The following is a 63,617-nucleotide window of genomic DNA, read 5'->3' as shown; positions in this document are numbered from 1 at the left end:
GGCTGTCTGATTTATTTTGGTTAATCTTCATTTGGATCCGACCCCCTCCCGCCCCCTGCGCCCTTTCCTTTTGCCAAATAGGAATGGATCGTGCGCTTTTTTGGAGCAGCGCGTCTCTTCCTTTGGGAGAGGAGGTGTGGTATCCCAAAACTCTGACCCCCACTTTATGCAAAAACAAAAACGGGAGGGGGGGGGGTCAAGGAAACCAGCGCCGGACAACACAGGGGCGCACCGCGCGCAAAAGATGCGGAGCGCGCCCGGGGAGAGAGGAAGGGGGGGAAAAAACGCGTTTCTCTTGGAAGCGCTATAAAAGCGACCTAGCGCGCCCCTCTTCCGAGCAGCCGGCGCCGAAGGATGGGGGGCTCAGGAAGGCGCCTTTCAACTCGGAGTCTTAGATTGAAGAGCCCCAGATTTACAGAATTTGGAATTGTAAGGGCAAATCAGAGGAGAGAGGAGAGAGATTAAAAATGAAGCGCCCTGGAATTATAATAATGATAATAGAAGGAGAAGGAGGAAGAGGAAGAGGAGGAGGAGGAGGAGGAGAAGGAGAAGAAGAAGAAGAAGAAGAAGAAGAAGAAGAAGAAGAAGAAGAAGAAGAAGAAGAAGAAGAATTCAAATCATATTAAATCGCATTTGCCGCTTTCTCGCCTCTTCTATAAAACGAGAAGCAAAGCTTAGAAGAATGAGCTGCAGAAAAAGTTAATATTTATACAAGGATGGAGTCGGGTCTTTCCCCCCTTCTTTCTCTCCACCCGCGCACCCCTGTTTCGTTGGAGGACGCCCACAAAATTGCAGAAACGGCCCTTGACTTTGGGGGAGCGAAAGTCCTTTAATTCCGGGCAAAACCAAGGGCTAAAAAAGAGCCTTCACCGTTCACCGCTCCCGAAGGTCGTTTAAGCTTCAATACAAAACAGGTTGAGGGCAGAACTGCGGCGGTTTATAATTATGGGGGGGGGGGGTTGTTCCTTTGAAAGCGTCAAATATCCTCTCGCCCACCGCCAAGACTTCAACCTTTCCGAGGAGGGGGAAGAGGGGGGCGCCCTTACCTGCGTTCTGCCCTTTCCATTTGGCACCACCTGAGCTTTTATTCAGGAGGGAGAGAGAGAGAGAGAGAAAAGAGGGGGGAGAATTATCGAGAAAGGTGGATTTAAAATAACAACCGAGCGGCTTTTGCGGGTCAAGCTTCCTGCCGCGCCTTAAGGCAGCCCGGTGAAAGAAAGAAAAGGAGATTTGGGGGGGGGTTTCAAAAGAAACCCCCCTATGCCCCCCCATGGACAATAGGCTGGTGGGTGGACTCCGAAACGAGACCCCTTTAAAAGGCTCGCGTCGGAAGAAAACTTAACTTGGTAAAAACGCGTTACCATCCTGGTCGGTCCGATTTGAACACAAAACACAGAAGAAACTAGTCCCAGCCTTGGGGCGGCGCGATGTGGGGTGGGGGGTTAGCTGCCAAAATTTAAAGTTCTCTGCTAAGCAAGCCGATCCGTTTCCGACTAACCGGGTTAAACAACGCGCGTCGCATCAAAACTTGCTTTTCGATAGCTCTAGATCGGATCTTTAAATAAGATGGTGGTGAGAAAGGGATTTTACGAGACCAGCGCAAACCAAAGTCAGAACGACACACGAACACACACACACACACACAGAGAGAGAGAGAGACAGAGAGGAGAGAGTCTGTTTTTCGGTAGCTCTAGATTAGATATTGAATGGGGAATGTCGAGAAAGGGACATAGGAGACCAGTGCTAACCAAATTCAGAATTGGAAGTTCATGCTCAATAAAAGAACGGCACACGAAACATACATACGAACACACACACACACACACACACAGAGAGAGAGAGAGAGAGAGAGAGAGAGAGAGAGAGAGAGAGAGAGAGAGAGAGAGAGAGAGAGAGAGAGAGAGAGAGACCTGTTTTTGGATAGCTCTAGATCGGATCTTGAATGAGGAATGGCGAGAAAGGGATGTTATCAGACGAGTGCGAACCAAATTCAGAATTGGAAGTTGGTGCCCAACAAAAGAGCGACACACGAACACAGAGACACACGCAGCGAACTGGAAGCCCTAACGTGAAAGTTGATTTTCGGAGGTTGCCAACCGATGGATATAAACGGGGGGCGCACACAAATGAGGGGGCCCAACGCCGGATTTTGGCAGGTTGCGTGATCGGCGCTACTCCAAGTCTCTTTTGAATGGACCCCCCTTCGTAAACGGCGGTAGGATCAAAATTAAATGAAGCGAAGCGGAGCCACAAAGATTCTCGAAGGGGAAAAATATATAATAATTTCCAAACAAATATTCTCCGCTTTTGGGGGCGAGAGGAGAGAAGCCGCTCCCCCCCCAAGTGAAAGTCGCAAAGACCCCGTTTGCATCTCGAGGTCCCGCGCCTTGCGGGAGTTTCGCACGTTTCGCACGACATAGCGAACGCTTCCGTTTCGCTTGGGTGGAAAATAAATCGGCCGTTTTGGGGAGCCCGACCCGAAACACGCTTCCGAATCGGTTACGAGTAGCGAGCCGAGACTCCCGCTTAGGGCTACAGGCGGACCTGGCATTCTTTCACACGTGCTGGGACAGCAAAGCGAACAGGGTAACAGTTGGAAGGGACCCCGTGAGTCACCTAGTCGAGCCCCACCTAAGCAAGAAACCCTACTAGCAGTCTAGCGAGCTTCGCCCAGTTTTTACGCGGCTAAATAAATGCCTTGGTGTTTTTTTAGGTGGGGGGGGGCGATTAAGAGCTTCCCAGCCAATCGAGATTCCCATTGAATTCACACGTTACGTTAATACAAATGTACTTCAGGCGTCGGTACATTGCGAAGTTACTACTTCTGTTAATGCTAAGAGTTATTCCTCTTTTGATCACAGAGTGTATTTTACGCGCGGAGCAAAATCTGTCTCTTTCTCTCCCTTTTTTAAAAGTAACTCGCTTCAAACTCGTATTAGTTTTATATTTCATAAATTCTTGTTTTTCGGGAGGGTGGCTGGTTAAGACTTTTCTTAACTACCTGTGGGGGGGGGGAGAGACATTTCTGGGGATGTTGGTTTCAAGGGAAAAGCGGAAGGATCGAAATCGAAAACCAATATTCGCCTTTGCGCTTTCGGGAGTGGCGCGTGGGTAAAGAGCGCGCGTAAAGACGCGGAGAAATGTATCGAAGAAGAAGAAGAAGGAGAAGGAGGAGAAGAAGAACGTCACCATTGTGCCAAAGAAAGTCCAGAATCAGCCGACCTTAGAGTTAGAACTGGGAAGAGACATTCAAAGATCACCTAGCCTGTTTCTAACGTGCCCAGGAGCAGCGAATTAAATCAACCATGAGTTGTCTTTTCTGAAAACCTCCAGATTTTGAGAATACAACCTAGAGAAGTAGAGATGTTTTCTTCAGAGATAATAAATTGAGAATAATGTATCAGTGGAATGGCTTTCCTCCAGAAGTTGTGGGTGCACTCCATCACTGGCTCTAAGGTTGGCTGATTCTGGACTATCTTTGGCACAATGGCCTGCTCCCACCACCACCACATTCTTCTTCTTCTTCTTCTTCTTCTTCTTCTTCTTCTTCTTCTTCTTCTTCTTCTTCTTCTTCTTCTTCTTCTTCTCCTCCTCCTCCTCCTCCTCCTCCTCCTCCTCCTTCTCCTCTTCTTCTTCTTCTCTTCTTCTCCTCCTCCTTCTCCTCCTCCTCCTCCTCCTTCTTCTCCTTCTCTTCTTCTTCTCTTCTTCTTCTCCTCTTTCTCCTTCTTTTCTTCTTCTTCTTCTTCTTTCTTCTTCGTCTTCTTCTCCTCCTCCTTCTCCTTCTTTTCTTCTTCTTCTTCTCCTTCTCCTTTTCTTCTTCTTCTCCTCCTCCTTCTTTTCTTCTTCTTCTCCTTCTTTTCTTCTTCTTCTTCTTCTCCTCCTCCTTCTTCTCCTCCTTCTTCTTCTCCCCCCCCTCCTCCTCCTCCTCCACCCCTTCCTCCAGCCTTTACACCTCTCTCTCCTCCAGAACGTCCCAATCCTCATATGTCCCTGGATCTTCACAACCACCCTAGAAGGTAGGCTAGTTCTGGAAATCCAGGCTGACAAGTTGGCTGAGGCAGATGCTTCATACCCCGCAGTTCTCATGGGCTGACTTGGGGCTCCCTAAGATCACTGTAGCCAGAATCTAAAAGCGGTAGCTCTCTGCTGTCCCCTAGCGGCCTTCTGGGGTTTAGCAGCCCTGATGCAGTAACCGTAGTTTAACTCTAAGGCTTTAAATGAAGAGTTCCGAGTTCGAAAACTGCCAAACATGGGTTGTTATTTTTTTTTCTTCTCCTCTCACCAAATTAAAAAGATTGCTGGAAAAAAGTGGAAAATGCAAGTTTCTTATGTGTGTTTTAGAATCCCAGGTGAAAAAAACCTCGTACTTCCCTGAGGCTCCTGCCATACAAGATGGGGTTCACCCATTGTAGCTACCCACTGCGGCCAACAGAGGGCGTCAGTGTCAATCAGCCTGGATTGGTTTTTGTTTGCAAACTAATGCTGTTTTTTGCTGGAGTGAAGCCTGAGCTGCCACCCAAGGCTGCATAGAGGCCGAACCCAAAACAGCAATAGCATTTAGACTTATTGACCACTTTTGCAGCCCTCTCTAAGCAGTTTACAGAGAATCAGCCTCTTGCCCCCAACAATCTGGGTCCTCATTTGACCCACCTCGGAAGGATGGAAGGCTGAGTCCACCTTGAGCCGGTGATGAGATTTGAACCGCTGACCTGCAGATCTAGCAGTCAGCTTTAGTGGCCTGTAGTACTGCACTCTACCTGCTGCGCCACCCCAGCTCATGAAAGACAATTTGCGCCACCGATCTGCAAGTACAGTATTTCCATTGGTAGGCAATGCTTCTTCATAGGGTCTCCTGCTTGAGCAGGGCGTTGGATTAGATGACCTCTCATGTCCCTCAACAACAGCCCTGCAAGATAAGCAAGGGCCTGGAAACCAAATCCTTTTGACCCCTATGACAATCATTAAGTGTTGGACCTCACGATTCTTGACAAATCTATATTTTCTTTTATGTACACTGAGAGCATTTGCACCAAAGACCAATTCCTTGTGTGTCCAATCACACTTGGCCAATAAAGAATTCTATTCTATTCTATTCTGTTCTGTTCTACTCTAGTCTACTCTAGTCTAGTCTACTCTTACTCAACTCTAGTCTAGTCTAGTCTAAGTCTAGTCTAGTCTTACTCTAGTCTAGTCTACTCTACTTTAGCCTAGTCTGGTCTACTCTACTCTTTACTCTAATCTAGTCTAATCTAGTCTAGTCTAATCTACTCTAGTTTACTCTAGTCTAGTCTACTCTTTAATCTATAGTTTACTCTAGTCTAGTCTAGTCTGGTCTACTCTTTCTACTCTACTCTACTCTACTCTAGTTTGGTCTACTCTTTACTCTAGTCTAGTCTAGTCTAGTTTAGTCTAGCCTACTCTTACTCTAGTCTAGTCTAGTCTGGTCTACTCTTTACTCTACTCTACTCTAGTCTGGTCTACTCTTTAGTCTAGTCTAATCTATTCTATTTTTTCTTTCAAAGTTGGTTTCCCTTTCAAACTTGAAATCTCTCCACACACACGCACCCTCAAATAATTTTTAAATTTTCCATTTTCACACTCATCCCCTCTGATGTCGGTGTCTCTTTCCACCTCCTGTTGGGGGGAAGGGGGAAAAAGGGGGAGATTTCTGAGTGTTTCCATAATGGGGGGGGGGAGACGAAGGGGGAAAAAAACCCCACTTTAATATTCATAGCCTTTAATAGACCAGCCGTTCTCTTTAGGCCCCATTGTTCCCCCACTCTTGCCCTGTCTATATTCCCATAGTTCCTTCAGAAAAGGCGTTAATATTCATTGATGTTAATAGAGAGAGCCCAAGTATATCGGCCCATTGTTCCGTGGTGTTCCTCCAGCCACGGAGTCAATAGGCAAAGCCCCCTTTTTCTCTCCCCCTCCCCGTCCCACCCTCTCCTTTTTTAGAGAAGGGGACATCTTTATCCCAGCTTTAGATTGGGGGCCCTATCCCCCCCACCTTTATTCAGAGACAGAGACACCCCCTCTCCTCAAAAACCTTGTCAAAGGAGGAAAAACAGTGGAACAGATCAATCTTGTACGGTGCAGCAATTTGACAACCCATGGGCTGTTGACTGTTTTGAAAACACTGGGGTGGGGATGATGGGTGATGGGAAGGCAGGGGGGGGGCGGAGAAGACTGGAGGGAGAACGGGGACCTGTTGGGGGGCTTGAAGAGAAAAGGGATGCGGGGGGGGGGAGGAGAGGTCCCAGGGAGCCACAGAGAAGGAGGGAGGGGAAAAGTGAAGAGAGAGAGAAAAAAGAGATTAACGCAACAGCTGCTTTTTTGGGTAAGGGGATGTGGTGGGGTGGGGGATCCCAGGAGGGGAGAAGGGGGTGAATAGGGATTGCATGGCGGGTGGGGCGGGAGCAGGGGGGGTTGATTTATGCCTCTGCCGACTGAACATTTATTTCTCCTGGCAGACAAGAAAGCTGGATGGGGCTTTTATTTAATTTTGTGGGGGGGGGGGTGTCTTAGAGGCGCAGGCGCTGATGGGCGTTTAATGGGCTGCCCAAAAATGGAAATAGGATATTTCTCTTTGCCGGCTCTTGCCCTCCCCCACCCACACCCCACGTAGAAACACAGCCATGGCATGCGAGCCCCCCCGGGCAGAGGACCCCCCCCCATCCGTGGCAGCGCTCTGGCCTGGGGTCTCCGCTAAAGGGGAGAGACCGGTGGGTTTGGCAGCTGCAGGAGGGTTTGGGAAGGGAAGGCTGGGGAAATGCTAGTTTCTTCCTTCCTTCATTCCTTCATTAGTTCCTTCCTTCCTTCCCTTTCCTCCCTCTCTCCATTCTTTCCTTCCTTCCTTCTTCTCCCTTCCTCCCTTTCCTTTTCCTTCCTTCTCCCTTTTCCTTCCTACCTTCCCCCTCTTTCCTCCCTCCCTTCTTTTCTTCCTCCCTCCCTTCTTTTCCTCCCTCCCTCCCTTCTTTTCCTCCCTCCCTGCCTCATCTCCTTCCTTCCTTCCTTTTCCTTCCTCCTCTTTCCTCCCTCTCTCCCTTCTTTCCTTCCTCCCTTCTTCTCCCTTCCTCCCTTTCCTTTTCCTTCCTTCTCCCTTTTCCTTCCTACCTTCCCCCTCTTTCCTCCCTCCCTTCTTTTCTTCCTCCCTCCCTTCTTTTCCTCCCTCCCTCCCTTCTTTTCCTCCCTCCCTGCCTCATCTCCTTCCTTCCTTCCTTTTCCTTCCTCCTCTTTCCTCCCTCTCTCCCTTCTTTCCTTCCTCCCTTCTTCTCCCTTCCTCCCTTTCCTTTTCCTTCCTTCTCCCTTTTCCTTCCTACCTTCCCCCTCTTTCCTCCCTCCCTTCTTTTCTTCCTCCCTCCCTTCTTTTCCTCCCTCCCTCCCTTCTTTTCCTCCCTCCCTGCCTCATCTCCTTCCTTCCTTCCTTTTCCTTCCTCCTCTTTCCTCCCTCTCTCCCTTCTTTCCTTCCTCCCTTCCCCTTTCTTTCTTCCCTACTTTTCTCTCCCTGCCTCATCTTCCTTCCTTCCCTCTTTTCCTTTTCTCCCTTTCCTTTCCCTCCCTGCTCCTTTCCCTTCCTTCCTCCTCTTTCCTCTTTCCTCCCTCCATTCTTTTCTTCCTTCCTTCTTCCCTTCCCTTTTCCTTCTTCCCTCCATTCCCTCCCTGCCTCATCTCCTTCATTCTTTGCTTCCTTCCTCTCAGAAGAAGGGAGGAAGGAAGGAAGGAAGGAAAGGTCAACGTAAAGAGAGCTTTCGAAGCCCGTGCGTGGGAAACGGACGGCTGACAGAAAGAAACGCGTGGGGACAAGAGGAAAGACAGATTGTACGGAAGGGGGTTTCTTTGGGGCGCGCAATGGCCTTCATCAAGGAAAGGGTGGGGTAGGTGGCCTTTTAGGAGCCCACACAGAGGCGTTGTGTTGTTGTTGTTGTGTTGCGCTAGAGGGCAACTGCCGCCCCCTTTTGAAGAGGGGGAATATTTAGAGAAAGCGTCCCCCCTCCCCAACTTTGTGCGTCAATACAAATAGCCCTCGATTGAAGACCCCAACCTTTCTGTCGTTAAGCGAAACTTCCGTTAAGTCGAGGACTGCCCTCCATTTGGGGTGGGGTGGGGGGAAGCCCCCAGCTCCTCTCCGGCGAAGCTTTAACCCCTGTCCCCTAAAGCCCACCGCCTGCGACCCCCGTTTCCCAGCGCGGGGAGGAGCGAAGCCGCCCCTTGTCAATCCCGAGCGCGAAGAGAAATTGCGCTTTAACTATCGATTAAAAGCCTCTTAACTCCTTTTGAAAAAACTTTCTCCCTTTCCATTTCTCGCCTCGCTTTTCGGCTTCCCGCCCCCCCCCCTCAGCCCCACTTCGCCTTGCCCCGAGGGGGGGGGTCGGTGGGAAAGGGGGGGTCGGTTTTAAACATCTGCTGGGATGAAATCCGCGCTTTAGGGCACCTCTTGATCCGCACTCCAAAGCCCCGCGCCCCCCTCCGCCTGCCACCCGCAACCCTCCCCGCCCCGGTTGGGAAGTCATTAAAAAGATATTAGTTAGGTTGTGAAGAAGGGGCGCCGGCCCCGGTATTGATCCTGGAGCGGGGGAGGAGGGAGACTGGGGGGGAGGAAGGCATTTGGGCAAATTCTTTTGCGCCTCTCTCGCTGGATTTCTCTTAATTGTCTTTCTTGTCCTTTAATTCCTTAGTTCCTTCCTTAATTTCCTCATTTTCCTTCCTTCCTTCTTTTCTTCCTTCCTTCCCCCTTTCTCTCCTTCCTTCCTTCCCTTCATTTTCTCCTTTTCCTTCTTTCCTTCCTCTCCTTCTTCCACTTTCCTTCTTTCCTCTTTTCCTTTTCCTCTCCTTCCTTCCTCTCTTCCTCCTTCCCATTCTCCCTCCCTCCCTCTTGCCTTCCCTACCTCCTCCTTTCCTTCCTTCCTTCACTTCTTAGTTCTAGGTTGGATCTCTCTTTGGCTAAGTTTCCATTCATCTCTTTTGGATCCATTTCAAACTGGTCTGGGACCTGGAGCTATCAATTAATTTATTGATTAATATTGATCGTGTCTAGTATGGGGTCCACAATATCCACGTCCTCATCTGACTCAAACAGTACCACAGCTGGGAGTTATGCAGTTTCTGGAGGTCCCCCAGGCCCTAACTCTCCTTCACTTTCCAGTTCCTCTGGTAAATACACTTGGCTATGATACCCAGATGGACCCAGTTCATCCTCCTCAAAGTCCGTGATCAAAGAAGCCAACCACAATTTTTCCATCCCTTACTAGCAGCCTCCTTCTTCAAAAATTGGATAAAGGTATAAAGAATAAGCATATTTTCCCCAGAAGGTGAAAGGACCTAATACTTCCCACTGCTTTGCTTACATAGAAATCTAGAAGATTGACGGCAGAAAAAGACCTCCTGGTCCATCTAGTCTGGCCTTATACTATTTCCTGTATTTTATCTTAGGATGGATCTATGTTCATCCCAGGCAGGTTTAAATTCAGTTCCTGTGCATTTACCAACCCCGTCTGCTGGAGGTTTGTTCCAAGGATCTACTACTCTTTCAGTCAAATAATATTTTCTCACATTGGTTTTGATCTTCCTCCCAACTAACCTCAGATTGTGGCCCCATTGTTCTTGTGTTCACTTTCCTATTAAAAACACTTCCCTCCTGAACCTTATTTAACCCTTTGACATGTTTAAATGTTTCGATCATGTCCCCCCTTTCCCTTCTGTCCTCCAGACTCTACAGGTTGAGTTCATGAAGTCTTTCCTGATTTTTTTCTTCCTTCCTTCCTTCCTTCCTTCCTTCCTTTCTTTTCCTTCCTTCCTTTCTTTCTTCCTTTCCCAATTTCCTCCCTTTCCTTCCTTCCTTCTTTCCATCCTTCCTTCCTCAATTTCCTCCCTTTTCTGATCTTTCCCCCCAACTAACTTCAGATTGTGTCCCCTTGTTCTTGGGTTCACTTTCCTATTAAAAACACTTCCCTCCTGGACCTTATTTAACCCTTTTAACATATTTAAATGTTTCGATCATGTCCCCCCCTTTCCCTTCTGTTTGAGAGTGTTTTTTTTAAAAAAAATATATCTTTATTAGTTATTTACATTAATAAAAACAAAAACAATGTTTGTTTGTTTTTAAATTACTTGTAGAGGATTTGAATGGCTGAGAGCCAGATAGCAAAAAAAACCAACAACACCAACCACCACCGCACACTGTACCATTTGCACAGTAACGGCAGTTCCTTCCAAAGTTGGCCAGCCAGAGGCTTTGCAAACACAGCCCTGCATGTTGCCAATCCACCAAGCAAAGCCTTCCATTGGTAGAAAAGCTGGGTTTTGTTCCCCCAAAAGTCGCGACTTCTCCGTGGGACGGCAATTCCCGTGTAAACACCATCCACGCAAGCAAAGGCGGGCCTGATTACCGGCTTCTGCAAAGGCCTCAGGCCCACTGTACGCCATTGTTCGGCTCGGCGGGCGTCCTTTGCGCGAGATACTTAAAAGCTTTCATTCTCGCTGCCCGATGATATTTGCAAAATTGTGCGAGAGGGGAAAAAATGGACGCGTACGCGCACGCCCGGCCTACAAACCTCTTTTGGCTTGCTTTGGTTCCGCCAGACGCCGATTGTCTGCAAACTCAAACTGGCGGTGGGCCAAAGCGATGGAATTGGCCGGGAATCAGGAACCACTTAGAAAAAGAAATTTCAAGGGCCCTGCAAACCACTGTCTAGGGCAGAGTTTCCCAACCTTGGCAACTTGAAGACATTTGGACTTCAACTCCCAGAATTCCCCAGCCAGCATTCGCTGGCTGGGGAATTCTGGGAGTTGAAGTCCAGATACCTTCAAGTTGCCACGGTTGGGAAACACTGGTCTAGGGGTCGTGGGCTGTGGAACTGACAGTCTCCAAATGGTTGAACAGTGCGGTCAGGCGGTAGGGAAAGCCAGTAGAATGCTTGGCTGCATAGCTAGAAGTATCACAAGCAGGAAGAGGGAGAATGTGATCCCGCTATATAGAGCGCTGTTGAGACCCCATTTGGAATAATACTGTGTCCAGTTCTGGAGACCACACCTACAAAAAGATATGGATCAAATTGAATGGGTCCAAAGACGGGCTACAAAATGGTGGGAGGTCTTGAGCATAAAATTTATCAGGAAAGACTTCATGAACTCAATCTGTAGAGTCTGGAGGACAGAAGGAAAAGGGGGGACATGATCGAAACATTTACATATGTTCAAGGGTTAAATACGGTTCAGGAGGGAAGTGTTTTCAATAGGAAAGTGAACACAAGAACAAGGGGGCACAATCTTGGGTTAGTTGGGGGAAAGATCAGAAGCAACGTGAGAAAATATTATTTGACTGAAATAGTAGTAGATCCTTGGAACAAACTTCCAGCAGACCTGGTTGGTAAATCCACAGTGCAATTCCCTTAACAAAATGTCCTGGATAGCGATGGAAATTCTGGCCCCCAACTGGTGTTCGTAATCCAAAAACTATCCAGACTACATTTAAATTTCCCCAGGATGCAAAAGATGAGTTGTGCAAACTGGGGTGAGGATTTTTCTACTCCCAAAATTGACATTTGTGTCTTCTGGCAATGCCATCGATGTATCCAACCACTCACAGTACCAGATTGCAAGAGAAGGAAACATTTGCGAATGGAATTGCAATCCCCCGTTCCCCATTTGATAAATTATAAATGCAGAGAAGGGAAATAAGATTCCAATAAATCAGAGTATTGTCAAATAAAAAGCCCTTCAGAGTTAAATAAGGCCTGGACCACCAGCGACTAAATTCCCTGGAGCTGATGCTTTGCTAACAGAAATTACAGTAAATATGAGGAAGAGGAAGGGAAAGACAAATAGGTTTTTAAGAGTCAAGAGATTCATCTCTTACAGCCTTGATGGGGGAAGCAATTACTGCAGTGAGAATTTGCAATGAAATCTGGAGAGGCACGATTAGTAAGGATCCCCCCCCCACACCCAAAAAACATTTCTAGTCTTTATCTTTTTTAATTCCAGCAGAATAAAACAAATCTTTCTACCTTGGTGTCAAACCATGCAGAGTCTTGGGTTGAAAGACAGCAGGGAAAAACTTCAATAGTTTTCAAACCAATATGGGAAACCGAAGCCTCGTTTTGAAACTGGGCAATTTTCCAAAATGTGTAATGCACTTCAATTATCATAAAAATAAATAATGGGCATTAAGGAACGCCTCTATAGAAAACTGCATCCATTCTTGACATTTATAGGTGTAAATGCATTCATTAATTGCCACTGAATTGAGTTCACCTGATGGAGATTGTTGCAAAGCTTTTGGCTCTTGAAGCAGCCTTTAAACGATTAAGGGGGGAAAAATATTTTGGAGAAAGTGTTTGCAAAAACCTGTTGCCAGATAAAAATAAATAAATCACATTTTATCTGAAGTCTGAATGGAGACCATACGAGTTTCAACCAGCCAAGAGGCGTATATAAGTGCACTGATGTGCCTATCGTCCCCTGTCCAATTGTCTTTCCTTATCTCATATATCATATATATTCTCTCCTTATCTCTTATATCATATATAATCTCTCCCTCCCATCTACTTCTCTTCTTTTTACTTTCTATCGTTATATATTGTATTACTTAATGTCTAGTCTCTTTCGTATGTATTGTATATTGGACAAAGAATAAATAAATACAAATAAAAAACTAAGGAATTCAATGCAACAGTTGCAGCAAAGACGAATGAAAAAAGACCCAGAGGAAAATTGCCAGAGGAAGAAATCATGTTTTAAGGTCTGGTGGGAAAAGGTTGCAAAGGAAATATTAGACCTACCTTTTTCAACAGGACAAACCAGCCTTGCTCGAAGATGGTTACGGAGAAGGGTAGAACTGTCCGAATTGGTGTTGACTGGGGAATTCTGGGAGTTGAAGTCCACACACAAGTTTTCAAGGCTGAGTAACACACTGGTCTGGAGCCCTAAAAGATATGAAGTAGAAATCTAAACCAGTTTGGCAAGAAAGACAGTAGTTAAAACCTAATAAGTTGGCCAACCTTATTTTGCTGGACATCTTCTAGACTAGTAACTTGCAATTCCCAGAATACTCAGATAGCGTTTGGTCTTTGCTAAGCATTCTGGGAATTGTAGGATATCTTCCCAATGGGTGGCACTCAATTCCCAGAATTCCTCACTTGACCGTTGATGAGGTTTCGGGGAGTTGAAATCCACTCAGATCATGCCTCAACAGAGAGTAGGGTAGGGTAGGGTAGGGTATAGTAGATAGAGTAGAATAGTATGGAATGGAATGGAATGGAATAGAATAGAATAGAAATGAACTCAATCTGTAGAGTCTGGAGGACAGAAGGAAAAGGGGGGACATGATCGAAACATTTAAATATGTTAAAGGGTTAAATAAGATTCAGGAGGGAAGTGTTTTTAATAGGAAAGTGAACACAAGAACAAGGGGACACAATCTGAAGTTAGTTGGGGGAAAGATCAAAAGCAACGTGAGAAAATATTATTTCACTGAAAGAGTAGTAGATCCTTGGAACAAACTTCCAGCAGACGTGGTTGGTAAATCTAAAGGAACTGAATTTAAAACATGCCTGGGATAAACATAGATCCATCCAAAGATAAAATACAGGAAATAGTATAAGGGCAGACTAGATGGACCATGAGGTCTTTTTCTGCCGTCAGTCTTCTATGTTTCTATGAAATATTCTGTTCTACACAAGGAATTTGTCTCCAGTTCATAAGCCTTCAGTGTACATACAAACCAGGGGTGAAGTCCAACAGGTTCTGGAGAATTGGTAGCGAAAATTTTGAGTAGTTCAGAAAACCAGCAAATACCACCTGTGGCTGGCCCCAGACTGGGGTGAGAATGGAGATTTTGCAACATACTTCCCCCAGGAATGGGAAGTATCCTTCCCCTCCACGCCCACTAAGCCACGCCCACAGAACCAGTAAAGGGGGGGGGATTTGGATTTCACCCCTGATTACAAACAACAAAAAAATGACATAAATCATATCACAGGGTCATATATCCAGACCATATGTCATACTGTAGTTACAATCATTAATCATAAGATACCGAAAACACGAGTGAAAAATCACATGACACCAATTAGGAGAAAGTAGCCGGAAAGCTAAGTTGAGAAAAGATGAGAAAAATGAGAATATAAGTTGATAATAACAATACAGCTTAATACACGGGTAAATTTCTTAGATATCGTTGTGGAAATTAAATGTGGTGTCACGGGTAAATGATGTCAAGTTGCTTTGATGTGCAATGCCCTGTTCCAGCGTTCAGAAGGGAGGAGTTGAAATCCTAGCATCCAGAAGAGCCTCCACTTCTTCTTCTGAGTCGCTCATCTCAGGTGCTGTAGAAGACCCTGGTTGCTCTTCAGCCACTGACACCATGTCCTCTTTGCTGTCAAGTCTTGGGTGCCAGGAACATAGGATGCCTGTACCTCACTTCCACTGTATCTGTTCTGTCGGGCTCTCTGGTAGACTCCTCCCAAAAATTCACAGGTACAAATTTCAGACACACACACGTTTGAAAATTCAAAACAATATTCTTTATAATGAAAATCCACTTAAACCAAGCCCTCTTTTGGTATAGCCAAGAGCACTCGTCTCCAAACAAACTGGTAATTTGCACAAGTCCCTGATCAGTTCTGTGATACTTAGCTTACAGCTGGGAGGCAATTCACAGTCCTTCTTCTTTCACAAAGTGAAACACACTTTGCCCTGGTTTAGTTTCAAAGAGGGGAAAAATCAGCACACAAAAAGTCAAAGTCAGCAAAGCAGTCACGAAACACAACGATCAGATAATCCTCCACAATGGCCAAACCCACAGGCTGCTATTTATAGCAGCCTCACTAATGACCACAGCCCCACCCAACCACAGGTGGCCTCATTTTCTTTGATAATAATCTCTCAGTTGTTGCTGCCTATGCATCGCTCTCCGCATGCGTGGCTGTATCATTAACTCTTGTTCCGAATCCAAGGAGGAGCTAGAGAATTGATCTCCTTCTGAGCTGTCTGCCCCACTCTCCTCCTCCCTGTCACTCATGTCTTCTTGGTCAGAGGAGCCTTCATCAGCAGATTCCACCAGGGGCAAAACAGGCCTGCAGTATGTGGATGTCTCCCCCACATCCGCAGTCCTTGGGGCAGGAGCTGGACCAGAGCTAACCACAACAGTATCTGAGTCCTCTGGATCCATTGCCAATTGTGCAGGATGTGAACAGGCCACAACTGATGTCCATTTCAAGGATTCAACTAGTTGTTTAGTTGAGGACAGTTAACCAGGACTATTGGAAAAAGCCATTGTATTGTGGCTTAGCCAATTAACCTTACATGAATAAGCCATGGTTTCTTGCAATGTAGGGACCAGGTTATCTTCTTCCACGTAAATACAGCCATTTTAACCCCTTTTTCTCTGAGGGAGAAGGATACATTTTCTTTTTGTCTTACAAATAAGTTCAGCACTGGAATCTACTCTCTGCGCAATAATGATCACCTGATCCCCCTTCCAGATGTTGGCAAACTAACCCATCTCCCAAATATGTCAGCCCTTCAAGGTAGAGCCCACTAGGAAATTAAGTCAAGCAGATCTCCTATCCCTCAAGGCCAGGACTCCTTCCCTCTGCTGTTCTGGTCTCCGGCTAGAGCCTCTGTTAATTGGAATCAAGGCTTGCTGAATGCAGAGATTTATAAAACAAAAACATCATCTTTATTTTTCTCTTTCCTGTTACAAACTGCGTCATCCAGCAGGCAATCACTTTTATCTCATTCTTTAGTAGTTAAAATAAACATAAAACATTCTCCAAGCATTCCTCCCTTCATCTTAAGATTTAGGGCTAGGCAGCATTAGCCCAGAGTAATAAAAACTGCAGTTAAAAGACACCTACAACAAAGTCGCAGAAAGGCACTTCCATATTCATTTATAGCAGATTGAAAACTCTACCTTTCTTCTCAGCTGGCACCCGGACGTGATGAATTAATTACTTAATTAATTAACCCGTTCCTCTCCTTAATATTTCTTCCATGACACTTGCTCCCTCCGTCTTTGTAAGCGTCTGAAAGAAGGATCTACCCATCGAATATCTATTTCTCCTTCACTTGAATCTGAGCTCATAGAAACTTCCTGTGGGTCATCACTGAACAGGAGTCTACACAACATCTACAAGGTGTTGGAGAACAGGGCCACAACTACAGAGGTTGTTGAGTTTTGCCCTGCTTTACGACCTTTCTCGCCACCCGTTGTTAAGTGAATCTGAGATGTGATTTGATGGTATTAGAGGTCTCATCACAGGGTATCAGGTCTTCCGAGCCGAGCCGCCTTTTGCAACTGACCGATGGTGAATTTGTTGATGCTGTTGGTGTCCAGATGACCAATTATTAGTATTATAGTTCAGCACACAACCAGATGTTTAGACTCAATTTTTCCCACCTCTGGAGTCCTTCCCAAGGCCTTGGCATAGGCAGGTGTTGGTGCTTGATGGTGTTCAAAGTTTCCCAGCAAAGCTGCCTTTTTTTGCAGTTGACTGAAGATGAATTTGTCAATGCTGATGCTGTTTGAATGTCCAAAGAACAAATTATTTTGACCTGTTACACAACCATCCAGATGTTCACAATGGAAGTGGTGTGTTTATCCACTTGTAGAGACCTTCCCAAGGACCAGAAGTAGCTGTTTGATGGGGTTACAAACATCACTGCAGGATATAAGCCGTTGCTGATAAAAGTGGGTTTTTTTGCAATTGACTAACGGTGAATTTATCAGTGCCGATGATGTTGGCTGCTCCAGCTGTTTAGGCGTTGCACCCAAGACGCATATGACTTTTGGATCTAACCTTTGCTTTCTCTTGCCCCAGTCATTCTATTGACGGGCTACAAAAATGGTGGAAGGTCTTCAGCATAAAACGTATCAGGAAAGACTTCATGAACTCAATCTGTATAGTGTGGAGGACAGAAGAGAAAGGGGGGACATGATCAAAACATTTAAATATGTGAAAGGGTTAAATAAGGTTCGGGAGGGAAGTGTTTTTAATAGGAAAGCGAACACAAGAACAAAGGGGCACAATCTGAAGTGAGTTGGGGGAAAGATCAGAAGCAACGTGAGAAAATGTTATTTGACTGAAAGAGTAGTAGATCCTTGGAACAAACTTCCAGCAGACGTGGTTGGTCAATCCACAGTGACTGAATTGAAACATGCCTGGGATAAACATAGATCCACCCTAAGATAAAATACAGGAAATAGTATAAGGGCAGACGAGATGGACCAGGAGGTCTTTTTCTGCCGTCAGTCTTCTATGTTTCTATTTGTAGATCTTTCTAATTTGGTTCCCTTCTCCAATTCTCTTCTCTTCCGGTATTTCTTGTGTGTCTGATCAGACTTAGCCAAACAGGTCATCCATAATTGCCACGGAGCCAACGTTAACGGAGACAAGACACAATTTTTCCAAGGTAACCATCGCCTTGTTTTTTGTGATGCCAAGTTCAAAAACGTCTCTAATTGCAGCCCGACATGGTCATAGGTGGCCGTTTTAAGAGGGGGGGGGGTTTGAAAAAACGATGAAAATCCATTACTAAGATTTGGTATCATTTCAAGTCCTTAAGTGTTCCTTTTCCCAACACTAGACTCATGCAAAAAATAAATACGTTGCCTGCCTTCGCTTAGGCGCCATTCCTTAATGGCTGGATTGCTTGTGAAGGTCTTGGTGGTGGGTGCCCCACCCAACAGATATTTGAAAATAATAATAATAAAGAGGGAGGGGGGGCAGGAAAATGAAGTTTGCATAAGAGCCGGGTTCCATAATTCATATCCAGGATATTCCACCAGGGACCCACTCATCGGTACTTACAGATAACGTTTAAGAAAATGCATCTCCTTGTTTTTTTTCTCGAGCACTTACGACTTCAGGGTGGACGGGCACCAATGCATCGGCTTCAATTAAGAGACACCTTGGAGTTCATTAAGCAACAGGCCAAATGTTCTTTTGGCACAGAGCTTGGGAAATGAATTAGGGGAAGGCCTCTCTCCTCTCCATCAAAGGTTCGTCTGGAAGCTTCGCCCCAACCCCTCCCTCCCTTTTCTCTGCCCAAATGGCAATTTTACCCTTCCATTTTTTCTCCCCTCCCTTCCTTTCGGTTCCTGCCTCGATTCTCTGGAGGTGCCTTTTAAAAGATGCCATCTTCTCTCTCGTTTTTTTTCTCCCCCCTCTCCTTCCGGCTTTCAGCAACGGGGGGAGCCCCCTCCCCACACCCTAAGCGTTGCCACTTTTACAGATGGGGTCTAGGGGAGAGAGAAAAAATAATAACAGTAGAAATTGTACAGGAGGTAAATTTAAGGGCAGCCAATCTCACGGTTTGTCAAATAAAAAGTCCTCCGTGAAATTTGGGTAGGAACGAAGAAGGGTTAAAAAGAGAAAAGTGAAGGGTGGGGAGATTTTTATTTATTTATTTTTTCCAATACACAATGAGGGTTTTAGCGGGTATATATATATATATACACATGGTAAAATACATGCTGAAGGTTATAGAGGAGATACTCATAGTAAAATATATCTAAGAAAGAAAAGAAGATATAGGAATAGAACATATCAATGGAAGAATAGAAGAAGAAATATAGGAATAGAAGAAAGGTATAGGAGATATAGGAGAGCAATAGGACAGGGGACGGAAGGCACTCTAGTGCACTTGTACTCGCCCCTTACTGACCTCTTAGGAATCTGGAGAGGTCAACCGTAGATAATCTAAGGGTAAAGTGTTGGGGGTTTGGGGATGACACTACGGAGTCCGGTAATGAGTTCCACGCTTCGACAACTCAGTTACTGAAGTCATACTTTTTACAGTCAAGTTTGGAGCGCTTAATATTAAGTTTAAATCTGTTGTGTGCTCTTGTGTTGTTGTGGTTGAAGCTGAAGTAGTCGCCGAGCGTGATGGGTTGGGGCACTTTAAATCGGTTCCCATCCAACCCCAGGCGAAGATAATATTGGATCGATACCTCTCTCCGAGTCTGTGGAAGGAAACTGAAAATCTTCTCCCATCCTCTTTCCCCCAAAGTTTGCCTTTCTCTCTTTTAACAGCTCTCCTTCCCCGAAAGAACTTCCCGGGATTGAGCGGAAGGGTGAAAAATCAGGAAGACTCAATCCTGGCGAGATGTGGACGAGGAGGATGCGACCACATCCAACAAAAGAAGAGACATTTGCAGAAAATCTAGTCTGCCGATTTTCTTTTTGTTAGGAAAGCATTCGTGCTGGATGATCAAGGTGCCTTAATAGGTGACAGCAGCCCAAACGTGGAGAATTTGAGAGCTTGGCTTCTGCATACTGACTGGGCGATAACTTAATTTAATTTAATTTGATTTATATGCCTCCCAATACCATGGGACTCAAGGCGACTTACAACAATAAATACACTGCTAAAAAAATAAATAAAGGGAACCCTTAAACAAAACAATATAACTCCAAGTCAATCCAACTTCTGTGAAATCAAACTGTCCACTTAGGAAGCAACGCTGATTGACAATCAATTTCACCTGCTGTTGTGCACATCCAACTTTGTACAGAACGAAGAATTCCATGAGAATATTTCATTCATTCAGATCTAGGATGGGTTCTTGGAGGGCTCCCTTGATTTATTTATTTTTGAGCAGTATAATACAATACAGTAGAAGTCAAATCTGAACAGTAAAAAAATAATGAAACCCGATTAACAAATCAATTAAAACCCCCTAAACTACACTATGCAATGGTACACACATACATTACCAAGCAATCACAATTTGGCCGTGGGTAGCTGTTCCTTTTATGCCCCCCAGGCTTGCTGGCAAAGTTTCAAGGCCTTTCGGAAGGCCCATTAGTGGGGGGACAGTACGGACGTCGGGGTGTAGTTGGGTATAAGGGTAATCCAAGGATAAGGGACAACCTGCAACCTGTTCTCATCTTTGTGTGTTGTGTGTGTGTTTTTATTCAATGGATGTAGCCAACCCTGATTCTTGAGCTGCCAGAGGACTAAACCCAGTGGAGAGATCATGCCGATTTAGCAACTCCGAGATCTCCGAGACCGCCTTCTGCCGCACGAATCCCAGTGACTGGTTAGGTCCCACAGAGTCGGCCTTCTCCGGGTCCCGTCGACTAAACAATGTCGTTTGGTGGGACCCAGGGGAAGAGTCTTCTTTATGGTGGCCCCGGCCCTCTGGAACCAGCTCCCCCCGGAGATTAGGATTGCCCCCACCCTCCTTGCCTTTCGCAAACTTCTTAAAACTCACCTCTGCCATCAGGCATAGGGGAATTGAAATATTTCCCCCCGACTTATATAGTTTTATGTATGGTATGCTTGCATTGAATTATTTTAAATTAATGAGTTTTTAGATGATTTTTAAATATTAGATTTGCTTATTATATACTGTTTTATTATTGTTGTGAGCCGCCCCGAGTCTATGGAGAGGGGCGGCATTCAAATCAAATCAAAAAATAAATAAACTGTTTCAGTGGCCGCGTGTTTTCCGCGGGGCAAGTGTGCTGCGGTATGTTTTTACGAAAAATCTTCTGCGTTACTGCTGGGCGTGGCAATCTGCTCTGCCGTGCGAATCGTCAGCTGAGAAGATTTTATTTATTTATTTATTTATTTATTACTTAGATTTGTATGCCGCCCCTCTCCGAAGACTCGGGGCGGTATAAGATATAAGTAAAGTGCAGGGGCGGAACCAGCTGATCGACAGAGCGAACCAGCTGATCATCGCCCGAACTGGTGGAATCCCACCCGAGTCTAAACCGCTAAGAACATTTTAAAAAAAACTTTTTAAAACTTCAACGGAAAGCAGACAGAAAACTTTAAAAAAAAAAGGGGGGGGGGGAGAGGGAGAAACTTGAGACCCGTTTTAAATGTGACCTTTGTGTAAGAGGACAACCGACAGAGCACCCAGAAATGTAATGGTGTGGAATTTTTTTTTATTATAGAGAGAGTGTAAAATGCAACTGTCAGTCAAATAAAAAGAACATTTTCGTTTTAAAACATCATGCTGAACATTATCCAATTGTTTTTCATTTGTTTTTTTTCCTGTATACAGTTAGACATTTCAAGCATTATAAAGAAATAGGAGGAGGGAGGACGAGGAAGCTCCTAAAACAGCAACTTCGGTACAATTCAAAACGGAATGTCCCATAGATCAATTAAAAATGTCAAGAAAAAAATAGCTTTACTTCCGTTTTTTTTTCTCTTTAAAAATACACTGTTATCTGTACAAGAAAACACTACAGTAAACACTGGAAACCATATTATCCCTTTTATTAAATCAAAAAATTATTCAGAACATACCTATGGTTAATACTAGATTTCATTTTTATTTCCTCTAGGTAAAATTTGACAAATATTAAGGTAAGAAAATACTTAAAAACAAAGGGAAAAAAAAATAAAAAGCCAAAAGCAACACACACCCTGGAATTAAAAAATAGTTACTACTATTTTATAGGATTTAATGTTCCACAGTGCTTGTTAAAGATACTAATAGCAGTTTCATCTTAATATTAAAAATAACAGTATTTATTTCTGAAATAGACAAAAAGTATTTTGCTCTTTTTTTTTGTTTTTTGTTTAAAGAGATGCTTGGAGGTCTTAGATTTACAAATGCAACCAGCCAGGGAAACATAGAAAGGAAAATAGTATCACTAAAAAATTAACACATTGCTTTTTTTTTATATTAACCCTTTAGATCTCTAGAAATTATACAGCCCCTACAAAATGACCCCCCCCTGCAATAAACGAACTTGACAGCAAACAGCAACTGTCCCGATAAAGAATTCACATAATTAATTACAATACATAGCATAATTCAGTTTCTTCTTTTTAAAAAAATGCAATAAAATCAAAAAAAGACAGCCAAGTTACAAGAAAAATTAGAAGTAAAATATTTAATGAATTTACATATTTAAGAATATTTAAATACTGTTTTTTTAAAAAAATTCATTTTCTTTTCTTTTAGAATCCGTTACATAACCACCTAAGACTTCCAAGCGTTTATTTTTTTGTTTGTCTGTTTTTTTCAACAGAAAAAAAGATTTTAAAATCAAAGTATAAGGAGAAGAGGGGGTGGTGGAGAAGAGGGCGGGGGGAACCCCCAAACAAACACACACGCGCGCTCACACACACAAAAACCCATTTGTTGAAAATGTCACAGCTTTGGGGAAAAGTTGTGATGACACCAGATGTCTGCTGGCTTCCCTTCCAAGCCATGTTCTCGGAGTCCTGCTTCGTGCTCTTTTTAATTTTTTTTTTCCTGTCATTTTTTTCCCCCTCTTGCAATTTTGGAAATGAATCCTCCCCGAAAAATAAAAACAAAACAAAAAAGCAGAAATTAAGGGAAAGGAAGAGAAAATGATGTAGCATGTCCGTAAAGTTTAGTACACGTTGCTAATTGTTCCTGATTCTTAGAAAAAAGTTCAGTATAGATTATCCTAACCACTAGTGTTTCACGAAAAAAAAATAAAGGAAGAAAGAAAGAATGAAAGAAAGAACGAAAGAAAGATCTTCAAACGGTTGCAAATCTAGAAACCTCTGTTACAAAAAAGGTTTGTTTCCACAATGATTCCAAGGAAAAAGGGGGAAAAAAGGAAGAAGGATCAAACAGTTGTTCTACTGCTCCTAGAAAAATAAAGAACAGAAAAATATATATATATATATATAAAAGTGAGTGGAAAATAGAATTTTAAAATGTTCAACGGGTTTTCCAACCCTATCTTGACAACCACACCCATCCTCCCCACGCACAATTCTCCCCTTTGCATCCATGCCTTGGGAAAAAGGTTTTTGCAATTTCGGTGTTTAAAAACAAAAACACCGCAACAGTCATGAATACAAGTCAGTTTCCAAGCGTCTGAATTTTTACATAGAAACACAGAAGATTGACGGCAGAAAAAGACCTCACGGTCCATCTAGTCGGCCCTATTTCCTATATTTTATCTCAGGATGGATCTATGTTTATCCCAGGCATGTTTCAATTCAGTTACTGTGGATTTACCAACCACGTCTGCTGGAAGTTTGTTCCAAGGATCTACCACTTTTTCAGTGAAATAATATTTTCTCACGTTGCTTTTTATCGTTCCCCCAACTAACTTCAGATTGTGTCCCCTTGTTCTTGTGTTCACTTTCCTATCAAAAACACTTCCCTCCTGAACTTTATTTAACCCTTTAACACATTTAAATGTTCTGATCATGTCCCCCCTTTCCCTTCTGTCCTCCAGACTCTACAGATGGAGTTCATGAAGTCTTTCCTGATAGGTTTTATGCTTAAGACCTTCCACCATTCTTGTAGCCCCTCTTTGGACCCATTCAATTTGATCCATATCTTTTTGTAGGTGAGGTCTCCAGAACTGGACACAGTATTATTCCAAATGTGGTCTCACCAGTGCTCTAAAGAGTGGGATATGTTTTTTTAAAAAATTAATTAATTAATTAATTTTATTTATTTATTTGGACTTATATGCCTGTATGAGTCTTGACTTTACGCCTTGGTTTCTGCAGTGGGCTGGAGTAAGGTCAAAACCCAGGCAGCCTTCAGGCCTTCCAGCATCCCAAATTATAGTCTGGTGTATAATTAATATAATATAAATACAGTGACTTTAATGCTAATATCTGTATATACTATTATTAACTTAATTTTCTTTGATTTTCTTCTGTACTTACTTTTGTTTTTTCCTTTTTAAAAGTGGAAAATTAATAAAAAATATTTAAAAAGAAAAAGAAAACCTGCTTATTTCGTTGACTTTTGATTTTTTTTAAAAAAAATGTATTTTTTTTATTTTTATAATTTTTTAATTAAAAAAATATTTGTAAATTTACTAGCCGCCTATCTTACTGCAAAGGGATTTAAAATTAAAATCCTCTTTTGGGGCTTTAAGCTTGTCTGTGAATTGTCAAGTGAACTGAAAGATTGACTCTTTCCGTTCACTGGGGGGAGGGGGGGTGCTACAGAGAATTGAACCACTGTCCGGTGGGCTTTAAAAGGCGGCAACTATGTGCGAAGAGGAACACCCACCTGGCTGTGAGCTTGCCCTAACGTCTGCCCGTAATAGGCGGCCTGTTGTCGGTAATACTCTGCCCAGGCCATTGTGTAGTCGGGCTGGTTGCTGGCTTGGGAAACAGCAGTGGCGGCATGACCTGGAAGGGGGGAGGAGGAGGAGGAGGAAGAAGAGAAGAGGGGTAAAGGAGAGGGTGACGAGGAGGCTGGGGAGTAGCCCACCTACCCCGTCCACTAATAACTCACGCCCCGGGGATTCCCGCTCCGGGCTAAGCTTTGGGCCGGGGCTCATGCTAACAGTGTCAATGAATGAATTCCACTTTACTGTAAGGCTTTACCTGAATCAAATCTTGCAAGTCTGAAAGTACAAATCCCCCACTGTCTCTTTTGCAGCCTGAGAAACTAGGGAGGGTTCCTTTTCTCTTTCTCTGCCCGTTATGCAGCTCAAGGCTACGTCTTCTCTTATCTGACTGTTCTCTAAAGCTACATTAACACAGTGATTTTCAACCTTTTCTGAGCCGCAGCACATTTTTTACATTTACGAAACCCTGGGGCACATTGAGCGTGGGGAGGGTGGGGGCTAAAAAACGTTTGGACAAAAAAATTATCTCTCTCTTCCTTTCGCTCTATTTCTCTCTCCCCTCTTTCTCTCCCTTCTTTCTCTCTCCATCCCTCTTTCTTTCTCTTCCTTCCTCTTTTTTGCTCTTTCTCTCTCCCTCCGTACCTCCCTCTATGTCTTTCTCTCTCTCTATTGCTTTCTTTCTCTCTCTCTCTTGCTTTATCTCCCTTGTTCTCTTTCTCTCTTGCTTTCTCTCTCTTGCTTTCTTTCTCTTGTTCTCTCTCTTGTTCTCTTTCTCTCTCTCGCTTTCTTTCTCTCGCTCTCTTGCTTTCTTTCTCTCTTGCTTTCTTTCTCTCCTGCTTTTTTTCTCTCTCTGAGCTTCGCGGCACACGTGACCATGTCTAACTGCACACTAGTGTGCCGCGGCATACTGGTTGAAAAACACTGCATTAACAGAACCTTGCAAGTCTGAAGGTACAAATCTCCCACCGTCCCTTTTACAGCCTGAGAAACTAGGGAGGGTCTCTTCTGAGCTACTTTCTTCACCCATTATGGAACTCTGGGCTATGCTGTCTCTTATCTGACTGTTCTCTAAAGCTACATTAACAGAACCTTGCAAGTCTGAAAGTACAAATCCCCCACCGTCTCTTTTACAGCCTGAGAAACTAAAGGGGGGGGGGTCTCTTTTGGAGCCTCTTTCTCAGCCCCTTATGCAGCTCTGGGCTACGCTGTCTCTTATCCAACTGTTCTCTAAAGCTACATTAACGAGTCCGAAGGTACTTACTCTGCTTCTTGTAATAATCTTCCCATGCCTTGCTGTAATCCGGTTGGTTATTCTGCTGCTGGCTTTGCTGACCTGCCCAAAGAGAAGCAAAACAACGACAAAGAAGAAGAGGTTACAGAGCAGCCAGACAGAGGTCTGAACCCTTTTCAAGATGTTTATGGATTGACTTTTCGGAAGAGCTGGGATATCTTATGCCCAACTATGGGAGGAAAAGGACATGTAACCCAAAGGAAGGATGTGCTCTGCCAGGGCTAACTATTCCCAGTTTTTATCTGGCAGTTCTGGTCAGTTTCTAACAGTTTCAATGTATGGTGACATATCCAATGTATGTACAGTGGTATCTCTACTTAGGAACTTAATTCGTTCCGTGACCAAGTTCTTAAGTAGAGAAGTTTGTAAGAAGAAACAATTTTCCCCATAGGAATCAATGTAAAAGCAAATAATGTGTGATTGGGGAAACCACAGGGACGGTGAAGGCCCTGTTTCCTCACAGGAGATTCCTAGAGAGGCCCCACAGAGACTTCTCCCCGCCTTTTCCAGTCCTGTTTCCTCCCAGGAGATTCGTATAGAGGCCCCACGGAGGCATCTCTCTGCCTTTTCCGGCTCTATTTCCTCCCAGGAGATTCCTATTGAGGCCCCACGGAGGCATCTCTCTGCCTTTTCCGGCCCTATTTCCTCCCAGGAGATTCCTATAGAGGCCCCAAGGAGGCTTCTCCCTGCCTTTTCCGGCCCTATTTCCTCCCAGGAGATTCCTATAGAGGCCCCAAGGAGGCTTCTCTCTGCCTTTTCCGGCTCTATTTCCTCCCAGGAGATTCCTATTGAGGCCCCACGGAGGCATCTCTCTGCCTTTTCCGGCCCTATTTCCTCCCAGGAGATTCCTATAGAGGCCCCAAGGAGGCTTCTCCCTGCCTTTTCCGGCCCTATTTCCTCCTAGGAGATTCTTAGAGAGGCCCCACGGAGGCTTCTCCCCGCCTTTTCGGGCCCTGTTTCCTCCCAAGAGATTCCTATAGAGGCCCCACGGAGGCTTCTCTCTGCCTTTTCCAGTTAGAGTTTCGGAGGCTCGTGTTTCTAAGTGGAAAATGGTTCTTGAGAAGAGGCAAAAAAATCTTGAACACCCAGTTCTTATCTAGAAAACTTCGTAAGTAGAGGCGTTCTTAGGTAGAGGTACCACTGTACATAAAGTGCAGAGAAGAGCAACAAAGGTGATTAGGAGACTGGAGGCTAAAACATATGAAGAAGAGTTGCAGAATGTCTGAAAAGAAGGACTAAGGGTGACCTGACAGCCGTCTATATAAACATTTACGGCAAACATTTATTGTAAAGCAACATTAACAGAATCTTGCCTGGGGGCAGAGCTGCCAATCAAAAGCAATCGAAACGCTGCAGCTGAAAATCGTCTGCTGTAAGGCATCGTGGGGGCCTCCAGCCTGTCCCAAGCGCTAAGACCCTCCCCAACAAAGAAAACGTTTTTAGGACGGGGTGAGACTTACTTGGGACCTGCTGTCCTGGTTGCTGCCACGTCTGGTAAGTGCTCCCCCAGCCTTGGGTCATGAACGCCTGGGGACCGCTGTGGATGACAAGACACCGTTACTCCTTACTAGCACTGATGGTGTTCCTTAGTTGGGTAGTGAAATGTCTGCGGGAAAACGACCAAATTCTGAGAGCACCAGGGACCCCAGTCATTCTCCTCCTCTTCCTCTTTCCCACAAACCCTACCCCCTTCTAACACTGATGGCGTTGCCTAATTGGGTCATGGAACGTCTGCAAGGGAATAACCAAGCTCAGAGAGCACCAAGGGCCCCCCACCACACAGTCCTCCTCCTCTCCACAAACCCCTCTCCCCTCTAGCACTGATGGTATTACTTCCAGTTAGAACAATTAATCCGTGGAACAGCCTGCCTCCAGAAGTTGTGGATGCTCCAACCCTGGAAGTTTTTAAGAAGATGTTGGACAACCATTTGTCTGAAGGGGTTGGACTAAGCAGGGGTTGGACTAGAAGACCTCCAAGTTTCATTTAGATTTAATGTTGTCATTTGCATATTGTTTTCTTTACCTGCTTGGGAAACCATTCCTCTATGCCAGAAGCAAAGGACGGGGATTATAAAGGAGTTTTTATGTTTGGGATTAAACTAGTATCCTTGGATTAATAGTTTTGCCAGCAATTCTTTTTTCTTCTCTTCCTCAAACTTAGCTCAACTTTTTAAAGGTATAATTAATATCGTGCCCCAATTTATAGTTAGAGACCAGTAGCTGGTGGCAGCCGGAATGCCCCAATATGGCATCCAGGTAGCAAAAATTGAGCTGCGTATTGTTGTACATTGTTTTTATTGTTGCTGTGAGCCGCCCCGAGTCTACAGAGAGGGGCGGCATACAAATCAAATAAAAAAATAAATAAATAAATAAAATTATTATTGTTATTGTTATTATTATTATTAATAACTCATCCCTCATGCAGGACACTGCAGGGGATTGTAAGCCACAACTCTCGAAGTCGAACCTTCCTAGGTTCTGGGAACTAACCACGACCTAACAATGCAGAAGCCGCATTGCTTGGGTGGCAAGGCCTGTGCCTTTTGTCTCTCGGAGGCTGTGACCTCCGTCCGTCGTTTGCCCCCCCCCCCCCAAAAAAGAAGCCCCCCCATAACCTCCTATCAGCACCGGCAGAATCTGCCGATTCTGACCTTGAGAAGCAAAAGGGCTTCAAAAGCGGGGAAGAGCCTTTGTCTGCGTCTGTAAAGCACCCGGAAACAATCCCGTAACGTTACGGATCCCGCAGTTGGGTTGCAAGCACCAGTTAAAGCTGGGAGAAAGCGAAACGCACAAAGCGAGAGAGAGAGAGAGAAAAAACAATCTTACTTTTGATGAGTCGTCGCAGGTTGCTGGCTGAAAGGCCCCTGGCTAAATCCCCCGGGCCCACCTAAGTTGGTGCCCTGGAAAAAGGAAAAAAAAGACATCGTAATTTGGGGTGGGGGTGTTTGTCACTTACCCCAAAGCAGTGGTGGCGAATCTTTTTTTTTCTCGGGTGCTATCACACATGCGTAAGTGCCCACTCCTATAATGCAATGCCTGCGGAGGGCAAAAGCAGCTTCCCCTGCTCCCCGGAGGCCCTCTGGAGGCCGGAAACGGCCTGTTTCCCAACTTCTGCCAGGCCCAGTAGGCTCGTGTTTCGCCCTCCCCAGGCTCCAAAGGCTTCCCTGGAGCTGGGGAAGGGTAAAAACGCTCTCCCCATCCTCCTGGAGGCTCCCTGGAAGCCAAAAACCCCCTCCCAGAGCCTCTGTGCAAGCCAAAAATCACCTGGCCGGCACACACATGCATGTTGGAGCTGAGCTAGGGCAACGGCTCGCGTGCCATCAGATACGGCTCCACGTGCCACCTGTGGCACCCGTGGTATAGGTTTGCCATCACTGTCCCAGAGTCAAACCTTCCCCTCTGTCACTCACAAACATATTAAAAAGAATAGGACCCAGAACAGACCCTTGTGGCACACCGCTTGTAACCTGTCTCTGCTCAGAATACTTGCCACTAACAATAACCCTCTGATGTCTACGCGGAGAGGGGCTGTATTGCCCACCCTGGAATGAGCAAGCTGGAAGGAGAGAGGAACTTACTCCCACTTTCTCGTCGATCAAGTGTCTGGCCAGCTCGATCTGCTGCGGCACCCCTCGGATGGTGAATATCCGAACGTTCGGGTCCGTGTTGGGAGGAGGGTTTCGCTGGAGTTCCACGTGAGCCCCCGATTGCTGGTTTATGCTCTTGATGTTCTCCCCTCCTGCAGCGGGACAAAGGGGAGGGAGAGGCTGGGTGAGAGAGAGGCCAGGCCCAGAAGGCTGCATGGCCCCATTTCCCCAGACTCATGACACAGGCCCAGAACTGCCATTACGAGAGGTCTGGATTTCCAAGGTGCACATCTAACTTACTTTGTCTCTCTCTCTCCCCCTCCCTCCCTCCCACTCTCTCTCTCTCTATATATATATATAATCTCTCATTTATCTACCTGCCTGTCTGTCTATCATCTCTCAATCAATCAATCAATCAATCAATCAATAAATAATCTATCTATCTGTCTATCTATTATCTATTTATCATCTATCTATTATCTATCTATCTATCAATCTACTGTCTGGTTGTCTCTATTATTTATCTACCTACCTACCTACCCACCTACCTACCTATCATCTAATCTATCTATCTATCTATCTATCTATCTATCTATCTATCTATCTATCTCTATATCATCTAATCTATCTATCTATCTATCTATCTATCTATCTATCTATCTATCTATCTATCTATCTATCATCTAATCTGTCTGTCTGTCTGTCTGTCTGTCTATCTATCTATCTATATCTATATATATCATCTAATCTACCAATCTACCTATCTATCTATCAATCATCTATCTATCTATCTATCATCTAATCTAACTATCTATCTTTCTATATCTATATATATCATCTAATCTATCTATCTATCTATCTATCTATCTATCTATCATCTAATCTATCTACCTACCTACCTACCTACCTATAATCTAATCTAATCTAATCTATCTATCTATCTATCTATTCCCAATGGGACTGAAGGCGGCTTACAACAATATATATAAAAAAATACAGTACAATATAAAAGAAGTCAAATATTAAATTAACATAAATGGCTCTGCAACCCAACAAGACTGACACAGATTTCAGAGGATTATCAGAACTGCAGAAAAAACCATTGCTATCAACCTGCCTTCTGTTGAGGACTGGTATAATTGCACGGGTCAAAGTTGCTTCTTCTTCTACCCTCAGGTGCTTTGGAGAATAGGTTAACTCCTTCTTTTTGGGGGGCAGCCCCTGAGATATTGGAAGGCTGCTATCCCGTCACCCCTAGTTTATTTATTTATATATTTAACAGCTCTGTCCCAAATATTTGTCCCCAAACCAGCTCTGTTTTCAAATATTTTTTGAAACTTAGATCCCCCCCCCCCCCCCGGTCTCGCTTGGAAGCAAGGCGCAAACAACCCTCGATCATATTGGGAACATAAAAACGTCCTGCCAAATGGCCATATTATCTCCGGGACCGCCTTCTGCTGCACGAATCCCAGCGACCAGTTAGGTCCCACAGAGTGGATCTTCTCCGGGTCCCGTCAACTAAACAATGTCGCTTGGCGGGACCCAGGGGAAGAGCCTTCTCTGTGGCGGCCCCGGCCCTCTGGAACCAACTCCCTCCAGAGATTAGAATTACCCCCACCCTGCTTGCCTTTCGCAAGCTACTTAAAACCCACCTCTGCCGCCAGGCATGGGGGAATTGAGATCCTCTTTCCCTCTAGGCCTTTACAATTCTATGCATGGTATGTATGTATGTATGTCTGGTTTTTGCATTAATGGGTTTTTTAATCGTTTATAGTATTAGATTACTATTGTACACTGTTTTATTATTGCTGTTAGCCACTCCGAGTCTCTGGAGAGGGGCGGCATACAAATCCAATAAATAAATAAATAAATATTCCAACAATGCAGGGCCAGGTCAACAAATGCCCGCAATGCCGCCTTGGTAGGAAGAATTTTTTGTTGCCGATTCCCCCATGGAGCTCTCCAGAATTAGCCAGGGCTGGTGGAAAGCCTCTGGCTGCCAATGCTTGGTGAGAAAAAAAGAACCAGCCCGACAAGGAAAAGGCTTGTAGAAGGGGTGGGGCACGACGAATGGAAATTTAGCCCCCCGAAAGGGAACAAGACACCCAAAGACAGATACCCGGAGGCAGAGAAGGGAGGCTCTTGGCCTCCTGGCGAAATTTGCTTAACAAAGGCTTCCTCCAAGAGCTCACAATGCCTCGATTCTTACCGCTGCAAAACTTCACACAAGGCGGGAGGGAGGTGGGGAGAAGCGTGGTGACCCTCATCCTAACCGGGGTTAGAAACCAAAGGCGAAGGGGAGAAGGACCAATTAGTTCAGCATCTGAGAACATTCGCTCCAGGCTGGCAAAAACAAGCCCCGTCCCACCCCCTTTTTGCAACAGGTTGGGAGGAGGCTTTGCAAACAGCTTCCCGGCTGGATCTGGGTGGCGGGAAACATGCAGGAACCTTACGGAATTCCAAAGCCTCCAATGAGAGGTTGGGTTTTTTTAAAAAAAAGCAAGGAATGGTGGCAAAACCGGGAGGCAGTGGAGTTCTAGTATTGCCTTAGGAGTGAAAACTGACCGCTAACTTTGGGCCAATCACTAGGAGATGGTGAGTTCTAGTACTGTGTTGAGCATGAGGGTCGATTGGGGTGATTTGGGGCCAATCACTAGGAGATGGTGAGTTCTAGTACTGTGTTGAGCATGAGGGTCGATTGGGGTGATTTGGGGCCAATCACTAGGAGATGGTGAGTTCTAGTACTGTGTTGAGCATGAGGGTCGATTGGGGTGATTTGGGGCCAATCACTAGGAGATGGTGAGTTCTAGTACTGTGTTGAGCATGAGGGTCGATTGGGGTGATTTGGGGCCAATCACTAGGAGATGGTGAGTTCTAGTACTGTCTTGAGCATGAGGGTCGATTGGGGTGATTTGGGGGCAATCACTAGGAGATGGTGAGTTCTAGTACTGTGGGACCTAACCGGTTGCTGGGATTCGTGTTAGAAATAGCCTTTTTTAACAGAGCCCACCTATTGCCCCCGCAATCTGGGTCCTCATTTGACCCACCTCGGAAGGAGGGAAGGCTGAGCCCACCTTGAGCCAGTGATGAGATTTGAACCGCTGACCTACAGATCTAGCAGTCAGCTTCAGTGGCCTGCAGTACCGCACTCTCCCCGTATGCCTTATTTGAACAAAATGAGGCAAATAAAACCCCTTTCCGAGGCTTTGACAAGGAGCAGATCTGAGTCGGCTCTAACGGAGGAATTTTGGGTTTCAACACTTGCTACAGCAGTCGGCTCACGCCAGGAGGGACGAAATGACCGATGCCCACCTCTGCAAGTCTTCTCAAGTCCTCGGCCCAAAGACTGGAGGGCCGAAGGGGAAAAAAAAAAGGAACCAGCCAGTGTTGGGTCCCTGAAAGGCCGTCCGCTCCCTTCTCACAAAAGGCCAGTCACCTGCTTCACACATGGGGCTTGTCGGGAGACGGCTATTCAGAGGAGGGGGCTGCTTTTCTTCAAGCAAGGGAACAGAGAGGAGGGGGAGGCACCCACAGCTGGACGCAGAATCGTAAAGCAATTAATCAAAAGGGGCTCAAAAGCCAACGGTGACAGGGCGGAGGCTGTCAAGAGGACTGGGTTTATCATGGAAATACAGCCCCCCCACCCCACCCCAGGCTCCGAAAAGAAGGCTGCTGCGAGCTGTCGGACGAGGGTGATGCAAAGGGAGCCCTTGACCGGTGAAGGGCCCTTCTCAAGCCTCTCGCACATAAACACCCACCCACCCAGAGACGGAAGTGTCCATGAAGTTGGAGCAAAGTCCAACTTTGCTGGTTCTTTTTTGGAGGGGGATGGCTCGATGCTTAAGGACTGTTGTTGAGAAAGATGCTTGGGGAAAGTGGTGGACTATGGGCAGAGTCAGCTGGCCGTACTGCATTGAAGGAAGGAAGGGAGGGAGGGAGGATAAGAAAAAAACCTATAGAAAGGAAGAGAGGGAGGAAGAAGGAAGGAAGGGAGGAAATAAGGACGGAAGGAAAGAAATAGGGGAGGGAGGGAGGAATCAGATAATATGCTATAGGAAGGGAGGGAAGGAGGAAGAAGGAAGGAAATAAGGATGGAAGGAAAGAAGGGAGAGAGAGAGAAGGAAGGAAATAAGGACAGACAGAAAGAAAGAAATAAGGGAGGGAGGAATCAGATAATGTGCTATAGGAAGTGAGAGAGGAAGAAGGAAGGAAAGAAATAAGGAAGGGAGGGAGGAAATAAGGAAGGAAATAAGGGTAGAAGGAAAGAAATAAGGAAGGAACGGAGGAATCAGATAGTGTGCTATAGGAATGGAGAGAGGAAGAAGGAAGGAAGGAAATAAGGATGGAAGGAAAGAAATAAGGAAGGGAGGGAGGAAATAAGGAAGGAAGGAATTAAGGGTAGAAGGAAAGATATAAGGAAGGAACGGAGGAATCAGATAGTGTGCTATAGGAATGGAGAGAGGAAGAAAGGAAATAAGGATGGAAGGAAATAAGGGAGAGAGAAGGAAGGAAATAAGGAAAGAAAGAAAGAAAGAAAGAAAGAAAGAAAGAAAGAAAGAAAGGAGGAATCAGACAGTGTGCTATAGAAATGGAGAGAGGAAGAAGGATGGAAGGAAGGAAATAAGGAAGGGAGGGAGGAAATAAGGAAGGAAGGAAATTAGGGTAGAAGGAAAGAAATAAGGAAGGAAGGGAGGAATCTGATAATGTGCTATAGGAATGGAGAGAGGAGGAAGGAAGGAAGGAAGAAGGAAGGAAGAAAGGAAGGAAGGAAGGAAGGAAGGAAGGAAGACTCACCTTTGCCAATCACCAAGCCACACTTGTCAGCTGGCACCGTGTAAGTGATTTCCTGCATGCCGCCGGGCGTGCCCAGGCTCCAGTCTCCCCGTCCGCGCCCTCTGCCCCGGGTGACGGCCAGGCTCCCGAAACCGTCGCGCTCCTGGAAGTGAAGACGATAACAACCTCTGAGCATGTGGGAAATGCCTGGTGGGCTGGAACAACTCCGCCCCTTCTCCCCAAACCCTCCGGCTCAAACGTAAGGCTGAAAATTCCAGAAAAAGTGTTTTTCCTAATTCTGCATTGGATAATAGCAATGGCACTTAGATTTATATGCTGCTTCCTAGGGCTTCTAAGCGGTTTACAGAGAGTTATCCTTTTCCCTCCAACAATCTGGGTCCTCGTTTTACCCACCTTGGAAGGATGGAAGGCTGAGTCAACAGGAAGGAAGGAAGGAAGGAAGGAAGGAAGGAAGGAAGGAAGGAAGGAAGGAAAGAAGGAAAGAAGGGAGGAAGGAAGATAGGAATAGCTTTTAGACATATACTGCTTTTACAGCCCTCTCTAAGCAGTTTACAGAGAGTCAACCTTTCCCCCCCAACAATCTGGGTCCTCATTTAACCCACCTTGGAAGGATGGAAAGCTGAGTCAACAGGAAGGAAGGAAGGAAAGAAGGAAGGAAGATAGCAATAGCTTTTAGACTTATATACTGCTTTTACAGCCCTCTCTAAGCAGTTTACAGAGACTCAGCCTTTTCCCCCCAACAATCTGGGTCCTCATTTAACCCACCTTGGAAGGATGGAAGGCTGAGTGAGGAAGGAGGAAGGAAGAAAGGAAAATAGGAGGGAGGGAGGAATAGCATTTAGACTTATATACCGCTTCCTAGTGCTTTTACAGCCCTCTCTATGCAGTTTAGAGAGAATCAGCCTCTTGCCCCCAACAATCTGGTTCCTGATTTTATTGACCTTGAAAAGATGGAAGGCTGAGGGAGGAGAGAGAAAGGCATGGAGGGAGGAAAGGAAAATAGGAGGGAAGGAGGGAGGAAGGGAGGAAAGAAGGAAGAAAGGAGGTCTTCTAGTCAATCCCTCTGCTTAGGCAGGAAACCCTACACCACTTCAGATACATGGTTATCCAACCTCTTTTTTAAAACTTCCAGTGTTGGAGCATTCACCACTTCTGGAGGCAGGCAGTTCCACTGATTAACTGTTCTGACTGTCAGGAAATTCCTCCTTAGTTCTCAGTTGCTTCTCTCTTTGTTTAGTTTCCACCCATTGTTTTTCTCTACCCTCAGGTGCTTTGGAGAATAGCTTGACTCCCTCTTCTTTGCGGCAACCCCTGAGATATTGGAAGGCTGCTATCATGCCCAAGCAGGAGGTTCGTCTAGAAGACCTCCAAGGTCCCTTCCAGCTCTGTTATTCGTGCCTCCCTGAGCTTTGCCGGCGGCTCGGCCTGACTCACCTGTGCCGTGAGGATGAGCTCGGTGATAATGTGACCTGCGTGCTGGCATCGTTCTGGGAGGCCCATGACCTGTGCAATTCTCTCTGGGCTAATGCCATCGTCTGGGGAAGGAAGCGAGGGGGAAATTTGCCCAGTGAAACAACAACAACAGAAGGAAACCTGGGCCCACCACTGAAAGAAACAAACCTGGTTTAAATTGAATCCTAACCCCAGCGTCGTTCTGAATCTTCTTGATCATTTCGCCATTTCTTCCTATTACAATCCCCACGGCGAACCTGGGCACAGAGACCTGCGGAAAGGAAGGAAGTGAGGAGGGGGCTTTGGATATGAACCATGATCAAATAGAGCGGAGCCCAAATATCAAGGTGGGCATTTCATCCGAGTCTTCGGAGAGGAGCGGCATACAAATCTAATTAATAATAATAATAATAATAATAATAATAATAATAATAATAATAGTCTCATGCATTCAATGCTGGATGATGTAACCTTTTCATCCCTCGTTGCAGTCTGCATGGAGACCAGGAAAGGAAGCTAGAAGAATTCAGAGCCGCCTCTAGGAACAGCCCTTTGTCTGGAGTGCAACAGGGGGCTGGACTAGAAGACCTCCAAGGTCCCTTCAGACCCTGTTATTCTCTGTTCTAAAATGCATTTAATATAGTTGAGAGGAAAGGGGGGAAAAACGCGCTCATTTTCCTGGTGCAGTGGTACCTCTACTTAAGAACTTAATTCGTTCCGTAACCAGTTGAGCAGAGTTTTCCCACTAAGCAAATAAAGTGTGCGATTGGGGAAACCACGGGGAGGGTGGAGGCTCTGTTTCCTCCCAGGAGATTCCTAGAGAGGCCCCATGGAGGCTTCTCTCCACCTTTTCCGGCCCTGTTTCCTCCCAGGAGATTCCTAGAGAGGCCCCATGGAGGCTTCTCCCCACCTTTTCCGGCCCTGTTTCCTCCCAGGAGATTCCTAGAGAGGCCCCATGGAGGCTTCTCCCCACCTTTTCCGGCCCTGTTTCCTCCCAGGAGATTCCTAGAGAGGCCCCATGGAGGCTTCTCCCCACCTTTTCCGGCCCTGTTTCCTCCCAGGAGATTCCTAGAGAGGCCCCATGTAGGCTTCTCCCCGCCTTTTCCGGCCCTGTTTCCTCCCAGGAGATTCCTAGAGAGGCCCCATGGATGCTTCTCCCCGCCTTTTCCGGCCCTGTTTCCTCCCAGGAGATTCCTAGAGGCCCCATGGAGGCTTCTCCCCGCCTTTTCCGGCCCTGTTTCCTCCCAGGAGATTCCTAGAGAGGCCCCATGGAGGCTTCTCCCCGCCTTTTCCGGCCCTGTTTCCTCCCAGGAGATTCCTAGAGAGGCCCCATGGAGGCTTCTCCCCGCCTTTTCCGGCCCTGTTTCCTCCCAGGAGATTCCTAGAGAGGCCCCATGGAGGCTTCTCCCCGCCTTTTCCGGCCCTGTTTCCTCCCAGGAGATTCCTAGAGAGGCCCCACTGAGGCTTCTCCCTGCCTTTTCTGGTTACAGTTTTGGAGGCTCGGGTTTGTTAAGTGGAAAATGGCTCTTGAGAAGAGGCAAAAAAATCTTTAAGACCCGTTTTTTATACAGAATATGTTCGTAAGTAGAGGCCTTCTTAGGTACCAGTTTATTATGTTCTGCCAGGTTAAAAGATACGGCATGTTCACACAGCCACATACCTCTATGCTTCCTCCCATTCTGGATGTAAAATCGTTGCGAATGCCCCGGAAGTCGGCCTGATCTTTTTCTCGGATAATCTCCAATACCATCTCGCGGGCTTGCTATAGGGAGAAAAAGAGATCCAGGTCAATGAATTGGGGGCACGGGGGGGTGGGGCAAAAGCAAACATGTACAGTGATCCCTCGATCATCGCGAGGGTTCCGTTCCAGGACCCCACGCGATGATCGATTTTTAGCGAAGTAGCGGTGCGGAAGTAAAAACACCATCTGCGCATGCGCAGATGGTGTTTTTACTTCCACTGCCGCCCGCCCTTCGCCCGCCCACCCCGTTGCTCGCGCCTGGGGTGCGCGCGCGCTTGGGGACACCCCAGCTCCGCTTCCCAGCTGGGAAGCGGAGGTGGGGTGTCCCCAAGCGCGCGCGCTTTCCCCAGCAACGCGCGCGCGCGTGGGGACACCCCAGCTCCGCTTCCCAGCTGGGAAGCGGAGGTGGGGTGTCCCCAAGCTCGCGCGCGCCGCCCGCCCACGCTGTTGCCAGCTCCGCTTCCCAGCTGGGAAGCGGCCCCAGCAACGCGCGCGCGGTGGGGACACCCTAGCTCCGCTTCCCAGCTGGGAAGCGGAGGTGGGGTGTCCCCAAGCTCGCGCGCGCTGCCCGCCCGCCCACGCTGTTGCCGGCTCCGCTTCCCAGCTGGGAAGCGGAGCTGGGGTTTCCCGCGCGCGTGCCGCCCGCCAGCCCACACCGTTGCTCGCGCCGCCGCTGGGGTCTTACCGGGGCAAGAGGGGGAAGACCCAGGGAAGCCTCTGCCCGGCGGGGAAACTCCACCATCTACGCATGCGTGGAAGGGCACGCATGCGCAGATGGTGGAGTTTACTTCCGGGTTGAAAACTCGCGATATAGCCCTTTCGCGATGCTCGAGGACGCGAAACTCGAGGGATCACTGTATTTGGGAAACATGTATAAGGCTCTCCAGCGCTACAACTCACAGCCTCCCACTCTCTGGCCTGGTGCTTTAAGCCAGTGTTTCCCAACCTTGGCAACTTGAAGATATTTGGACTTCAACTCCCAGCGAATGCTGGCTGGGGAATTCTGGGAGTTGAAGTCCAGATATCTTCAAGTTGCCAAGGTTGGGAAACACTGCTTTAAGCAAACTGGCTCATGAATTGCTCGCATTAGAGTAAGAGCTTGCAAAAATATGGCGTTTGTGGGAATGCATGGCTTGGTCCATATCTTAACATAAGAGATTAGGCTGTCCAGAGAGGAAAGCATTTTGAAATTCCCTGATATTTCCCTGCAACTTGTGATCTAGCTAAGGCACGGTCGTAGATGACGTCATACCAAAGGGCTAAGCCATGGAGAAACATCGGTATCTGAGGAAGCAATTATGTTCATTTTTGCTTGACTCTGCCAGGCAGCGCGATTCTTTTTTTTTTTACATGATTTTTCCCTGACTTTTAAACATTTTAATAGAGTTTATTCCACTGCCCCCCCGATTTATTCTGTTTTTTCATGAATTCCCTGATAAACAATGTCGTCTGGCGGGACCCAGGGGAAGAGTCTTCTCTGTGGGGGCCCCGACCTTCTGGAACCAGCTCCCTCCTGAGATTAGGATTGCCCCCACCCTCCTTGCCTTTCGTAAACTCCTTAAAACCCACCTCTGCTGTCAGGCATGGGGGAATTGAAACATCTCCCCATGCCCATGTTGTTTTGGTGTTTGATTGATTGTGTGCTTGTTTTTTATATATATTGGGGTTGCTTTTATGGACTTTTTAACCTAAAATAGTAATTGGATTGGTGGGTATTGGATTTGTCACTATGTACTGTTTTTGCCATTGTTGTGAGCCGCCCCGAGTCTGTGGAGAGGGGCGGCATATAAATCCAATAAATCTAATCTAATCTAATCCCCGAACCACCTGATTTCCCTGTTTCCCAGGTTTGTTGGACACCCTGAGCGATTCGTAATTTCCCGACTCTCAAATCCTGCCCATTCTAGTGTGTGAGTGTTTTTGTGGTGTATTTGTGTGTTTAGGCCACCCATCTTACTTTCTATTGTATTATATTCCAGCCAGCACCATGCAGTCTGGATTGTCTCTTTCTCCACAATCGCAAAGCTTTTTGCTTTTCTAAAAAGACTCTCAATTTGGAGAGAAAGTTAGAAAGTTGTCGACGTAAGAAGGTAAAAGAAAGAAACCGCACCAGAAAAATAATCTCAAGCTAACACGCAAACACAGAGAGACACACACACACCCTCTCTTCTCTCCCACCCCAACCTCTCTCTCTTTCTCTCTGGGTTATTATTCCAAATCCTCTCTCTTTTTTTATCAGCACAACTGCCGAAGCCCCTCAGATAAGATACACACCTGTACTTTAAACGCATCTCCCGTAATCCGGAGTGGTTTATCTGCTCCAGTCGGTAAAGGGCCATCTTGGATCATGATCATTTTCACGCCGGTTCGTTCCTACATATGTGTTGCAGAGATAACAGCAGATGGGGCGGAAGAGAGGGAGAAAGAGAGAGAGAGAAACATAGAAGATTGAGGGCAGAAAAAGACCTCATGGACCAGACCTGGGGTGATTAGACTCTAGCCCCCTGGCCGATGAATATTACATATGATTGCTGTTTGAGTGGGTACTGGGTTTTATAGACTAGTCCAAGGGTAGGCCAAGTTGCCTCTTCTATGACTTGTGGACTTCAACTCCCAGAATTCCTGAGCCAACCATGCTAGCTCAGGAATCCTGGGAGTTGAAACATAGAAACATAGAAGACTGACGGCAGAAAAAGACCTCATGGTCCATCTCATCTGCCCTTATACTATTTCCTGTGTTTTATCTTAGGATGGATATATGTTTATCCCAGGCAGGTTTAAATTCAGTGACTGTGGATTTACCAAAAGTTTGTTCCAAGGATCTACTACTCTTTCAGTCAAATAATATTTTCTCACGTTGCTTCTGATCTTTCCCCCAACTAACTTCAGATTGTGTCCCCTTGTTCTTGTGTTCACTTTCCTATTAAAAACACTTCCCTCCTGAACCTTATTTAACCCTTTCACATATTTGAGTTGAGGTCCACATGTCATAAAAGAGCCAACTTGGCCTACCCCTGGACTATTACGTTTAGTTTTTTAAATTAATTGGATTTAGACGATTATATTGTATTGTTCTTCTTTTTTATGTGTTGTAAGCTGCCCCGAGTCTCCGGAGAGGGGCGGCATATAAATCCAATTAAATAAATAAATAAATAAATAAAATCATATTTTTTTAAAATTAAAAACAGTCCGATGATGTGTGCTGCTATAGAAACCTAGAAGATTCACGGCAGAAAAAGACCTCCTGGTCCATCTAGTCTGCCCTTATATTATTTCCTGCATTTTATCTTAGGGTGGATCTATGTTTATCCCAGGCATGTTTACATTCAGTGAATATCAACCACGAAGTTTGTTCCAAGCATCTACAACTCTTTCACACAGCAGGGTGGACGGAGAGAGAACGGGAGGCAGGAGTCGACGCCGTAAACGCACCTGCAATTGCTTTATCGTTTCACCGCCTTTCCCGATCACCAAACCAACTTTGGAGGCTGGAATAAGGATTTCCTGCACCGTGTTGTTGCCATCCACGTCGTTGTGAAAGCCGGGTCCATTCCTACAACGGTCTACGATGTGGCCCAGGAGTCGTTTCGCTTGTCTTTGGTTGTCAGGGAATGATGGACACAAAGAGAGACAAAGGGAAGGAGGGAGGGAAGGAGAGAGACAAAGAGAGGGAAAAAAATCTCAAGGAAACTGGCCAGCAAATCGCACCCACTTCCCACCTCGTGTGGGTCTATAAAAGGGAACGCAGGATGTTTCTTTCGGTTGGGGAGAAGGAAAGAGAAATGAAAGTTCAGATAGTCCTCGACTTATAATACTTCATTTATAAACACTTACTCAATGCTCTCTGGGGATCCGGTCAGCATGCAGGGCCGTTCTGGCATCCCACCGCTGTCTGTCAAGACAATAAGGGGGAAAAAAGGTCAACGGATCCTGTCCATCCCGCTGCAGTCTTTCTGCTTCCAAAGATAAAATGTGGTGTCTATAGACAGGCTCTGTTCTGTTCTGAGGAGGGGGCTGGACTAGAAGACCTCCAAGGGCCCCTTCCCGGCCCTATGATAACCGTCAGACAAAGTTGGTACAGTGGTACCTCTACTTACTAACTTCATTTGTTCCGTGACCAGGTTCTTAAGTAGAAAAGTTTGTAAGAAGAAGCAATTTTTCCCATAGGAATCAGTGTAAAAGCAAATAATGCCTGCGATTGGGGAAACCACAGGGAGGGTGGAGGCCCTGTTTCCTCCCAGGAGATTCCTAGAGAGGCCCCACGGAGGCTTCCCTCTGCCTTTTCCGGTCCTGTTTCCTCCCAGGAGATTCCTAGACAGGCCCCACAGAGGCTTCTCCCCGCCTTTTCAGGCCCCATTTCCTCCCAGGAGATTCCTAGACAGGCCCCATGGAGGCTTCTCCCCGCCTTTTCTGGCCCCGTTTCCTCCCAGGAGATTCCTAGACAGGCCCCATGGAGGCTTCTCCCCGCCTTTTCTGGCCCCGTTTCCTCCCAGGAGATCCCTAGAGAGGCCCCATGGAGGCTTCTCCCCGCCTTTTCTGGCCCCGTTTCCTCCCAGGAGATTCCTAGAGAGGCCCAACGGAGGCTTCTCCCTGCCTTTTCCGGCCCTGTTTCCTCCTAGGAGATTCCTAGAGAGGCCCCACGGAGGCTTCTCACCGCCTTTTCTGGCCCCGTTTCCTCCCAGGAGATTCCTAGAGAGGCCCCACGGAGGCTTTTCCCTGCCTTTTCTGGTTACAGTTTCGGAGGCTCGGGTTTGTAAGTGGGAAATGGTTCTTGAGAAGAGGCAAAAAAAAAATCACCCCGTTCTTATCTAGAAAAGTTAAGTAGAGGTGTTTGTAGGTAGAGGTACCACTCTACCGTCAGACAAAGTTGGTATATTATAACCTTGAAACACAGGTGGAGAATTCCATGTTTCTGTGCTAAAGCGATTTTTAAATCTCCTGGTCTGAGAAAGAAAGAGATGCATGTGAATAACATTGTTTCCGCAGTTTTGGTTTGGAGTATCTGATCTTCTCTTTTTTTATTGTTTGGAAATAGACACCCCCCCCCCCTTTGAACTTTGAAGCTTGTTGAAAGGATTAAGGCAGGAAGAACCTAAAGAGCAACAGATATAATATTTCTCTTTCCCGTTTTGGAGTAATGAAGTGTTTCTCTCTCTCTCTCTTTTTTTTAAATTAAAATCTCCTCGGAATACTAAAGCAGGAAATGGATGGGAGCAAAAATAAAATAAAATTACTGTGTAGCCCACTTCCCCAAAACTCCTTACCTGATGCTATCTGGATTTTGCACCCTGATTCGGCCTGAATCCTGGAGATCTGCTCACCGCCCCTGCCGATAACTGCAAAAAACCCAGAACCAACATCAGGAGGGGTGTCTGCTCATAGAATGTAAAGCGTAGAATGGGAGGCTGGAAGGGACCTCAGAGGTCTTCTATCGTCCGACCCCCTGCTCAAAGCAGGAGATCTTATATACCAGTGATGGCAAGCCTATGGCACGGGTGCCACAGGGGGCACGCGGAGCCATATCTGCTGGCCTGGAGGCGCACTGAGACACACCAACAATGCCCCTTTTTGTGGTTATGCTGTTGACTGATTGATTATTTATTTATTTATTATTTAGATTTGTATGCCGCCCCTCTCCACAGACTCGGGGTGGCTCACAGCAAAACAAAACAATTCATGACAAATCTAAATTATAATTTAAAATATTTTAAAAAACCCATTTACTAAACAAACATACCTACAAACATACCATGCATAAATTGTATAGGCCCGGGGGAGATGTCTCAGTTCCCCCATGCCTGACGACAAAGGTGGGTTTTCAGGAGCTTACGAAAGGCAAGGAGAGTAGGGGCAGTCCTAATCTCTGGGGGGAGCTGGTTCCAGGGAGTCGGGACCGCCACAGAGAAGGCTCTTTCCCTTGGGGCCCGCCATCCGACATTGATCAAGACGTTGCTGACTCCACACATGATATAGGACAGTGATGGCGAACGTATGGCATGGGTGCCTTGCCTTTCGTAAGCTCCTTAAAACCCACCTCTGCCGTCAGGCATGGGGGAATTGAGATATTCCCTTCCCTCCCCAGGTCTATACAATTTATGCATGGTATGTTTGTGTGTGTATGCTTTGCTTTTTTAATAAGGGGTTTTTAGTTACTTTAAATATTAGATTTGTCATTCATTGTTTTGTTATTGCTGTGAGCCGCCTCGAGTCTACGGAGAGGGGCGGCATACAAATCTAATCAATCAATCAATCAATCAATCAATATCTGCTGATACGCGAGCCATCACCCTAGCTCTGCTCCAATGTGCATGTGTGTGCCAGCCAGCTTATTTTTGGCTTGCACAGAGGCTCTGGGAGGGCGTTTTTGGCTTCCGGAGAGCCTCCTGGAGGTGGGTGGGGGGTTTACCCTCCGTCGGCTCCAGGAAGCCTTTGGAGCCTGGGGAGGGTGAAACACAAGCCTACGGGGCCACCATAAGTTGGGAAACAGGCTGTTTCCGGCCTCCGGGGGCCTCCCTAAGGGCAGGGGAAGCCGTTTTTGCCCTCCCCAGGCATTGAATTATGGGTGTGGGCACTCACGCATGTGTGATAGCATGCACCCACGTTCTTCCGGCACCCATGGCCCCATGGCAAAATTAACTGCCCACCACTGGTTTAATGGCTCCAAGCAAAGGAAGCTGGGTCTGTACTGGAGAAGCGAACTGATCCCCTGTGGAAGGAGAGCTGAATACTTACTGAATCCAACCATTTTGTCAGGCACTTTGAAATCTTCGGTTATTACCGCCCTGAAGAGAACAGGAAAGAAAATAAATGTTTCTGCCTCTGGCATGTCACCGTTTATTTGGGGGGGGGGGGGGTGTATACTTTTTTATTATTATTATTTTTCTCCACCATACAATAAAATATGCATAGGTTAAAAAAACACAGCATCAATGGCTAGGAATCAGCATGAATACCATTTCCTTCTTATATAGTATAAAACATTTTAAGGAGCATCGTAACTTTCACTGTTTGTCATAAGTCTGAATGGTCACTAAATGAGGACTGTCTGTAACCTTTAATCTTCATCCTGATCTCATCTCATCTCACTTTATCTACCTATTCTATCTATCTATCTATCTATCTATCTATCTATCTATCTATCTATCTATCTATCTATCTATCTATCATCTCTCTCTCTCTCTGTCTCTCTCTCTCTCTCTCTCTCTGTATCTAATATATCTAAATATATTTATCATATCTATCGTATCTATCTATCTACCTACCTACCATCCATCTATCTAATCAATTAATCTATCTATCTATCTATCTATCTATCTATCTATCTATCTATCTATCTATCTATCTATCTATCTATCTAATATATCTAAATATATTTATCATATCTATCGTATCTATTTATTTATTTATCTATCTATCTATCTATCTATCTATCTATCTATCTATCTATCTATCTATCTATCTATCTATCTACCTTCCATCCATCTAATCAATTAATCTATCTATCTATCTATCTATCTATCTATCTATCTATCTATCTATCTATCTTATCTATATCTATATCTATCTATCTTATCTATCTATCTTATCTATCTATCTATCTTATCTATCTATATCTATCTATCTATCTATCTATCTATCTATCTTATCTATCTATCTATCTATCTATCTTATCTATCTATATCTATCTATCTATCTATCTATCTATCTATCTATCTATCTATCTATCTATCTATCTATCTAATATATCTAAATATATTTATCATATCTATCGTATCTATCTATCTACCTACCATCCATCTATCTAATCAATTAATCTATCTATCTATCTATCTATCTATCTATCTATCTATCTATCTAATATATCTAAATATATTTATCATATCTATCGTATCTATTTATTTATCTATCTATCTATCTACCTTCCATCCATCTAATCAATTAATCTATCTATCTATCTATCTATCTATCTATCTATCTATCTATCTATCTATCTATCTATCTTATCTATATCTATATCTATCTATCTTATCTATCTATCTATCTTATCTATCTATCTTATCTATCTATATCTATCTATCTATCTATCTTCTCTATCTATCTATCTATCTATCTTATCTATCTATATCTATCTATCTTTCTATCTATCTATCTATCTATCTATCTATCTATCTATCTAATATATCTAAATATATTTATCATATCTATCGTATCTTTCTATCGTATCTTTCTATCGTGTCTATCGTATCTATCATATCTATCATATCTATCTATCTATCTATCTATCTATCTATCTATCTATCTATCTATCTAATATATCTAAATATATTTATCATATCTATCATATCTTTCTATCGTATTTATCATATCTATCTATTTATCTATCTATCTATCTATCTATCTATCTATCTATCGTATCCATCCATCCATCCATCCTAATATTGTCTTCCCCTTCTTCAAATCTCACCCAAGCCTCGTTTTTATTTTCCACTTCCTCACTTGCTGGCATCCCGTAAATATTTATTACTCCCAAGCCTCTTCTGTGTGAATAAACCACAAACATCCCCTTCACCCCCTACAGCTCCCTCCCAAAAAAATAAAAAATAAAATAAAATATTCTGAAGCACAAGGCTTAGAAAAGTGAGATGGAAGCCGCCGTTCCACACCGCTCCCAACCTCTGACTCCGTAAAGACTCCGGTACAGATGGCAGATCAATAAACAATTACATGTGATCGATAAATAATAAAACATAACCCACGGCTTACCTTTGATGTACCAGGGCTCCTAACTGGTTACCTACTGTGGCAGAGAAGAGAGAAAAAAGAAAGAGAGAAATCAAAGCATTAGCATGGATAAACTAACTTCATCTGGCCGTTTTCACCGGGGTGGAGAGAAAAGGAAAGCTGGGGGGGACGGGGGGGACCCGACCCACAACAAAAACCCAGCAATTTTGAGTTCAGCGACTAAATGATTGTCACGGGACAGAAAAACAGGAGGGGAGGTTTTTATCTGCCCCAGCCGGGGAAGAAAACGTCCAGCTGAACGCAGGATAGGAAATTGATCCACCTCCTTTCCATGCTGTGATGCATGGGAGAAAGCCGCCCCCCCCCCCCAATTCTGCAAATCCCTCGAAGTGTTCTGACTTCAGCCTTTGGGATTTTGGGCCCCCACCCCCACCACAAAAGGAAAGCCAATATTAAAAGGATCAAGAGGATCGGGAGGCGTTTAAAAACCAACCACCACGAAAAGATATTGGAAGAGTTTCAAGTCCAATCAAAAATACAAAAGTATTCAGAGAGAAAGAGAGAGAGACATACAAACATACTTCTGGTGTTGTCTCTTATCTGGGATCCATGAAGCCAGTTTACACGGAGACCTGTTAAAAGAGAGAGAGACTGCGGTCAAAGGATGTTCCTCGGTCAAGTTGAAGAAAAGGTCAAGTTTCTATCTCAAGACGCCCAACTAAGATGTCTTCCATTTTGTCTGGAAGCTTCTACTGAAGCTTGTGATCAAAGAACTTTCCATTATCATGTTGACGTTATGGTCAAGTTTCTAATTCAAGACGTCCAACTAATGTCTTCCAATTGGTCTGGAAGCTTCTACTGAAGCTTGCGATCAAAGAACTTTCCATTATCATGTTGATGTTACAGTCAAATTTCTAACACAAAACGTCCAACTAAGGCAACCAAACTCTTATTTATGAGGGTCGCAGTGTTCCAGGGTCACGTGATCCCCTTTTTGCGAACCTTTGGACAAGCAAAGGGGGAAACCAGATTCGCTTAATGACGGCATCACTAACTTAACAACTGTGGCAAGGTTGCGAAACAAATGCCTCGCTTAGGAACCGAAATCTGGGATTCCATTGTGGTTGTAAGTCGAGCACTTAATTTTTCTCCAACTTCAACATACAACTTCATATACATTCAATACATCTTAATATTTACTTATTTATTTATTTGGATTTATATGCCGCCCCTCTCCAAGGTAGGTAAAAAAAGAAGAAAACAATACAATCGTCTAAATTCAATTAATTTAAAAAACTACAATGTACTAGTCTATAAAACCCAGTATTATTAAAAAAAAACAATCATACCCACTCAAACAACAATCATATGTAATATTCATTGGCCTTGGCGCTAATCAACCTAAGCCTGGGGGCATAGATGAGTCTTAAGACTCTTGGGAAAAGCAAGACATATCATTATTCAAATACAATAAACCAGATCAAATTCCAGAATTTGCTTTATATTATTTCATCTGTATTCAAACTTTCTTCTCTCCACTTCCCTCAACGAAGATGATTAGGGGACTGGAGGCTAAAACATATGAAGAACGGTTGTAGGAACTGGGTAAATGTCTAATTTAATGAAAAGAAGGACCAGGGGAGACAGGATAGCAGTCTTCCAGTATCTCAGAGGTTATTGCCACAAAGAAGAGGGAGTCAAGCTATTCTCCAAAGCACCTGAGGGTAGAACAAAAAGCAATGGGTGGAAACTAAACAGAAAGAGAAGCAACTTAGAACTAAGGTGAAATGTCCTGACAATCAGAACGATTGACCAGTGGAACAGCTTGCCTCCAGAAGTTGTGAATGCTCCAACACTGGAAGTTTTTAAGCAGATGTTGGATAACCATCTGTCTGAAGTGGTGCACAGTTTCCTGCCTAAGCAGGGGTTTGGACTAGAAGACCTCCAAGGTCCCTTCCAACTCTGTTTATTATTATTATTATTATTATTATTATTATTATTATTATTATTATTATTATTATTGTTGTTGTTGTTGTTATTATTATTGTCATCGTCATCATCATCATCATTTATTGGACTTATATGCCGCCCTTCTTCGAAGAAGGCAGGGCAGCTCACAACATGAAAAAGAAATACTAAACAGTTCAAGAGCCCAATTTTAAAAGTGATCTAAAAACCCATGTTATAAAACCATGCAAGCACACTCATCCACGCCACAGTCCTTCTATCTAAGGCGGCTATTCCGCCTCTATTACTACCTACTTTCTTAGTCCAATGGAGCATTCGACGGCATCCTTATCAGCTTAGCTAGAAAGCAAAGAGCATCCCAACTGCAAGAAAGCCGCCTCTACAACTTGTTGAAACAACGGCTGCAAGGACTCCAACCTCCAGTGCCAAAATACAGTGGTACCTCTACCTAAGAACGCCTCTATTTATGAACTTTTCTAGATAAGAACTGGGCGTTCAAGTTTTTTTTTTTGCCTCTTCTCAAGAACCATTTCCCACTTACAAACCCAAGCCTCCGAAACTGTAACTGGAAAAGGCAGAGAGAAGCCTCCGTGGGGCCTCTCTAGGAATCTCCTGGGAGGAGACAGGGCTGGAAAAAGCGGGGAGAAGCCTCCATGGGGCCTCTCTAGGAATCTCCTGGGAGGAAACAGAGCCTCCACCCTCCCTGTGGTTTCCCCAATCGCACACATTATTTGCTTTTACATTGATTCCTATGGGAAAAATGGCTTCTTCTTACAAACTTTTCTACTTAAGAACCTGGTCACGGAACGGATTAAGTTTGTAAGTAGAAGGACCACTGTATAGATTACTGGTAGCAGAAGCAAATCATAACTGGCTTTATACTTACAAGGGGGGAAACCTAGCGGCTTTCAAAAGCTTCCTTTTTCCCCCCAGCTAAATCTGAAATTTTTTTTGGCTGGGAATTATTCTCAGTTGTTTTGTTGGAACGAAAGGGTCTCAGAACCGTGATTTAATCTCTATAACTGTCTGGTTTGGTGCTGCAACCCAACAGGACCGACACAGACTTCAGAGGAGAATCAGAACTGCAGAAAAAACAATGGCTGCCAACCTGCCTTCCATTGAGGACCTGTATACTGCACGAGTCAAAAAGAGGGCAGGGAAAATATTTACTGACCCCTCACATCCTGGACACAAATTGTTTCAACTCCTACCCTCAAAACGTCGCTACAGAGCACTGCACACCAAGACAACTAGACACAAGAACAGTTTTGTTCCAAACGCCATCACTCTACTAAACAAATAATTCCCTCAACACTGTCAGACTTTCTACTAAATCTGCACTTCTATTCTACTAGTTTTTCTCATCATTCCTTTCACCCATTTTCTCCCATGTTGACTGTATGACTGTAACTTGTTGTGTATATCCTAAGATTTTTATTAATATTGCTTCTTCATTGCTTATTTGACCCCTATGACAATCATTAAGTGTTGTACCACATGATTCTTGACAAATGTATATTTTCTTCTATGTACGCTGAGAGCATATGCACCAAGACAAATTCCTTGTATGTCCAATCATACTTGGCCAATAAAAAATTCTATTCTATTCTAATCAATTCCTCCAAAAAGGTGATTTTTAAAAGCTGAGCAAGAAGGGAATTTGCTCGAAGGCGGAAGGCGCTTAAGGAAATCACAGCCAGGGGAGGGAGAGGGCAAAAAAAAAGGAAAAGATTTCCCCTCCCCCTTGCAACCCAATTACTCTGGGGGGGTTTCAACGGCTTGTTTTAAGAAAGCAGAGCCCCCTTATCGCAGGAAATAATTTAAGCGTGGAGGGGGGAAAAAACCGAGAATGAATTCTGCATTTCAAGCTCCATTACATGTCCATTTCCCAGGTCACCTCAGTCATTTTCAGCTGCGAGTAGCAAAGATGAAGCCTATTTTAAAGCCCAGGACTATCGGAGGGCTTCCGAGGAATGACAAACCCCACCGCCCCCTCCCTTAGAAAAGTGCAGCGACTTGCGACAATCGATGCCCCGCCAGGACACCTCAATTTCACAATGCTCTATCAATCAGTTGTCTATTTTCTGAAATGGGATAGGCGCAACTTTCGCGGGCCTTCCTCGCAGCTGAGGTGGCTTTTTCCTGCCTGGTGGAGAAGTAAAATTTAGAAAATGCATGTAGGTTTCAGAGAGAAAGAAAGAAAGAGAGAGAGAGGGGTGGGGTGGGTGGGTGCAGAAGCAGGGAAGGAAAGCTTTTTAGACAACTCAAGAGAAGTTAAGGATCTTCCTTAAAATCTTTTCTGCTCTTATTTTCCTTCCTTCCTTTGCCTTTCCTTCCTTCCTTTCTTTCTCTAACCTCTTCCCTTCCTTCCATTTCCCTCCTCCTTCCCTCTTCCCTTCTTTCCATTTCCTTCCTTTCTTTCTTCCTAACCTCTTTCCTTCCTTCCTTCTTTCCTCCATTTCCTTCCTTCCTCTTTATAACCTCTCTTTCTTTCCTTCCATTTCCTTCCTTCCTCTTTATAACCTCTTTTTCTTTCCTTCCATTGCCTTCCTTCCTCTCTTTCCTTCCTAACCTCTTTCCTTCCTTCCATTTCCCTCCTCCTTCCCTCTTCCCTTCTTTCCGTTTCCTTCCTTTCTTTCTTCCTAACCTCTTTCCTTCCTTCCTCCATTTCCTTCCTTATTTCCTCTATTTCCTTCCTTCCTTCCTTCCTTCATCTTTATAACCTCTCTTTCTTTCCTTCCATTTCCTTCCTCCCTCTCTCTTTCCTTCCTAACCTCTTTCCTTCCTCCATTTCCTTCCTTCCTTTATAACCTCTTTCCTTCCTTCCGTTTCTGTCCTTCCTCCATCTCTCCTTCCAAACCTTTTTCCTTCCTTCCTTCTTCCCTCCCTCCCTCCTTCCCTTCCCCTCTTTTCTCTCTCTCCCCCACTCTCTCTCTTTCTATATTTGTGCCGCCCATCTCCTCTCTATGATTCTGGGAGGTTTACAGTTCATAAAACAAGTTTTTCAAAAATAGTTAAAATGATTAAAAGGACGCCACATTACAATATTATTCTGCATTTCCCCAATTCTCTTAAACCCTTATCAAATCTCTCTCCATCAGCTCCAAATTGGCCAGGGCAATTTTACAGGCTCGATTTTACAGCCAATTTTTTTTTTAAAAAAAATTCCCAGTGGTATGTCAAGAGTTCTTGAGCTTTAATGCATTAATTAATTAATTAATTTTGATGTAACACATTAAAACTCAAGAACTCTAGAAGATGATTCCTTATAGAACGAAAGGATTGCCTGAAAATCAGCTTTCACTTCTCCCCTTTTCAGCTGTTCTTTTTTCTCAGTTAAGCATTATTTAAGCTTTATATGCAGGCAAAGTATATGAAGTTGGTTCTATATATGGTAATAGTTGCTAGGATATTTTATACCTCTTCCTGGAAATGACACACAATTTGTGTCTTAGAAGGAGAGTAGACGAAGCTCTGTCGGCACGAATCCGTCTCAAAAATTGCTTTGTATTTAAAGGACGTTTTTGTATCGTCTGGCTTGATTCTTCTGGTGCGAGTTGTTTTTTGTGACCTCGGATATCCATTAATTGCACTGTTACTTTAATTGTTGATTTTTAAGCCGTGGGGTAGCCAGAGTTGCCGCTGAGTTGGGCAGCCGCATAAATGGCTTTAAATGAATAAATAACTTTAATTTAATCTGGAAGACTTTAATGGATTGTAATTATGCACTCGGGCTTGTACGAGGTCCAAAGTTTCACATAATGGAAGGCTTTCGAAAGATTAGGTCCTGCCCCATTCACTCAAGTAACTATAGACTTTCTCCAATAAGAAATTCCTATTACGGAAATATAGTACTCCCCGACTTAGCAATATTTCATTTAGTGGCCGTTCAAAGTTACAACAGCACTGGATAAAAATGTGACTTATAACCGGTTTTCACACTTATAGAAACATAGAAGATTGATGGCAAAAAAAGACCTTCTGGTCCATCTAGTCTGCCCTTATACTATTTCCTGTATTTTATCTTAGAATGAATATATGTTTTATCCCAGGCATGTTTACATTCAGCGACTGTGGATTTACCAACCACATCTGCTGGAAGTTTGTTCCAAGTATCTACTATTCCTTCAAGTCAAATAACATCTTCGGAGAGGGGCGGCATACAAATCTAATAAATAAATAAATAAATAATATTTTCTCACGTTGCTTCTGATCTTTCCCCCAACTCACCTCAGATTGTGACCCCTTGTTCTTGTGTTCACTTTCCTATTAAAAAACACTTCCCTCCTGAACATTATTTAACCCTTTAACATATTTAAATGTTAGGATCATGTCCTCCCCCCTTTTTCCCTTCTGTCCTCCAGACTATACCGATTGACCAACCACGTCTGCTGGAAGTTTGTTCCAAACATCTACACCTCCTTCAGTCAAATAATATTTTCTCACGTTGCTTCTGATCTTTCCCCCAACTAACCTCAGATTGTGTCCTCTTGTTCTTGGGTTCACATTCCTATTAAAACACTTCCCTCCTGAACCTTATTTAACCCTTTAACATACTTAAATGTTTCAATCATGTCCCCCCTTTCCCTTCTGTCCTCCAGACTATACAGATTGAGTTCATGAAGTCTTTCCTGATAGGTTTTATGCTTAAGACCTTCCACCATTTTTGTAGCCCGTCTTTGGACCCGTTCAATTTTATCCATATCTTTTTGTAGGTGAGGTCTCCAGAATTGGACACAGTATTCCGAATTATGCTTGTTGCAAGAAATGGTCGTATAATGGGACAAAGCTCACTTAACAAATGGTTCACACTACAACAGAGATTTTGGGGTCCATATTGCAGCCGCAAGTCGAGGACTGCCTGTTGTCCAAAGCTGCTCGGCATCAGAGGGAATGAAAGCAACACGCAACTCCAAAAGTACAACCTCTTTTTTGACTATAGAAAAGGCAACACAATTTTCTTAGGAAATCACAACGCTGGAGAAGACAATTTAGAGACGGGACAAATTAGGCAGAGACCCAGAATGAGGCGAGTCTCGGCTCTACGGGCAGTCCTTGACATACAACCCAAGATTAGGTGGTGATTTGCACAGTGCAGAAATGGCTTCGTGACCAGAACAAAGAGTGGTACCGACAGGGCATTCACGCCCTTGTATTTCGCTGGAAGAAGGCCATAGAAAGGGACCGAGACGACATGGAAAAATAGGGAGTGCAGAAGAAACATCCTTCTTTCTTGTGTGTAAGTTTCATTGTGTTCAATAAATAATCGTTGGAGGAAAAAAATGTGGTGCATTAATTTCTGGACGACCCTCGTAGATAGGTAGGTAGATAGAAAGATAAATGAAATAGATAGACAGATAAGACAGATAGATAAATAAATGAGATAGATAGATAGATTAGATAGTGATAGATAGATAGATAGATAGATAGATAGATAGATAGATAGATAGAATGATAGATAGATAGATGGATAGAATGATAGATAGATAGATAGATGGATGGATGGAATGATAGATAGATAAATAAATGAGATAGATAGATAGAATAGATAGATAAATTAGATAGATAGATAGATAGATAGATATATAAGTAGATAGACAGACAGATAGATTCTCCTCCCCACTGCCAGCCATTTACTAAACCAAACTTCCTTTAAATGTAACCAAACTACAAACCAAACTTCCTTTAAATGTAACCAAACTACAAACCAAACTTCCTTTAAATGTAACCAAACTACAAACCGAACTTCCTTTAAATGTAACCAAAGTAAAACCAAACTTCCTTTAAACATAAAAGGGATTTCAAATATTTGGGAAAAAAAGAAGATACTTACTCCCGTCTTCCAAAGCCCGCTTTACTCCGTAACCGTACACCGAGGGGTCCACGAGAGGTGCAGAGTTATTCACGTGAGAAATTTCTCCAATTTTAGCAGCCATTTGCTGTAGGAAGAGAATTTTAGGTGTTAACTAGCATCATTACAGGTAAGCCATACAATCCACAGGTGAGTCCACGAAGAGGAAGAAGGAAAGGTAGCTGGACACCATTATGGCAGTGATGACCAACCCATTGGAAGACCACGTGACTGCAGAAACTCAAGATATAACCTTCATTGTGTATTATTGTGTATTGGACTAAATAAATAAATAAATAAAATAAAGATGGGGGCCGACTTCTAAAACCACCGAGACGCTACGGCAAGTCTCCCAATATTTTCCAAAGAAAAGCAGAGGAAAAAGCCGATACCTTTTTTTAGCCCCTCGGACAACATCTGCGGCCTTATCTCTATTGGGGTCAATTGGCCACACTGCCTGCTGGTCAAGGAGCCTGTCTTCCTTTTGCAAAAGATTCAAGGGGTATCCAAGAGTCTTTTTCCTCTGCCAAGACCACCTTTGGACCCAGGAGAGAGGCAACACATTATATTCTCTCCCCCCCCCTTCTTCTCTGCCGATGACCCCTGACCATCTTCGAGTGATAAAGTACACAGGGGTGGACTCAGCCCGTCTCTAAAAAGCTAAAACCTCCACCACAACATTTAACCAAGGCGACTTGAGAGCATCATAGATTCAAAGGTCTGGAAGAGACCTCAGAGGTTTGCTAGTCTAACCCCCTACCCAAGGCAGGGGATCCCTTGTCTAAGTCAGTGTTTCCCAACCTTGGCAACTTGAAGATATTTGGACTTCAACTCCCAGAATTTCTTTTACCTTCTTACGTTAATAACTTTCTAACCTTCTCTACAAATTGAGAGTCTTTAAAAAAAGCAAAAAGCTTTACGAATGTGGAGAAAGAGACAATCTAGGCTGCATGGTGCTGGCTGGAATATAATACAATAGAACAGTGTTTCCCAACCTTGGCAACTTGAAGATATTTGGACTTCAACTCCCAGAATTCCCCAGCCAGCATTCGGGAGTTGAAGTCCAAATATCTTCAGGTTACCAAGGTTAGGAACCACTAGACTAGAAGACCTCGAAGATCCTGTCCAGTCCTAGGATTCTATGTGCAATAACAATAAAAACAACAGCAGCTAAGCATGTTTGCTAGGAGGTCAGTTTGTGACGCCAAGTAGGAGAGTAAATATTTATAGTTATAGTTCATTAGATTTGTATGCCACCCCTCTCCGAAGATAGAAGAATTTCTTAATAGAAGTTCTCGGTTTAATTTGGTAGCTTTCTGTTTGATATGAGGTCGCACTGAATTAATCTGGGTTTCTTTGTGTGTGTGTGTTTTTTTGTTGCTGTTATTTGAACAAAGGTTGGCTTACGGCCCACTCCTGGCCAGGTCAAGAAGTCAAAACATGACACTGATGATGTGGCAGGGATTTTTTGATAAATTATGGCTTGAAAGGAGAGCTGAAAGGGTGTGAATGCCACAGCTGGACTTTTAAAGTGACTTAGCGGGAATGATGTATACAAACAAGTTTTTGATGCTTTTCGTTTCCAGCCTCTAAGAAAGAGACCTTGAGACCTCACCTACAAAAAAATATTGATCAACTTGAACGCGTCCAAAGACGGGCTACAAAAATGGTGGAAGGTCTTAAGCATCAAACTTATCAGGGAAGACTTCATGAACTCAACCTGGTTCCGGTTTCACTTCTGTATTCCTAACTAATATTTCTTCTATGTATAGAAACAGGTTTATGAATGCTTTTCTTTTTCCAGCCTCTAAGAAAGGGGGAAAACTGAAGTTAGAAGTTTTGTCTACACCAGTGTTTCCTAACCGTGGCAACTTGAAGATATCTGGACTTCAATTCCCAGAATTCGGGCAATAGGCAATAGCAGGATCGAGACAGTTTATTCAAATTATTATTATTATTATTATTATTATTATTATTATTATTAATCATTATTAATTAAATTTGTATGCCGCCCCTCTCCGCAGACTCGGGGCGGCTCACAACAAGAATAGTAACAATATAACAATGTAACAAATCTAATATTTAAAGATCTAAAAAAACCCATCATTAAAAAACCACACCACACAAGCACACCATACATAAACTATATAAGCCTGGGGGAGGTGTCTCAATTCCCCCCTATCTGGTGATACAGTGGGTCTAAAGCAATTTACGGAAGGCAAGGAGGGTAGGGGCAGTTCTGATCTCTGGGGGGAGTTGGTTCCAGAGGGCCGGGGCCATCACAGAGAAGGCTCTTCCCCTGGGACCTGCCAGACGACATTGTTTAGTCGACGGGACCCGGAGAAGGCCAGCTCTGTGGGACCTAACCGGCCGTTGGGATTCGTACGGCAGAAGTCAGTTCCATCCTCAGATAAATGCCAGAAGTATCACACAAACATAATGTAAGCGGTTCTCCACTTACGGCAGTTCGTTTAGGGACTGTTCAAAGTTACATTGTGTTCTCAGACTTTCATGCCTAAGGAAGAACTAGAACTCACTTTCTCCTGGGGATTGGGCCCAAAGTTACCCAGCTGGCTTTTGTCTTTAAGGCAGGACTAGTTGCCTGGAGATTGGCCCAGAATTACTCATTTGGATTTTGGATAAGGCAGGACTAGAACTCACTGTCGCCTGGTGATTGGCCCAGAATTACCCAGTTGGCTTTCGTGCCTAAGGCAAGACTAGAACTCACTGTCGCCTGGTGATTGGGCCCAGGCCCAATTGGCTTTCATGTCCAAGGCAGGACTAGAATTCACTGTTGCCTGGTGACTGGACCCAGAATTACCCAGTTGGCTTGGACGCCTAAAATGGAACTAGAACTCACCATCCCTTGGTTTTTAAGCCACCACCTGAACCACTAAACTAAACCGAATCTTCCGTTCCCTGTCTTGATAGAGTAAGTGGGTAAGTACGCAACAGTAGGGTCCCATAGCATAAGACAACGTCAGAGGGGCTAGGAAGACCACCCCACACAGATGTTTGGGTTCAACCTTGAAAGAACTAATGCACAACACAATGGGAGATAATGTACTGGGGGGGGGAGAGGAATAACAATAACAATGGCCGAGGGGTGTCTAGCTTAGAAGCATGATGTGTATTGTGATGTTCATACAGCCACGTTATCTCTGTTTTCAAGAGCTACAAAAAGATGCTAAAGAGCAACTAAACCGATTCACAAAACGAGGGGAGGGCTGATTAAACCGATTAACCCCTTGTGATCCACTACAGAACATGCTTTTTTTCTTGAGGGGAGGCTGTCTGTCAAGCCGGTGCAGAAGTTGGGGATTAACCAATGGCTTGCCACACTCTCTAGAGAAGGCCTGATGTTTATTGGAACTTGGGCAGGGTGATTTTCTTGAGGCAATAGATGCAGCCACAAAGCATTCTTACTTTGAGGGGATCAAGGACATCCTAGGTCCACCCACCTGGGCGGAAGCGGAAGGAGGGCTGGCCACGCTGGCACAACCTGAGTGGGCAACGTAACAAAGTTGTGGGCGGGGGGGGACAAGGGATGTGAACTTTCAACTGGGTGGTAAACTCAAATTCGGTTTCCCCAGTGTAGGTGCCAGGGTGCAGATAGATAGATAGAAAGGTTGCAGGTCGAGGACTGCCTACAGAGAGCAACGCATGAAGGTGATTGGGAGCAAGGATGATTTCCAAGACTAGAAAATTAAGAGGTAGAATGCAAAAAGAGATTCAGATACATTGGTACCTCATCCTACAAACCCCTAGTCATACGAACTTTTCAAGATACGAACCCGGGGTTTGGAAAAAAATTTGCCTCTTCTTACGAACTTTTTTCGCCTTACGAACCCCCCACCGCCATCGCTGCGATGCCCCACCTCCGGACTTCCGTTGCAAGCGAAGCACCCGTTTTTGCGATCCTGGGATTCCCCTGAGGCTCCCTTCCATGGGAATCCCCACCTCCGGACTTTCGCGTTTTTGCGATGCTGCGATGTCGCTGAGGCTTCCCTCGCTGGGAAACCCCACCTCCGGACTTCCGTTGCCAGCGGAGCTCCCGTTTTTGTGATCCTGGGATTCCCCACAGCATCGCAAAAACACGGAAGTCTGGAGGTGGGGTTTCCCATGGAGGGAAGCTTCAGGGGAATCCCACCAGTGCAAAAACGGGCCCTTTGGCTTGAAAAAGGGATAAATTTTGGGCTTGCACATATTAATCGGTTTTCCATTGATTCCTATGGGAAACGTTGTTTCATCTTACGAACTTTTCACCTTACGAACGTCCTCCCAGAGCCAATTAAGTTTGTAAGATGAGGTATCACTGTATTTTCAACTTGTTATATATAGATACTGATAAAATTGAACGGGTTCAAAGACGGGCTACAAAAATGGTAGAAGGTCTTAAGCATAAAACCTATGAGACTCTAGAATCAAGGCAACGGCAAAAACAAATTTGCTCCCGGCAAACCAATAAGGCCAAGGGGAAGGAGAGCCAGTGTCAAACTTGTACAGGTGGTTCCTCGACTTACGACGGTTCATTTATTGACTGTTCAAAGTTACAATGAAACTGAAAAAAATAGGACTTGGTTTTCCACACTTACGACTGTAGCCATGTGATCAAAATTTGGACGCTCGGCAACGAGGTCAGTTAGGACCTGGGGTTCCTTAGACCTTCCCCCCTGACCGATGAATGTTTAGTTTGACCGCTGAATGAATGATATTGATAGTCTTTAATTAGAATTTTAAGATTGTTTTTTTTAAAGGTATAATTGAATTGTTATTGTTGTTTCCTGTTTTTCTGTACATGCTGTGAGCCGCCCCGAGTCCTCGGAGAGGGGCAGCATATAAATCCAATTAAATAAATAAATAAAATAGGACAAGTTCCAGTGTCTCCAGTGGGGGGGGGGATGTCACATGATCTCCTTTGGCGACCGTCGTACAAAGCAAAGTCAGTGGGGAAGCCAGATTCGCTTAACAACCGTGAGACTAAGCGAACCACCGCTGTGATTCACTTAACAACATTGGCAAGGAAAATCGTCGAACAAGGCAAAGTTTCACCTAACAAATGTTTCGGTTAACGCGACAGAAATTTCAGGCTCATCGGCGGGTCGAGAACTCCCCGTATTTGCTGAGGAGGGCTCTTTGGTGCTGTTTGCCTGCAGACAATTCATCGCCCAAACTAGGTAATGTTATCCATGCTAGAAGGCAGCACTCCCTTCTGCCACTGATGATGTTACCTAGTTGTGTCATGAAACGCCTGCAAGAGCTACTACTGTATGTAAACAGGGAGAAACCCCACACTCACTAGCCCTGATGACGTTACCCAGTTGGAAAGAAACCCACCAAACTCACAGTGCACCAAACAGCCCACGGTTGTCCTCCTGTTCCTCCTCCTCCACCACTTCAGGAACCCCTGTCCCTTTCTAACACTGATGACGTTACCCAGTCGGGTCATGAAATGTCTCCAAGAAACCCACCAAGCTCAGAGAGCACCAAACAGTCGAGCCTCCACATCCAGGAGCAACCTACCTGGCTCTAAGCGCAGCCTAGCCAAGCCGATTCAATGCTGTACTGCTGCTACAGGGGGGATCCAAGGAGGGTCATAGGAACCCCTCCCCCCTTGGCTGTCAAAACCCTCCAAAGACCAAAGACAAGGCTGCCAGGTCTCCTTTTCAGGACCCTCCCCCTTTGAAGAAGGAAGAGCCCCCCCCCCCCGAGGGGCCAGAGACCTTCTGAGTTAGCACCCCCGTTTGGGGGCTAACCAGAGGGGGCTGCTCGACCGTCTAAAAATGCAGGAGGGGGGTAGAGCCTGCTGCTGCTTCTCCTCCCCCTCGTGTTTTCCTACACCAGGAGTAAGCAAATATGAATTGTGGACTTCAACTCCCAGAATTCCTGAGCCAATCATGTTAGCTCAGTAATTCTGGGAGTTGAAGTTCACATGTCATAGAAGAGCCGACTTTGCCTACCCCTGTACCTAGACAGTCGAGCCTCCACATCCAGGAGCAACCTACCTGGCAGCCAGTTCTAAGCGCGGCCTAGCCAAGCCGATTCAATGCTGCTGTTGCTACGAGGGGGCTCCAAGGGAGAGGGGGTCGTGAGGAGCCCTTCCCCCACCCTCGGGTGCAAATGGAACGGGGGGGGGCTGTCAAAACCCTCTGAATTAGCACCCCTGCTTGGAGGCTAACCAGAGGGGGCTGCTCGACCCTCTAGCAGTGCAGGAGGCAGGGAGGGGTTGCTGCTGCTGCACCACGTTTCCCCAGACAGTCGAGCCTCCACATCCAGGAGCAACCTACCTGGCAGCCAGTTCTAAGCGGGGCCTAGCCGAGCCGATTCAACGCTGCTGCTGCTGCTGTTAGGGGGGGGGGCTGCAAGGAGGGTCGTGTGGAGCCCCTTCCCCCCCCTCAGGGTGCCAATGGAACCGGGGGGAGGGGCTGTCAAAACGTAGAGCCCCTCCCCTCCAATTGCCCCCCCACGCCCCAATTTCCCGGCATGCCTCGGGCCACCCCCATATGACCCCCCCCTCCACCGGCCTCTCTGAGGGGGCGGCCCGGCCCACCTCCTGTCAAGCCCAGGCCCGGCCTGAGGCCTCCTCCGGCTGCCCCGCTCTGGCCCCGGCGGCCCTCCGAGCCCCCCGCCGTCGGCCCTCTCCCCCCCGCGGCCCCCGAGCCGGCCTTGTCCGCCGCCTCCCCGCCACTCACTCGGCCTCTCCGTCTGGCGCCCGGGGGGGGCTCAAAGCGCTCCGGCTACCTCGCTCGCCCTCCGCCTGGGGACCCGTACCCGGAAAAGGAAGTCCCTCCCCTCGCTTCCGCCGGAAAGCGGAAGGAGGGCGGCGAAAGGGGCCAAGGCGGCGGGGACTGGGCGTGACGTCACACGCCGAGGCAGGGCGGGAAAGCGTCCTCCGAAGGAGGGAGGGAAGGAGGACGCAGGGGCGTGGCGAGAGCGCGGAGGAGCCCCTCCCTTGCTGGGAGTGGAGGCGCACGCGCAGTGCGTTAGGGTCCCATCGGGCGCCCCGTTTGGAGGATCGGGGGCAGCTGGGGCGGGGCGGAGAGTGATCTTTGCCCCCCTCCCTGAGATCTTGCATGGGAGATGATAGTCTCCACTCAGAAGGCGTCTGAGCTCAATATTATGCATGCAAACTCCTTCATGGGAGAAGTTCCTCAGCCAAAGCTCTCCAATAGAGATGGAGTTGACTCAAAAAGCATCCATGGTCAATATTGTTCATGCAACCTCCTTCATGGGTGATGTTCTTCAGCCAGAGCACTTCCATGGGAGATAGTCCCCATTCAAAAGGCTCTCCAGCTCAATGTTCTGCATGGAAACTCATTAATAGTAGATGTTCCTCAGCCAAAGTTCTTCAAAAGGCGTTCTTGGTCAATATTCTTCATGCAACCTCCTTCATGGGTGATGTTCTTCAGCCAGAGCACTTCCATGGGAGATAGTCCCCACTCAAGAGGCTCTCCAACTCAATATTCTGCATGCAAACTCATTCATGGGAGATGTTCCTCAGCCAAAGCAATTCCATGGAGATGGTGTTCACTCAAAAACCATTCTTGGTCAATATTCTTTATGCAAACTCCTTCATGGGTGATGTTCTTCAGCCAAAGCTCTTCCATGGGAGATAGTCCCCATTTACCTTTGGTGCTTTGGGCTTCATAGAAACATAGAAGACAGATGGCAGAAAAAGACCTCCTGGTCCATATAGTCTGCCCTTATACTATTTCCTGCATTTTATCTTAGGATGGATCTATGTTTATCCCAGGCATGTTTCAATTCAGTGACTGTGGATTCTTCCTTCCTTCCTTCCTTCCTTCCTTCCTTCCTTCCTTCCTTCCTTCCTTCCTTCCTTCCTTCTTCATAGAAACATAGAAGATTGACAGCAGAAAATCTATTTTAAGATGGATCTATGTTTATCCCAGGCATGTTTCAATTCAGTTACTATGGATTTACCAACCACGCCTGCAGGAAGTTTGTTCCAAGCATCTACTCCTCTTTCAGTCAAATAATATTTTCACACATTGCTTCTGATCTTTCCCCCAACTAGCCTCAGATTGTGCCCCCTTGTTCTTGTGTTCACTTTCCTATTAAAAACACTTCCCTCCTGAACCTTATTTAACCCTTTAACATATTTAAATATTTCGATCATGTCCCCCCTTTTCCTTCTGTCCTCCAGACTATACAGATGGAGTTCACGAAGTCTTTCCTGATCGGTTTGTTGCTTAAGACCTTCCACCATTCTTGTAGCCCGTCTTTGGACCTGTTCAATTTTATCCGTATCTTTTTGTAGGTGAGGTCTCCAGAACTGAACACAGTATTATTCCAAATGGGGTCTCACCAGGGCTCTATACAGCGGGATCACAATCTCCCTCTTCCTGCTGGTTATATTCCCAGCCAATCTCATTGTACACATGTCGTGCATAAGGTTGGAAATTTGAAACTAGGTTAACACACACATCTCTCTCCATTCAAATTTTGGGAGACTGCTATCGTGTTACTCCTATGTCTTCCTTTCTTTAGATTAAACCGATGCCTTGCAACTGTTCATTCCATAATCCCCAACCCCGCTTGTCAGTCAACCTCACCAAGACAAAGCAGGTGAACAAAGGTATTAATCTTTCACCTCCTCTACTTCCTTGGTGAATAGCCATGAGTGGTGGCCTTTGTCCATCTCCTCCTCTTCCTCCCCATTCTTTTTGGTCCTCCTACGTGAAGATCTCCGTCCTTTCAGCTCCATATCCGTGAAGTGGAACCACAGCTATCTCATCAAAGATGTGATGCACACCTGCAATTAGTGAGGGGGGTGGGAGGTCTTTAGTCTTTTTCAAGAAGAAGAGGAACCCCCCCCCCCCAGAAGGAACTGCCTGGGGCTCCGGAGATGGAAACCCAAAGGGAATAACTCTATAGATCTTTAAAAATGATCTCTGAATTAAAGAAGCAAGTCAATATTTGTTCTTTGTTGCAAAGGTGTAGCAAGGGATAGCCTAAAGATACTACACACTTGTGAAGGGCGCTGCACAAACCTCTTTAGTTAATCCACTGCAGGGTTGCTATTTTAATTCTCCTGAACCCCCAGCCTGAACATGGTGGCACAGGTAGTTCTCCACTTATGGCCATTCATTTATAATAATAACAACAACAACAACAACAACAATAATAATAATAATAATAATAATAGCTTTACTGGGATCTTGTTTGTTGAGTTGTATTGATGATGATGATGATGATGATAATAATAATAATAATAATAATAATAATATAACAAGAAGAAGAAGAAGAATAGAGTTGGAAGGGACCTTGGGGGTCTTCTAGTCTAACCCTCTGCTTAGGCAGGAAACCCTCCACTACTTCAGACAGATGGTTATCCAACATCTGCTTAAAAACTTCCAGTGTTGGGGCATTCACAAGAAAGAAAGAAAAAGAAGGAAGGAAGAAAGAAAGGGAAGGAATGAAGGAAAGGAAAAGAAAGTGAAGGAAGGAAAAACAAAGGAGGAAAGGAAAGGAGGAAGGATGGAAGGAAGGAAAAGAAAAAGTGGAAGGAAAGGAAGGAAAAGGAAAGGAGGAAGGATGGAAGGAAGAAGGAAGAAAGGAAAGGAGGGAGGAAGGGAGGGAGGTCAGATTTCTGGGGAAGCCACCAAGTTGCTTTCAAGTCAGCAGCAAAAAAACTGGTTTGCCTTTGTCTGCCTGTGTGCAAAGACGAGTTATTGGAAATTACTCTCTTTGAGTCATTGCCAGCCAAAAGAAATGAGTCACACCCTGGGTTTAACCAATTCTTTTCCCCGTATTTTGGATTCTTCCCAGTCCATTTTATCCACAAAAATGTCATTTTCAGCCCTTCCCATCTTACAAACGTGCAGTATTCTCCAGGCGTGCTTTTCAGAGATAATGGTCTATTAAATGTATTGGAGATACGGATGCTTCCTGCTGCAAGAAATTACATTTATGGTACATGCTGTATTACCTTTTATGTTAACCGCCAAAGTACAGGTTGTTCTTGATTTACGGATGCAATAAGAATTGTTGCTCTAAGCAAGAGGAGACAGGAAGGGAGGCCCATTCAAAAGTGAAAAGTTTTGTTACTATAGGAGATTTAAAGTAGTTGGTGTTTTTTTTCTTATTTCCAGAATTGCTCATATAAGATTCTTGCGGCCGTCAA

The 63,617-nt window shown here is 45.1% G+C and overlaps 2 protein-coding genes across 3 annotated transcripts in view; both read right to left on the bottom strand.

Moving 5' to 3' along the window:
* The window catches only part of PRDM12 (PR/SET domain 12), a 37,709-nt gene extending 22,393 nt beyond the window's left edge, over positions 1–15,316 (bottom strand). The window contains exons 1-2 of the mRNA XM_070759545.1: positions 15,304–15,316; positions 12,780–12,923 (exon numbers count right to left, since the gene is read on the bottom strand). Coding sequence (XP_070615646.1) covers positions 12,780–12,923; positions 15,304–15,316 — 157 coding nt within the window. The remainder of the gene's footprint in view (positions 1–12,779; positions 12,924–15,303) is intronic.
* Positions 15,317–20,883: 5,567 nt separating this feature from the next.
* On the bottom strand, positions 20,884–60,352 carry FUBP3 (far upstream element binding protein 3). 2 transcript variants are annotated; one of them, XM_070758475.1, is made up of 19 exons: positions 60,166–60,352; positions 53,456–53,561; positions 46,236–46,286; positions 45,676–45,709; positions 43,645–43,694; positions 42,177–42,248; positions 40,747–40,804; positions 40,345–40,507; positions 39,187–39,285; positions 36,832–36,933; positions 35,340–35,442; positions 35,154–35,254; positions 33,720–33,861; positions 28,917–29,077; positions 28,165–28,238; positions 26,799–26,875; positions 25,309–25,380; positions 23,984–24,105; positions 20,884–22,590 (listed from the first exon to the last, which is right to left on the bottom strand). In XM_070758475.1, exons 2-19 carry the CDS (start codon positions 53,556–53,558, stop codon positions 22,582–22,584), a joined length of 1,593 nt encoding a protein of 530 aa, XP_070614576.1. In that variant the 5' UTR covers positions 53,559–53,561; positions 60,166–60,352; the 3' UTR covers positions 20,884–22,581. The 2 variants fall into 2 exon arrangements, with proteins under 2 accessions (XP_070614576.1, XP_070614577.1); XM_070758476.1 differs by having other exon boundaries at positions 45,676–45,706; positions 60,166–60,266.
* Positions 60,353–63,617: the final 3,265 nt, after the last annotated feature.

This window comes from Erythrolamprus reginae, chromosome 8, assembly GCF_031021105.1.
Source record: "Erythrolamprus reginae isolate rEryReg1 chromosome 8, rEryReg1.hap1, whole genome shotgun sequence".
Taxonomy (NCBI): domain Eukaryota; kingdom Metazoa; phylum Chordata; class Lepidosauria; order Squamata; family Dipsadidae; genus Erythrolamprus; species Erythrolamprus reginae.
The sequence above is the reverse complement of the archived record's forward strand: the minus strand, read 5'-3'. Positions and strand labels throughout refer to the sequence as shown.

What these genes read in the sequence shown, in the direction of transcription:
- FUBP3 (XM_070758475.1), bottom strand. Translation starts at nt 53,558, where the DNA reads ATGGCTGCTAAAATTGGAGAAATTTCTCACGTGAATAACTCTGCACCT. An exon ending in GATAAGAGACAACACCAGAA is followed by an intron (nt 45,710 to 46,235) that starts GTATGTTTGTAT and finishes TCTCTGCCACAG; the next exon opens with TAGGTAACCAGTTAGGAGCC. An exon ending in GAGATGCGTTTAAAGTACAG is followed by an intron (nt 36,934 to 39,186) that starts GTGTGTATCTTA and finishes TTCTCCCTATAG; the next exon opens with CAAGCCCGCGAGATGGTATT.